The sequence below is a fragment of the Vigna unguiculata genome, chromosome 1 (assembly GCF_004118075.2).
Source record: "Vigna unguiculata cultivar IT97K-499-35 chromosome 1, ASM411807v1, whole genome shotgun sequence".
NCBI lineage: Eukaryota > Viridiplantae > Streptophyta > Magnoliopsida > Fabales > Fabaceae > Vigna > Vigna unguiculata.
This window is the reverse complement of record NC_040279.1, coordinates 25,006,348-25,077,326: the sequence shown is the minus strand read 5'-3', so window position 1 is coordinate 25,077,326 and position 70,979 is coordinate 25,006,348. Positions and strand designations below refer to the sequence as shown.

Below are 70,979 nucleotides of genomic sequence, written 5' to 3'. Positions count from 1 at the left end.
TTTTTATTTACCAGTAAAAACACATGTAATGTGTTTTTTTTATAATAATAATTTTTATTAGTATTATAAATATAAAAGAAAACATAAATAAATTTAATGATTTTAATATAATAATTCTTTTGATATAAAAATATCAATTATAAAAAACGGTTACTTAAAAGATAAAATTGAAAAAGAATTATTTTAATTTAAAAAATTATCTAAAGAATAAAAATAATAAAACAATTGTGTACTCCAAAATAGAAAATCTTCTCATATAATAATATAGATATTGTAAACATTGTCGAATATAATAATTAGTTATTATATTATTTATTTAATTGCTTACGTCTTTATTATATTACTTTTATTAAATAGATTCTTTATATTAGTCTAAAATACATCTTCTACATTTATTTATATGTTGGATTAAATTAAAGGACATATAATGTAATTACTTTTTTTCAGTTTAAATAATTAAGGGAAAATGTAATCATTTTACAAAAAATCACATTAATAGGATAATTGAGATAAATATTGGTTAAATGAATATTGTTGTTCATACATTCAATAAATCTTACATCCTTTCGAAGTCAACATAAGTGCAGTTTAGATACTCTTACTTTACTTCCTTCCACCCTCCGAAACATCTTTTGAAAACAAAATTGTAATAGGCTCCACACTGCTCCAAAACAAGACAACTCCCAAAATTCAATCATAATTAATGTTTTTATATTTTAATTATCACATCTTTATAATTTTTCCTCTTATGGTTTAACAACATTTTCAATTCAGATTTTGATTATATTATTCCTTATCTTTATCTTCTTTTTTATTTTCATTTTTATTTTTTATCTCTTATTTTATTTTGTGTGTATATATATATGTTTTATCTTTTATTTTATTTTTAATTTTATCACTTATATTTATTATTATTTTTTAATTGATTGATTACTAATAATTTACAAAAAATTAAAATATAATCAATGAATTAATTTGGGTTATTTATTTAAGAAATTAATATTGCAATAAATTAAAGAGTTGATGATGGGAATTTATCAAATTAAACTCAATTACATATATTTTATTTATTATTTTATATCTTTATCTTCTTTATCTTACTTTTATATTTTTTATCTATTATCTCTTATTTTATTTTCTATCTTTAACTTTTATATTATAACTTATTTTAGTTTTATTTATTATCTCTTGATTTTATATTTTTTTTCTCTGTCTTTTATTTTATCTATATTCTCATTTCTTTATTTTCTACCTTTCATTTCCTCTTGTTTAAATGAAATGTATTTAATCGGAGTAAATCATCATTTCCATTAAAGAGTTTCTTGTAAATATAATCATTTCCTTCCAAGAGTTTTATTGATTTTATATTTTTTTTCTCTGTCTTTTATTTTATCTATATTCTCATTTCTTTATTTTCTACCTTTCATTTTCTCATGTTTAAATGAAATGTATTTAATCGGAGTAAATCATCATTTCCATTAAAGAGTTTCTTGTAAATATAATCATTTCCTTCCAAGAGTTTTATTGAATACACAATCATTTCTCTACAGAAATTTATTCCTTTTTATAAACAATGGATATAGAAACTAAGATCTTCCAAAGATCATCTTCAACTACTTGTAATTATTGAATGAGTGGTAATTGTTCAAAAGGTTAAAAATGTCCTAATTTTTATGGGTGGGTCGACACCAAAACTTTAATAATAACAAGGTGAGTTCTTTTAATTTTTTTAGCCTTTTTCCATTAACATGTCAATACATATTAATTATATAAATTTTTCCTATGTTTTTCTTTATTCTAAAAGAAACATACCACTTCTTAAATTAAAAAGAAAACGATTAGATTTAAGATAACTTGTATCGTTCACAAATTTTGACAATAATGTTTATCTAATAATATTAACAATATGAGATTTTTTGTTTTTGCATTTTCTTCAAATTATAAATCAAATGGTGTATTCATTAATAATAATTAAGCCTTTGAAGTTTAAATTGTGGTAATTTTTAATTATGTTCTCGATATGGTGCCTCATTTTTTTAGTGAAGAAGACATTGGTTTGAAGCATGCTTCTCTTATCATTTTCGTTAATATAAAAATTATTTTCTATTATTATAATTATTATGTTACCATTATGTTATTAGTACTATTATTTTATTTTAATTTTTAGTCATATGTTAAAAATTTATATGTTTATTTCGTGTTTTACATTATTATATTTTATAATTTACTCATCAACTTTTATAAATAAACTTTTTTTAGAGGGATAATTCAAGTGTTGCAAGATTATTCCGTTGGATTCCACCTCCAAAAAGATTTATAAAGATTAATTGTGATGGAGCTTACACGTATTATGTAAAAAAGACGGTTGCTAGAGGTGTTATTAGAGATTCAGATGATGAATTTCTTTTTGTCTTCTCTAGTATTTGAAGGAAGGGTCGACTAACTTAGTAATAGAGACTGAAGTATTTGCCATTAAGTTAGGGATGGATATAACTATATCAATGGGATACAATAATATGATTGTTGAGAGTGATTCTCTAACCGCGGTACAACTTATTAACTGGAGATTCCTCCAACAAAGACATCCATTTATGCTCTAGTCTCTCCAATAATTCAGATGGATGCAAAGGTCGATTACATTAGTTGAAATCATGTGTTTAGAAAAACCAACTTGGTAGTCGATAATCTTGCCAAATATGGACTACCATTATCTTTGAACTCACCTATAATTCTTTTTAAATTTGCTCCCACTTTTCTTCTCTTTCCCTTGTGTATGGATAGGAAAAATGTTATTTCGCTTAATGTATTTTTTTCATGAATAAAATAAATTATTTTAATTTTTCTTACATAAAAAAATGTGTAGACCAAGAAAGAGAATATTCTTTATATAATAGTATCAATAATATAGAAGTACAAATCATAAACAATTATTTTACTCTTTAAAAAAATAAATTTAAATAAATAGTGATTTAAAGGTAAAATAATAAAATAATAATTTTAATTTAAAAAACAATTAATTTAAGTTAGTTATCATTCAAAGAATAAAAATATAAATGTAATTATTTTAATTTAAAATAACGTTTATTTACAACCTAAAATGTATACCAAAAAACTTCTTTTATATATTGGTGCAGATATTAATTATAAATAAAATAAAATAAATAAATTATATCAACATCAATAAAAAAACATTAGTCAACATAGACATCTCAATAATGCATTGACTTTATTAAAATTAATGATATTCCAAATAAAATTGAGTTAAAGGTATAATAGAAAGATAAGCCATGTAAATTTAAAATTATGAAGAAATTTAAATCCTTTCTTTTATAAATCTAGTATATTAGGGTGCAAACCATCTACTACTCTAATGGATTGCTCTCTTCGTCTCCATAAAGATTCGGGTGTATGTTATCTTATCTACTCTCTTACATACATTTGATTGGTTGATTGTTATTGTAGAAATCAAATAAATATATGAAGAAAGAGATTGTGCATTATTGATTGTCTAGAAAATGTTACAAGATGTGTGTTATATAATACACACAAAGCAAACTTTAGAAGCCACAAGTAAATGGGCCTAAAGCATGGGCCTATTCTAACATGCCCCCTTAAACTCACAATGTTATGACTAAATGCATTGAGAGTTTGTCAAATAAAAAATGAAAGTGTAAAATGAAGTGCAGCTTTGTAAACATATATGCAATCTAAAGAGCCGAAGGAAAAAATGGTAAATATATAGTGCCAAGTTGAAGATGATGACCAGTAGAGTGACAATTTGTTTCAATATTGTTGGTTCGATCATGAAAAATAGAGTTGCAAGCAATATGAATAACACTTTTATTGTCACAATGTAGAGGCGTATAATCTTTCAAATAGATACCTTTATCTGCAAGTAACCAACATAACCAAATAATCACATTGGTAGTCAAAGCTATGGCGCGATACTCAACTTCTCTGGACGATTGAGATGTAACATCTTGTTTTTTACTCTTCCATGTTATAAGTGTTGACATGAGAAGCCAAGGTGGTTTGTTTCTTGAAGATTTGATGAAGATTGAATGAAGCTCTTTTGAACTATCTTGAAACCATTAACATTGGAATGAAGCCTACATTGATGAAGGAAAGGAGATTTGATGATATTCATGTTGATCAAGGCTAGAACGTGTGCTCTCCACATTGTTACATCATTAAGAAAGTGTATTTGATGTTTGTAATTCATATTGTAGACCTTGTAGCATTAATTAGATGTATTTGGTCTTAGGTGTGTCTTTTAATCTGTTGAATGATTTTTCAACAGGTTAAAATGTCTCTTTTAGTCAGTTGAATGGTTTTTCAACAGGTTAAAAGGTTGGCTACAATAGTCTTAAACTGCAACAAATTCAATCAGTTGATTTAGTTTTTAATCGACTGATTTCACTTAAGTCAAGTGAAATCAACCGATTGATTTGGAAATTAACCTGTTGAATTTCGTAACAGTTTGACTATAAAAGTTGTGTTTTTCAAAAGAGAGGTAAGTTGATCATTTTTTAGCGTGAATTTGTTCGGAAACTTGTGGAAACTCTCTCCTTTGTGATCATACAGTTTGCAACAGTTGAAGATTGATCTTGGATCAATTCTTGAAGCTTTTGGCTTGGTTTGAAGCTTGGAGAAAGTGGTTTGTGGTAGGCTGGGTTGTGCTACCACTGAGGTTTGATCTTTCTCAAGCTTTGTGTGTGTGCCTGATGGTTTTCCAGGTCTGCAAGAGGGTTCTTGCTATGCTGGTGTGATTCTTTTGTGATTCAAAAGCCTTTTGTAGTGTTTTTGCATATTTTGAAATTGTAAGGGTGGATACTTTGTAAATCTTTTGAAATAGTGCAAAGTCAAGCTTAGGTTGCCTTGATAAACTGGATGTAGCTCAAATTTGAGTGAACCAGTATAAAAATCTCGTGGTTTCCTCTCTTCTCTAACCTTTCTCTCTTGCATTTTCATTTTAAAGTTTCAAGAACTTGTGCTTTAATCATCTTTTTCATGTTTTTGCATGCTTTCATGACATCTACAATACTGAGCATGTTTGTATAATCATTTAGAACTGGTCTTGATCATTCTTGTGCATTGTTCCTGGTTTAAAACTCAAATTTGCATTTCTGCATTTTTCCCAGTATTTCAGTCAATTGTTTTCCTGTTTCAATTGATTGATTATACTAAAACAAAATTTGTTTAGTAAAATCAATTTGTTAACTCTGTTTTTGATCGACTGAAAGTATACTGTCCAACACCTTTTGCATCCTAACTTGGTGATCTAATTGATTCAATTAAAGGTGGTTTTTAGCTTGCAAAGATAGCTTAAATTTTTAAATAGTCAATTCAACCCCCCTTCTTAGCTTTTCAACCATTTCAAAACTAACAATAAGTGAATCACTAAGAAAAATACACCACCCAGTAGTGGATTTTTTATCATTACGATCACCATTCCAATCCGCATCACAATAGGCATGCAAGTCTAAAGATGATGTAGAAGAAAGCAAAAGAGACTAAAATTAAGTGCCTCGAAGATACCTGAGAATACGAAGAACAACACCCCAATGAACTGTCGTTGGAGCTAAAACAATTTGGCTACCAATATGAACAACATGTGCAATGTTTGGACAAGTCATAGTAAGATAAACCAGACTCCCAATAATAGTTCGATATAAAGTATAATCAGTAAAAGGAACACCATTTGATGAAGAATAACGTACACTTGTCTCAAGAGGAGTATTAACAATCTTGTTGTCAATAAGTCGATCACGTTCAAATAGGTTAGCAATATACTTGAACTGAAAGAGAAGATAACCTTTGGAAGTAGAAGCAACATCAATACCCAATAAGTAATGCAATGTTAACATAAATGACTTTGATACATGAAGATTTGGTGAAGATATTACATAATAACTTGGTGAAGATATTGCACAATGTCTTGATGATTGATGAAGACTTGACAAAGTAATACACACTTGAAGAAGTTGTGTGTTAATCAATCTTTAAGCGTCCATAATCTGGCTAATTCGTTAGGATCTTAAAGCTTGAAGATCGAAGATCGAAGCTCGTGAAAATAATGTCTCATCTTCAAATTAGAATTTTGATTATTTCAATAATACAACATTTAATATATTATCATTACATACCATCAAATTTATTATAATTCAAAATATTATCTCTTATCAAACAATTATTTATTTCTCAAATAATAAGACAAAAAAAAGTTCAAAACACATCAAATCAATATAAATTTAAGAAAATACCATCATATTAATAAAAATAAAAATATTCGACATATGATGAACCAAGTTAAAAAATTACATTTCTCGACTAATAGAAACTAGTGAAATTTTCTTTCTCAGGTTCAATGTATTTGTACTAATCTATCGATTGCCTTTCTTTTTATTGGTAAGGAGGAAATTGAATTAGAGGAAAATATAAATAAATATTACGTATAATAAGTTATTTTATTTTATTTAGGCTAAAATATCTTTTTTGTCCTCATTTTCGTAGTGTTTGTTGCAGATAGTCCTCATTTTGACAGAATATTTAAAATGGTCCTCATTTTTACTGAATGTTTAAAATGGTTCTCATTTTCGCAATTCGTGTTTTATTTAGTCTTTTTCTGTGACGCCGTTTAAATCAGTAACGGAGCACTGTACAGGTGGCACTATTTGTATTACGTTGCATTGGGATGTGTTACGTGTACTTGTACAAATGGCTAATTAATGTTAACTTTTTAATTTGGGGGAAATTTTGCAATTAGGGCTTAAGTTGGATTGCAGTCGCGCTGTTCATCGTTGGAGGCGATTTCTTCATATTCGTCTTTCTTGAGCTCGGATTTGCAGAGGAAGCAGCTAATACTTGCCATTTCATCGTTGGATTGCAATCGCGCTCTTTATTTCAATTTTCCAGTTAATCATCATCAACAAGGTAAGTGGGTTTAGAGTTTTCTAGATTGTGTTTGCTCGTGGGTTAGGGTTTCGTAATTCTATTTTGGGGTTTGTTTGTGTTTGGATTGTTGTGATGTTCTGCATGGTTTATAAATTACCACACCTGTACAGTACACGTAACACACTCCGATGCAACATAATACAAACAGTGCCACATGTACAATGCTCTGTTACTGATTTAAATGACGTCACAGAAAAGGACCAAATAAAATATGAATTGCGAAAATGAGGACCATTTTAAACATTCGGTAAAAATGAGGACCATTTTAAACATTCTGTCAAAATGAGGATCATTCACAACAAACACTACAAAAATGAGGACGAAAAAGTTATTTAAGCCTTTATTATTTTGAAAAAGACTAAGAAAACTCAACATTATTTAAATATGAATTCTATTCATAAAATAAAATAATATTTAAAAAAAATCTTTAAAATATAATATTTATCACATGTCAAAACAGAATTTTGTAAGATAATCCGATCAAGTACAAATTCAAGCTGAACTAGATTGAAAAATTGAAAATATTTTAGATTATAAATAAAAATAGATTGGACTCATTAAACCCATAAAGAAGAAATGATGGTTTGTAACTCACTTATTTTTTAAAAAATTAATTTTTTATCTTTAAACAAAAGACATATAATTTTATTGTATTTATTTATATTTTTGAGATCTTTTAAATTTCAATATCTGAAAAAGGAGAAAATTATTTTCTTTCTATAAATTTGAATATTTGAAAGTAATTAAAAATTATTTTTTTACTTTTATACGAGTTAATGAATTAAACTACTTAATCCTTCCATTCGTGATAAGTTAAAATTAATTGTAAAATTTGTGACTTAGTGACCAATAAATTTGATACCCAATTAACTTACTTTGAGATTATAGTATTTATGAATATTTTTATTATATAATTCAATATTTTCATTTGTAGTCGTACTTTCAACTTTACCGGGAATATAAGAAAAGCTGTGAAGTATTAATTATGAGATTTTATTGGTGTAATGACACTTATATTGCTTTTGTAATTACACCAACCCTCGCACGTACATGACAAAAAAAAAGGCACATTAATAAAATAATGAAAAAAAAAAAAACCTTACTCACCTACCTAGTGTTGAAGCCGCGATTTTTACACCAAACGCAGGGCAATCTGGGTATTCCATCTAAAGTTGGCCAACTAAATAATAATTACCATGATTTTTAAAATTCAGTCTTAAAATAAATCGTGCAAAGAGGTTCTAATTGTGGGGCTCACCACCAATTCCCCACCAACCCCCTTCCTCTCCCACTCACTTCCCAAATACTCATTCCTATATTAATTAATTTACACAACTCAATTAATCAATAATCAAACATTTCTTTTCATTTTCACATGTCTTGTATTAATTACTATAATAGTCATAATAAAGTTGCTAAAACATGAATACTCATAAAATATAGTGATAAAAAACATGTAGAGATGAAATAAAAATGTTTGATTATTGTGCATGATTTTGTTGTGGAGAGAGTGAGGAAAGTGGTGGTTAATGAAGGTGTGGAAGAGGAGTGATAGGTAAAGGAAAATGAAGTGTTGTGGAATGAGTATGACCACACTTGTCACTCACATGTGGGTAGCGGATGAAGTAAGAAAGAAAAAGTGCATGCGTTATGGTTGTCTTGTGTAACAAATGAATGACAAAAATACACACCAAACCAAATCCTTTTCTTTTAAATAAATGTCAGCCACCAGTATTATTCTGTTGCTAATCAACAATATAGTGTTCAATTGTAATGAATCAAAATGTCCACAAGAATTCAACTCAATTCAACCTTTGGCTCGAGACAACTTGATTTGACATAAATCTTAAGTCGACTGGATTTGATCTAGACAAGGACTAGCTTAGTTCAACTCGATTCAAGTTGGGCGAGTCCGACTTGTCTTTCAACCACTTGAATTAATACTATTAATTATTTTATCTCTTCACATTAATTGACTTAGGATTTCCTCCCTCACATTTATTAAATAAATATTTATTTATTCATTTAATTTTCCCTTGACCTTACATCAATTTATGGTGACTTGGCACGACCTTTGTCGTAGACCGACTTGACTGAACCTTTGGTCCGGCCCAAGTCTACTCGACATTAGGTTCTACCAACTTGGCTTGACCTTAGATCCGCTCAACTCAACTCAACCTTTGACCCAACCTGACTCGAGTGAACTTTTAACCCATTTGGGTCGACCTCAGCGCAACTTAATTTTGAATTTTTATAAATAAAAAATTTATCCAATCTACATCCAATGCAAATCAAATTAAATAGATCATATTTAAAATCCAAAGATATAAATTTAAATTTAAACATAATACATTTTTGTAAACTTAAAATAATATGAATTTAAACAATTCTAAATTTAATTTAAAAAATGTATACTTTAGAGTAAAGATGTAATAATAGATGTTTCAGACAAAAAGAGGGTTGAAGTTGTTTGTTAGATGGTAAAGGAGTAGAGTTGGTGAAGAGGCTTGAGAAAACTAAGCTTATGATAAAGTTATAAGGAGTTTCATTAAAGTTATGAGTTGTGCTCTAAGTAAGTGTGATGAATTTAAAAGAGTGAAATCAATGAAATGGAATGAGAACAATTTTGAATTGTATGATTTTTTGGGCATGTATTGGTCAGAAGTCATCTTATACTCTGCTAGGTTTACAAACTCACATAGAGTGTCGTAGTCTAGGTGGTGAAAGTTGAAGGATATTCTTATGGCGAGATCAAGGGTAAGACCCTTTGTCTAGCAATGCCATAAGTTAACTTACCTTGTCCAGATGAATTTTATCGGTTTGTTAGGTCAGGTGGAGCCAGAGGCTTTATTACAATCCATTAAGAGGTTTTATGATAGGTGTAAGGCTTCTTATGTCCAAGTCAATGCATAAATCTGGATAATCGAGTCTAACTTATGTTTGTATGTGTTGATGAGATTGCCTTGTGATTTTGGAAATGATGAATCGCTAACTTGAGTGTGATATCTTATTGTGTGGACATTTTATGTATGAAGTTAGATTATGTATGTTTAAAGTTATCTTTAGCTTACCCTCACTTTGTTTGGGCATATCTTCTTTTGCGATGATCACCATTAATTGGTATGAGTAGGAGATGATGCTGGAGTGGATGTACTGCAAGATGTAGTAGAACCTCACATTTTGAATAATAGGATATCAAATCTTTCTTTTGTTCATGTATGATTATTTCTTATAAGATAATTGCGTATACTGTATGTTCAAAATTATGTTAACTTTTTTATATTATAAAACATTTAATGTCTCACTTTAGTGGTTTTATTCAATTCAAATGGAATGTTACATTTTATTGAAATATATATATATATATATATATATATATATATATATATATTTATTAGGTTTGAAAACTTAAAGATTTGTATATGAATTATACAAGTATCGTAGTGAATGTATATTTTATAGTATATATCTACATTTTCTTTACTAGTATAACCATATTAAAGGAATGTTACATTACACTTCACTTAAATATAGAACTAGCTCACATTTCATGTGTAATGGGTATAACTCTAAAATTTGACACACAGGATTACATTTATTTATTTTAAAAAATCAAATTAATAACATTCAAAATACTAAGACAAAGTCTTAAAAAATCATAAATAGAATAAAAAACTATTAAACTCAAATTTAATTAAGTTATCAAATTACTTGACATGCTTATATTACTACATAAAAAGACATTCTTACTAATAATTTTCATTTAAGTTATTAAGAAAATCATATAATTTATATTATATATTGTGAAAGCTATTATTCACCCAAAATCTATATAAATTTTGTGATATAATTTTTAGTATAATTTTAAATGGGTTCACCTATTAAACCATGTGTAGTATATATAGTTATTAATGAATTTAATAGAAAGAGATAGATTTATATCTAACTGAAAATTATTTAAAGTAACTACAAAAATAACTTTATTTTAAAAATAATCATTTTATATAATTTTATAAAATAATAATTTTAATAAACATGTATATAAGGAGAGAGGGATAGAAATAAAAATGCATATACAAGTAATAAAGAAGGAATGTTTATATAGATAACACTTAAACTTTATGTGTGTGGATTGGGGAGAAAACTTTTCATGGTTTCCAAATTTATATACTATAGATAAATAAATTAGAAGTGCTTTTGGACAATTGTGATAAATATCCCTTAGAGAACACACCACCAATCCCACAAATATAAATAAGATTGCATAAGATGCAATAAAATAATATTTTAGAAAATGTTTAGTTTAATTATATCTCAAGGATTTTTTGATGCACATTCAACTTCATAGTTTTTGTAGAAAATGATTATTACATGAAAAAGTAAACCTTACAAAATCACAAAACTAATCGTGCCGACGTTGATGGGTGAAGAAAGAAAGATAAAAGAAAAAGGAACAATGATAGAAATAGTTTCATATTTTAGCTTGCATGCCAGAGTAATGTGACTTTTTCTTTTAATAAAGTACCCAGCATATTCCCTGTGTATTTAATTTGAACTATTTTGTAAATCTTGTAAAAAAAAGCTATTTTTAGATCAACTTACCAAGAAAATTAATTGTACCCAAAAATTAAAAACTTTCTAAATCAACTTATACTGATTAAGAAATGATTATTTGCTTATTTTTTTCTTATAAAGTTTGAATTTGACTTTTATTTCGAGATAATTTGTTGATACAAAATATATAATTTTATAATATAACCCAGTTGAAATTAATGTTTTTTTTTTCTAACACGAATTGTTTAAATAGTAAGGAGTCTAATTCCTTTAAACCAGATTTTGAATAGTGAATAAAAAAAAAGTTGATTATTCAGAACAATTGACCTTAGTGTAACCATGGATACAATAGTCTAATTTTACAAGATTTTTGAAATAAAATTTGATTTGACATTAATAGTTGATTTAACTACAATTTTACAATTTTATTAATTAGATATTTATATATGATAAGAGGTAGAGTTTTCTTAGGCACTCATTATTAAGATTAATTGGAATTTATTGAAAACTATTATTTGAGTTTCACTCCAAAAAGCCAGATTACCTAACCAGAAATGTTTAATTTAATTGTCATCAATAAATCCATCTTAAGTTTATATATACTTCAAAAAATCATTATCTTATTTATGTTTTATAATGTCTGTCAATAATACGATCCTTGATTAATATTAATTAATAGTATCATTTTTTATTTTTAAATAATAACATTTGAGATGTAAAATTACCAGGTAGGTTTACAGTGAGACGTAATCATGGTTTAAAATTTTCAACCAATTCTGCTTAATAAAAAATGTTGGGAAAGTGCGTTTGTGGCTTTTATGGCAAGTTCACAAGACTGCACAGTTTTGTAAATTGTGCATCTCTCACGTTTTCACTGGTTGCTAATAGCCACAAACGCGCTTAGATATAAAATGATTTCTCACCCACAAATTCTTCACCATTCAGCATGTAACAAACACAGCACAGAAAGAAAATAAAAAATAATATATTATCTTTCAAAATTAATTTTGTTAATTGATAATTAATAATAAAATTAATTAATAAGAAGAGCGAAGAAAATGTGAATAGAAAAGATAGAGACTCAGATCTGGCTTGAAATCCCTATAAATAAACCCGTAAACCATTGCTTATACCTCGCACTCTGTTCTCGGCTTCAACTTGCTCCATAGAAGCTAAGAAGAAGCCACAGAGAGAACTGGTCTCCTACACTCACTCTCAAGGTACGAGACTCTCTCCCTCTTAAGCCATGCTATGCCATGCCTTCTTATCACACTCTCTGACTCGATTCCCGTGTGCTGTTACTCTGTTCTCTTCTATCAACCACTTCAATTTTGCTTCCTAATTCTCCTCAGATCTGGACATAAACGTAATGCTCTGTTTCATCCAATGTTTGTGCCAGTCCTAGATCTGCCGATATTTCTTCCCCTAATGCCTAGATCTACTGGATCTGAATCCGTTTTGCTATGATTTCTCTCTTTTGTTGTCATTCTGTCCAAATCTGCTACTTCATTGTATGGAACCGTTGTTGTTATACTAAATCGTGAGGTGTTTTCATGCTAGTGTGAACTTCTCTTAAGTTGTCAAACTCATATGTGTGGATGATGTCTATAGGGGATGAGAATATTGCTTTATAGTCGTCCATGATACTGTCTTATTGTCAGCTTGTTATGATCTACGAGTGTTGTTGTATGTGTCATTATGGAAATGCTTGTTATGATCTACGAGTGTTGTTGCATGTTGCATGTGTCATTACGGAAAATGCTATAACGCCACACACATATATACACACATACACTATCCATTGTCTTCTGTTATTGACCGAAATTTAGTGTAAATCATAAAATTCTGTTTGTTTTGTTTCTCATATATGAGTTTTGCTTATAATTTTGTGTTTTTCGGCAAATTTTAAGTAAGAACTTTTAATGAAGAGTTTTATAGGCAGTGTGGCTCTGGCACTAGATATGAGAAATTATAGCTATGATCTATGAATATTGCAAAATGTGTTATTATGAATATTAGTGCAATGATCTTTGAGTATTGTTGCACGCTTATGGTATTGTCGGTTTTGGAGTGGGTAGAAGTAAGAGCTGATTTGGGTTTTGATCTGTTCTGACAGAACAATGGCATCTCATATCGTCGGATACCCCCGCATGGGTCCCAAGAGGGAGCTCAAGTTCGCTCTCGAATCTTTCTGGGATGGCAAGAGCAGCGCCGAGGATTTGCAGAAGGTAGCTGTTGATCTCAGGGCATCCATCTGGAAGCAGATGGCTTCTGCTGGGATCAAGTATATCCCCAGCAACACTTTCTCTTACTATGATCAGGTGCTTGATGCCACCGCCACCCTCGGTGCCGTCCCACAAAGGTATGGCTGGACCGGTGGTGAGATTGGTTTTGACACCTACTTCTCCATGGCCAGAGGTAATGCTACCGTGCCTGCTATGGAGATGACCAAGTGGTTTGACACCAACTAGTAAGTGATGATGCCTCCTGATGCCCACTGAAATTGCGACTGTTGTGTTATTATGTTGTGTTGTAATGATCTGATTACTGAACTGTTGTGGTTTTGATCCAGCCACTTTATTGTCCCTGAATTGGGACCTGATGTGAACTTCACCTATTCTTCTCACAAGGCTGTTGAGGAATACAAGGAGGCCAAGGCGGTATGTGTTAAAATATAAGGCCATTTGCGTTATCTATCATAGAGAAGCATTGTCTTTTATGAGATGTTATTTAGATCAGGGTGAAATGTGTGAAATGACTATTATCATCGAATATTTGTTTGTCTTTCAGCTTGGAGTTGATACCATTCCTGTCCTCGTTGGCCCAGTCACATACTTGTTGCTCTCTAAGCCTGCCAAGGGTGTGGAGAAATCCTTTAATCTCCTTTCTCTCCTTCCCAAAGTTCTTGCTGTCTACAAGTAAGTCTTAATTTGTCGGGTGTTATTATTTTCTGTGTATATTCATGCTATTTGTCTAACTTGCTTACATGACTAATAAAACAGGGATGTTATTGCTGACCTTAAGGCAGCTGGTGCTTCATGGATTCAATTTGATGAGCCTACCCTTGTCTTGGACCTTGAGTCTCACAAATTGCAAGCATTTACTGATGCATATGCAGAACTTGCACCTGCTTTGTCTGGTTTGAATGTTCTTATTGCGACCTACTTTGCTGACGTCCCAGCTGAGGCATACAAGGTTCTCACATCCCTGAACGGCGTCACTGCATATGGATTTGATTTAGTCCGTGGAACCAAGACTCTTGATTTGATCAAGGGTGGATTTCCAAGTGGAAAATACCTCTTTGCTGGAGTGGTTGATGGAAGGAACATCTGGGCCAATGACCTTGCTTCTTCTCTCGCTACATTACAGGGTCTTGAAGGCGTTGTGGGCAAAGGTATATATTGGGCATGCATTTCACTGTGAATTTTGAGACGCTTTTACGGTCAATATAGTTGTTTGATATATCTATTGTTTAAACTGTATGCAGATAAGCTTGTTGTGTCTACTTCCTCTTCCCTTCTTCACACTGCTGTTGATCTTGTTAATGAGACCAAGTTGGATGATGAGATCAAGTCATGGCTAGCTTTTGCTGCCCAAAAAATTGTTGAAGTTAACGCATTGGCTAAGGCCTTGTCTGGCAACAAGGATGAGGTAATATTACATGCATTAGAATTACTTAAGAAAATTCTGTGTAATGTGGCGTGCCAGTGGTAGGCCAAATATCTAGCATTCGTCATGATTAATTTTGGAACCACGACAATAAATATTGTTTCATCACACAATTCACTAATATCAAATATCTCATGGTTTCATTTTCAGGCTTTCTTCTCTGCTAATGCTGCAGCTCAGGCTTCAAGAAAGTCCTCTCCAAGAGTGACTAATGAGGCTGTTCAGAAGGCTGTGAGTGATTGTACTCTTTATTAATATGGATATGTTGTAAGATGTATTCTGCTGTTACTCATGGCTTCTAATTTTCTTTCCTCTCAGGCTGCTGCATTGAAGGGTTCAGATCATCGCCGTGCAACAAATGTCAGTGCCAGACTGGATGCTCAACAAAAGAAGCTTAACCTTCCAATCCTTCCAACCACCACCATTGGATCCTTCCCTCAGACTGTAGAGCTGAGGAGGGTACGCCGTGAGTTCAAGGCTAACAAGTGAGATGCTGAGACTGCTGATCTTTGCCTTGTTTTCATTTATAATGTGCCTTTCTTTTATTGACCATCATGCTGTTTTCTTCAGGATCTCCGAGGAAGAATATGTTAAGTCAATCAAGGAGGAAATTCACAAAGTTGTTCAACTTCAAGAAGAGCTTGATATTGATGTTTTGGTTCATGGAGAACCAGAGGTCAGCTCTCGTCTCATAATGTCTATATATTAGACTTGAATGTTTCGATATATCCAGCACCACTTTTTGGTGTTGAGCAACCACTCTTGCTAGATTTTCTTTAATTATTGTCACCTCCAACTAATTGTGAAAGCCATTCATTGCAGAGGAATGATATGGTTGAGTACTTCGGCGAGCAGTTGTCAGGGTTTGCCTTCACTGTTAATGGGTGGGTGCAATCCTATGGATCTCGTTGCGTGAAGCCACCAATCATCTATGGTGATGTGAGCCGCCCAAAGCCAATGACTGTCTTCTGGTCATCTGTAGCTCAGAGCTTTACCAAACGCCCAATGAAGGGAATGCTTACCGGCCCTGTTACCATTCTCAACTGGTCCTTTGTTAGAAACGATCAACCTAGGTATGTATAAAGTCCATACCCTTGTAATATGAGTAGCGAGGCGACAATATTCACCAAATTGTTGTTTCTAATTATAGTTTGTGAATCCATCTGCAGATCTGAAACCACCTATCAGATTGCTTTGGCCATCAAGGACGAAGTAGAAGACCTCGAAAAGGCTGGCATTACTGTCATCCAAATCGATGAAGCTGCTTTGAGAGAGGGTCTGCCACTGAGGAAATCGGAGCAAGCTGATTACTTGGACTGGGCCGTTCATTCCTTCAGAATCACCAATGTTGGCGTCCAGGATACCACTCAGGTACTTTTGGATCACCACAAGTCGTCACCCTGGGTTATTATCATTATTTTTCATCCTATTTTGCATCATGTAATAATCAACTTTTCTTATTGACAGATCCACACTCACATGTGCTACTCCAACTTCAACGACATCATCCACTCCATCATTAACATGGATGCCGACGTTATCACCATTGAGAACTCTCGTTCAGATGAGAAGCTCCTCTCAGTGTTCCGTGAAGGTGTGAAGTATGGTGCTGGAATTGGCCCTGGTGTGTACGACATCCACTCCCCAAGAATACCACCAACTGAGGAAATTGCTGACAGAATCAACAAGATGCTTGCAGTGCTGGAGAAGAACATCTTGTGGGTGAACCCCGACTGTGGGCTCAAGACCCGTAAGTACACAGAGGTGAAACCAGCCCTCACAAACATGGTTGCTGCAGCAAAACTCATCCGCAACGAGCTTGCCAAGTGAATGGTATAAGAAAGTAGAATCTCACAAGTCATTGGTTCTGCTTCATATACACCACCAAAGAGAAATTTTCTATATTGGTTGCTTCAATAACTGTGTGTGGAATATTTTAGATGTTTTAGCATATGCTCTATGAGCAATTGATTCTCCCCCTTCCCGTTTCCCTAATATCTGTTGTATTTCTGCGGCTCTGCCGCAATCCTATCGATATGGAATTTTACCAGTTTTGTGCAAATAACATCCAGTATTTCAAAATGCGGCTTTCTAACTGGTTGGATAAAACCTTTTGAACCTTATCGGAGTTTTTTTCTATCTTAAAAGGAAAACTCAAAAATATGTTTTTCAAAATAAGATATAGTTCAAAATTGAAACCTAGATGTGCTATGTATTTCACTGTTGGAACAGTGTTCTCGGCAAGTAAAAACCAATCAATGTCAGGTCATGATTCTGCAACTGAGGGCATTTTACCAAGGCATAGTCGTTACATGGAAGGGGAAAAAAGCAGCAATTTTGGTGCTAAGAAAAAATAAAGTGATAAAATAAAGATAAATTGGAAAGGAAGTATGAAATGTGTTATTTTGTTTTGTTCCGATTACAATTGACTAACAATGTTTCGATATGGTGTAGATATAAAGAGTATCAGGTATTCCCCTTGGACCAAGACAACAATATTGAGCACAAGTTGGAGTTCTTACAACTTCTGTTGATTTGCTCCTTAAATTACCTTAACACATTCGATCTCGGAAATCTTGTTAGCCTTGCCTTTACAGCATTAGGCAATGATCTGAAGGCTAACAAGCTTTTCGAGTACGAGTGTCTTAAAGTAGCGTGATTCACTATCATGTATCATGTATGTTATGTTACATCGTGCTCGATGTTACAAGAGTTGCTAATACAGTTCTTTTTCCGATTTCAATTACTTGGGTTAAATCTCGTTTCCATATTTAATTGATTATTTTCTTCTGATATTCCTGGTACTTTAAATTGTAGTTTTCAATTTGTATAAGTTAGACTTGATTCTTTAATGTGTGTTTCAATAATAGAAAATAACATGATATGAATCTCCATTTTGTAAGTTTGAACACTAAAAAATTTAAAGTAAATTCTGAAGGGCTATAAATTAAAAAAAAGAAGGTAAACATGTTAAACTAAAAGTTATAATGTATACAACATTCATCACACACTCACGGACATTAGTCACGTATAATAAACTGTTTGTCAAATTACTTTACAACAAGTACTAATTAATATTTAATATTCTGATTTAGAATAAGAAATATAATTGTTTAATAAATGATAATGAGTTCATCCTAAAATATATGTTTCTTTTAATGAAATAATATATAATAGATGCTCGTTAAACAAAAAGTTCTTCATAATATTCATTAAAGTAACAAAATATAATTAAGAAATAACCAGCTTATACAACATAAACATACATCTTACTTTCTTATAACTAAATTTATTCCATTTTCCTCTTATTTTTATTTACCTTTTCGTCCGATTACATATCACATCTATCACTTTCAAATAAACATTATATGTAAGGGCATGAAAAGGGTTATTTTGAAGGACCAACAATGATGCGAAAGTCTTCATTTAATGTTAGTTTTACAATCATGATAATCATTGTGACGACTATATCAACAGATAAATTTTACAATTGTGAGAGCAAGAAATGACAATATAAACAAAACCAATTGCTATAAAAGATGAAACTAGCTACGATGCTAACTGTGATGATGTTAAGCCGTAAGACAAATTTAAATAAAAGATTGATATAAGACAATAGATTTATACATTTTCTTCTTTATATATTGTTTAATTTTTTTATCTTTATTTGATATAAGAACTAATTTTATTGATTTTTTTATATATATTATTTATCTTTTAACTTTTTTCTTTCTAGTTAATAATTAATGTGAAATTTACATTTACACTTTCGTAAGTGTAATAACATAGATGAATTGAATGGCTTGGTTCTTATAATTTAAAATTAACAATCCAAAGGTTTTTATTTTTAAAATGGAACCAAATCTGATTTGAAGTTGAATTAAAAAATTAATTGAACTCTTTTAATTCAATATTATTTCAAATTTAAAACATAAAAACAAACTAGGTGAAATATTTCTTTAATAGAAATATATTTCACACAATTATATAAATTATTTGTATAATATTTTGTTTTTTATTTCTCTTACATTATTTATTACATGTAAAAATAGAAATTCATGTATGTTGTACTTCATCGTTATTTTTTATCACATTCTTTTACACTGCCATGAGATGTCCTTGCCAAATAGTTATCATTAGTATTCCTTAATTATCTTGCAGAATTAAGAACATCTGAACATTTCAAGTCTTAAAAGTTTACAAATCCTAAGCCTCAGTTTCAAGCTTTGGTACTTTGCACTAAAGTATACTGGGCAAGCTTTAGCATGCTCTGCACTTCTCATTCAAAAATACTTTACAACAACTAATGAAGGCAATGACAGTAAAAATTTTCAAAATCATCCTCTAAAATAACAGTTCCTCTTTACCAAAAAAGCATAAAGTTAAGCTACAAAATTGGGTAGAATCCAAATTTTACTTTCACCTCAAAACTCCTTCCACATTATTAAGGGCTTTTTTTGCTAACTTGAACTTTTGAGTTAGATCTCTATTGGTTTTCACAACGTACTCCTTTATGAAAAATTCAAGGCCTTGCCTAAGACTTTCAAGGTCAGGAATCACTGCTGCACGTGTGAATATGTTCCATACCAAGTTTTCCGGATACTCCAAAATGGCCTCAAACAGAATGCGGAAATGCATGACCCTTCTTGGTGTCAACAAGGTGATATCATTCAGATCCACAGTCTTCAAAACATTAAGGGAGAGAGTGAAAGAGGCAACCATTTCAGCCACAAATTTTGCCAAGTGCATTGACCTCATAAGAGGCATTGACTCCAGCTCCTTAAGCTGATCCCACAGGCAAAACTGAAAAAACATGCATGGTAAAAGAATATGTCAACTCCTATTATGCACGGATACGATACATGTATCGGATATAACATATCTGATACACCGATATGTTTATTATGAAATAGATGCCAAATGGAGAAATTCAATACCTGTAGAGTGAACTTGTGATTTTTGTCATGCTCGCATAACTTGGAAGCCAGCACTGTATAATACTTGTTAAAAACTTTCTCTTGCAAACAACACTCCACAAGAACACGCATGACATCTCTGTCCTGTATATCATCACAAGAAGGAAAAGCCACACAAATTGAAATGACACATTACTAAGCTGAAAAATAAGGACAAAGGAAATAAAAGCTTACCTGTTTGCCTGGTAATTCCAATCTTAGAAGTTTCTCAAATGCATCAATATAGTCTTCCCCACTCATTATTATACAAAAGATTGCCCTTCTGGCATCTGTGTTCATCTTTTGAGCAGCAGCGAGCTGGAGCATTCTCTGGGTTTCAAGAACATCTTTGTCTATTCTGTTGGCAACTTCTTCAACATTAACTGTTGAAGATGCTGCATCTCCGGACAACCACCACTGGCCCTTCTTGTCAGGATCAAGAAGCTTGCTCCATTTAAGCCCTCTAATCAAAATGTCATCAACTCTTAACTGAAACAAAATTTTAATTTTCTCAGATGACCAAGTAAGCTATCCAGAAAAACAACAAAGGATTGTCTAAGCAGAGCACATCCTACATGTAGCTCAGCTTTCCTTTTATTCTTTATAGATTCAATTAAACAATGTGAAACAAAGGGTTTATTTTGTTTTGAAAAAAACAATGGAACATAACAGGTAATATTTGGGAAAAGAAACTTCAACGATAGACAATGCCACAAAACACAAATTAGAGATTGGGACCTTCTGTAACCACTTCTTAATCCGAGTGTGATGTGCAGAGTCCTCATTTGGTTTTCTTTTGTTATTCTTGATGTCACATATGATTTCAAGCATGAAGTCCATCTACAAGAATTACAAAGTAATCAGAGTTGAACTATTTGTAGAAAAAAAAAAGTAGTTTTCTTTTCTATTTATGATAAAAGAAAGCATGCTCACTCTTTTACTATTTTTCTTTTGACTGTCATCTCCAGAGGAAGCCTTCAACTTTTTTGATGTATCTTGAACGCTAAGAATGAAATCTTTCATGGCAGCTGGATCATCAACCCTTATTTTCATCCCACAACCTATTCAAACAAATACAATAAAAATAAGTCACAGATGGTTCACTCATTGATCTCTTAAAAGGGAAAAGTGCCCATATCACCAGAAATCATTTCAATATTGGTACGTGCTTTAAATGCTCAAGAATACAATGATCTAGCAGTCTGTTAGAGATGAGGATCACCAAGTAACTTCTATATAAACCTCTACCATTTACATACGTGGAAGCTCTAAGCACACACCAAAAACATGGAAGTAAAAATGATAGAACACTTACATTGTAACAACGCCAAAATGATAGAGACATCTGTCTCAGTTAAACGCTTGCTCAGCATGACCAGAAAGTCATATATCAAATCACTGAAAAGCATCACAAGATATATTTTAAGAAAAATGTGGTTAAAATAAGTTCATATCAAATGATTGACGCAATCCAGTTTACCCACCTAGAACAGACTCCAAATATGCATAAATAGGATAAAAGAAGAGTAAGATTCCGCAAGGAGAGATTGTCTTCTTTATTGTACTCATCCTGGCCAGAAAATATATGAAGATTATAACTTTTGTAATTTCTAAAACACTGAGCAAAAGAAGATCTGGAGAAGAAACAAAAACCGGAAAGGGAAACTAATAAAAAAAAATTACAAAATTGGTTTTTAAATTTTAATTTATTTGTTTGCAATTTATACCTCAAAACATTTAGCAAAGGAAGCCAAAAACTTTGCACTGAAGTCAACACCAACCAAACATGCCATCCCAGCAACAAATGCAGCAAAAGTAGCAGCATACCTTGATAAGAAAAAATGTCAGTTACAATGAACACGACAACATAGAATTGTTCGAAAGCTAGACACCACGAAAAATTACAGGAGTTGGGATTGCCATAGGGGAGAACACAGTATTTAGCGGAGGTTCAAGGAAGAAGAATCTAACATATCCAAATACCACACAATACTTTCTGAATCTCTATGCATTCTTTATAAAAATAACAATGCCTCAACCTCGACACCCAAGATTAATTATTCTAAACTAAAGAGACTCCTGCTCAAGTATTTTCAAACATGTTTTCCCTTCTCATCTGGACAAACAATATCCTTAGCCTCTTCCTTTTCCTGTGTCATTATTTTTGTATTTCTTCACATTTCCTGATTGGAGCATCTGAATATAAGGTTTTATCCTATCATTAAAGATTTAAACTAAATTTGATTGAATATCTTCATTTATTTTCTGACCTTCTCCTATAACCAAAATAGAGACGAAAAAATTGCTCTGAACGTAGAAAGCAAAAATAAAAAATAAAAAAATCACGGATTTAGCAACTGCATTGAGGGAGGTAAGAGTAAAATAGAAAGACAAAAATCCTTACTGTTGATTGCCACGAGGACCACCAGAACATGATGCCAAAACTTCCTCAGTCAAGATCTGTGAACCAATACTACGAGCAACAGTCTGCAAAATATTACATCATAGAAGTTAAGTAACTATCATAGCAGTTCCCATTAGTTAATATGATGCTATATGATTCAATTTAAAGCAACACTAGCGAAAAAGTAGTAGAACATATGATTTTACAATGATCACAAATTTTTGTGTGGGAGAAGATAACCAAGGTTTTTCAGAAATAAAAAAATGTGAAACAAAAGGTCTTGGCACTTTACTTCCAAACTAATTCAAACTTGAAATGGCAAACTAGGTCAAATTTCTTTTATAAGATTAATCATTTCATTGTTAGAAATGGGCACGTATGATACTAAAAGGCATCCTCTTTTAATTTAAAACATGTTAAATGCAAAAATTAATAGGAATAAAAAGGAAAAATAAACTTTTTTTAAGACTTCCCAGAATCATTTACATTCTCTTTCTTAACTCTTCTTTTACCTATTTTAAAACAAAATCATATGATGTTTGTTAAAAGAAATCAAACAAGCATTCATTTCAAGACTACTCTATGCCTATGAGTGACATACCTGAAAGATCAAGGACAATTCCCCAGTAACTGACTCAACATTAGATTCAGAAAGCCTGTTAAGAAGCCCTGAAGAAACAAGTTCAAGTAGAAATTAAAATACTCAATGATAAATAGACAGAAATGCAAAAGTCAAAACAAGCCCCACCTCCCTACCTCGCACACGTCTTCGTATTTGAGTATGCTCTTCAGGCTCATTGCCAGCACGAGCTCTCAAGTGAGGCGCAATATATTTCCCTTTGGCTTTCTTTTCCGGAAGTTCAGCAGGAGTGTTACCCAATTTCCCCTCCATTCCACAAGATTCCAAAGGCTTGGACATCCCAACAGCATCATCCTCTTCATTGTCTTCCTGCTGCTCAATTGATGATTTCCTTTTCTTGTGCTTCTTCCTTGAAGGCACACTGTCTGGAACATCATCCAATTCTACATCTTCACTAGAAGTTTGTACATGCTCTGATACATCATCCATTGCTTCCTGTTTCATTCTTTTCCTTGACAACTTGTCCTTCTTACTTGACAAGCTTTTCTTCAATCTATTCACAGGAAATTCATCAATACCAGGAACCTCCCCCTCTCCCATGAAATCAAAAGAAGAAGACATTCCTTCAAGTAATATGTTAAGCCCATCATCCATTCCCCTCAATTTTCCTTCCTTCACCTTTAGCTTCTTGGAAAGCTTCCTTTCCAGTTCTAGATCCTTTTCAGCAGCTATAGAAACATCCTGCATACCAAGCTCCAACATGCTCTTCCTGGAACCTTTGCTAGAACCCTTCTTCACTTTCCTCATTTTCTTTGCAACAGAACCACCCTTTTCTTCCTCTGCCACTACGTGTTCTTCATCTATCTCATGTTTCTTAGAGTAAGACTCTAACTTCCCAGCTTGTGTTTCCTTGACACTAGGACTAACTGATGTATCAGGTGTGTTTTTAGTTTCCATAGCTGAATTACTGCCATGTTTTTTCGTAGCTCTAGATTTCTATAAAACAACAGATTAAAAATAAAATTCGCATTGTTCTGGTAACAGAACAAGACATAAAACTAAAAATAAAACATGATACTATAGAATTACCCGATGAAGGAGCCAGGACTCGTGTTTTGATGCATTCTTTGCCAAGCGGGATTCTTTCCTTCGTTCTCGACGTGATTTCTCTGCGCTTTGTTTATCTGAGACGTAGTTTGTTCAAAAACACACACAAAAAAATTGAAGTTGCTAAGAATTGAATGGAAAAATGAAAAATTAAAATTTTTGAGAGGTTTTAAGGAATGATGGTTACCCATAGTTTGGTTCGGACGTGAAGTAGAGAAAGGGGTGTTTAGAAGAATGGTGGCGCAGTGGGCGTGTGGCGCCGGTGCGGACGGAGAACGGAGAACAATGACTCTGAGAGAAAGAGATGATTATGGGTGGGTTTGAAATTTGGGCAATAGGTCACTTCATTGGGCCTAGAATTGAAGGTCCAATATGAAATAAGGTTAGGGTGAGTTTCGTCTTTTTAATTTTCTAGATGCACCTTCAAAAGTCATCTTGCATTTTTTTTCTTTTTATATTTTCAAAATTTCTAACTAATATTATCTTTTTCTATTTTGATATTCTTGACCAAGATAACTAGCGTATTCATAAGCTATTCCGTATCTATATACGTATTTTTTAAATATACGTGATATTATAATAGGTGATGATAATGTATTGTTATTAAGTTAATATATAGCATAAAATAATATTTATTAAAAATAAAGTGAAGTATATAAAAAAAGATAAGAGAATAACTATTGATAAATAAAGAAAAATATGAGAGTAGAGATAAACGATTTTATACAAAAATTTGTAAAAATAACAGTCAATTTTCAAAAATTTTATAAATAACTATATTTTAAAAGATAAAATCAGTATTTTGAAATGTGGACACAAAAGAGAATTATCTTTATATATTGTTATAGATATTTTTTTTTTCAAAAAACTTATTCTATACCCACAATATCATATTTTTTAATCTTGTGTTCCATAATCCATTAAAAAGTAATTATAAAACATATAATATGAAACAAACAATGTCTTATAAAAGCTTTTGACGAATATAAATGTATTCCATAGTTACTTATTTATTTTTATTAATTAATATTATATTCCATAGTAATTATAAATGTATTCCATATTTTAATATTATGATTTATTTTTATTAATTAATTTTACGAATATAAATGTATTCCATAGTTACTTATTTATTTAACTAGTTTCTATTTTTTTACTTGTTTAAGAAATTGTTTAACTTTATGAAAAAAAATTTTAACAATTTTTAGTATTTTTTGAGATATCATTTTAAGTAATATTTTATATTTTATCTTTGTATATTTACTTACTTATTTTCTCCAAATATCTATTGAATTTTCTTTTTACTCTTTTCTCTTATAGCAGGATTTTATTATGTACTTTTTGGTTCTCGTCTTCCTTTCTTAAAATAATATTTTATTATTTTTTACTTTTTCTAACGTAAGATGAAGTTTTATTATTATTTTTTTCATTATGTTATTGATAATTATATATAGTAAGTTTATTTTATCATGTTAGATATTTTTAATTATACTGTTCCTGTATAGAACAAACAAACAAGATATGTCAGACACAAGTATTACCTTATCCTGGTTCGCCGTCTCCTCAGTAGGCTTCTTCGTAGCTGATATATATCGCTTATGAGTATCTCGAAGTGGTCGGTTTGGACCAGGGAGGGGTTACCTGCATAAGGGACTCCGAAACTCAAGTCAGCTAAATCTCTCAGAAAGTCAAATATGGTGATTAGGGAAGTAATGAATGCATACCTTTAATTCGTGGGGTCCATGCATATTTATAGATTATTAATTATGTCTGGCTAAGTCATGGGCTGGGCCCTTGCTTGGGCTGTAGGTGGGCCTGGGCTCTAGTCCAGGCCCTTAGTTCGATTATTGTGGACCTTGTGAATCTTATTGAAACGTTCTGTTTTTGCCAAGTCCTTGGTTGTTTTCGTGGAGTTATTGGCCTAGGCCGGTTACCCTTTAGCGGTTTAGGCTGCTATTGTTGTTTTGGTTTGTTTGATCAGTGTCGCTTCTTAGCGGTTTAGTCCGAGTACCCTAGCATTTATATGGTAATGGTTATTATTCGGCTAGGCCGACTAGGTGTGGTACACCAGTCCCCCAGTCTTTGTCGATATAGTTATGTCGGTAAAGGATGACAAGTGTTTATTGTTATTCGGCTAGGCCGACTAGGTGTGATACATTATTCTTTATTACATATAAAAATATTGATATTAACAAATGATACATTTAGTTTATTTATTGTTTTAAAAAAAATTTAATATATGCAAACATGACTTTATCACATTTTAGTCACTTTAAAAAATGTCAGTTTTAGATGCTTGACATTTTTTAATTATTTTTTTAGTTATCAGTAACTATTGTCAAAATATTATCAGAAAAGTTAAAAATAGTTGAAAAGTTTTGTGATAGAAAAATTATGTCTCAATTTGTGATAGGGGTGGCAATGCGGGCCGGCCCGCCCCGTTTAGGCCCGCCCCGCATAAGGCCCGCCCCGCCCCGCACATTTTATGCGGGCCGCATACTCTGGCCCGTCCCGCATAAAGGTTGGCCCGCGGGCCCGCGGGCCGGCCCGCTTTTTTTTTTTAATTTTTTATTTTTTTTATGATAAAACTTTCAATGTTTAAAAATTGGGAAACTTTAAGAAGTTCACAAAATTAAGTAAAGACTTTGGGAAATTAGATGATAAATTGATAATTCAACATTTTCATCATATTCATACTATGACATACACAATGTATTCTTTAAATTTTAGCACATTAAGAATTACATAATACTTGTCTTTTCCAATTATACAAGAATTTGAAATGTTAATGTAAGAGTCCATAAAAGAAGTAATTAATATACACAAGTGCAAGTTTTTTTTCTTTTTTTTAATTTTATGCGGGCTTGCGGGCCGACCCGTGCGGGCCGCAGGCCTATACGGGCCGAGCCCGTGCGGGTCTGCGGGCTCACTATCCTGGCCCGCCCCGCGTTTTTTATGCGGGCCCGCGGGCCAGGCCCTAATTGCCATCCCTAATTTGTGATAATGTTTACAACAAAATATAAGGACAATGTCACATTTTACATTCTTTTATTCTTTTGACACGTTTTTTTCCAATATGTCAAATAAATGTACAAGTGTGTCAAAATATTTTTCTAAATTATAATCTTTATGACGAATATTAATTTAAGATGAGGTTCAATTGATATAATTTATGACAGATTTTCTAAATCACCGCTAAATTTTCAGTAAAGACAATATTATTGTCGAATTGATAAACATTTATGATTATTTATTATTATTAATATTATTATTTATTAATAATAATAATAATAAAAAGTTTGTCAGAAAATACTTATCACTAATATTTCAATGCAAAATAAAATTAAAATATTTTGTGACCCTTTTAAAAATTTTCCTCACAAATTATAAATAGTATAAATAATATTTTGTGTGAAGGATTTTGTTCATTGAAATAATTTTAATTTCTCACTAATATTATCATAGACAAATCCCTTTTAAAATCTTTTAATTACATATTTTATGCATGTCTTTAGCTTTATGAATTTTATATATATATATATATATATATATATATATATATATATATACTTAAAATTATATACAAATTGTTTATTATTATAATTAAGATGATAACGTGAGTCAGACTAATTCATTTTAACTCTACGTTTTAGTCTGCAAAATAGGGGTTTGACTAGTTCGCCCTGTATTTGGAATCAATGTTATTGATACCGGATAAAGAAAAATATCAATGACCCCAAAAACTCTTATAAAATTATGGCGGAAACCATAACAGGTTATGACGGAAATTTTGCGGTAAAAAAAATATAATAACCACCACATACAATTTTAATGAAAAAGTAATGATATTATGTAAAAAAATTCAATTCATAATAACATCATATCAAAACACCATAAATTTAAATATCAAAACATAAAGGAAAATGATAAAGTGACTCCATATTTTGACTCCGTACTTGACTCCATGACGTGGCATGCACAGGTGAATTTTATTTTTTAAATTAAAATTAATTTTATTAAAGCATCTTACTTGAGACGTGGCACGTTTTGGAGAGTGGGTGTGGGCGTGAAAATTGAGCGGATCAGAAATACGTTTTGGAGAGTGGGTTTGGGCGTGAAAATTGAAAGGGTGGGAAATTAGGTTTTCTTTGGAGAGTGGGTTGCGCAGAGAAAGAAAAAACGAAAAAAGGGAAAAGAAAGAAAGAAAGGGAAAACCCACTCGAAAGGAGAAAGGAAGAAAGGAGAAAGGAAGAAAGGAGAATACGTGTGTTTTAGTGAGTCGAAGAAGACGAAGGGAGAAGACGAAGAGAGAAGATGAAGGGAGAAGACGATCCTCCCAGAGTTAGGGTTTTTGTTCGTCTCCATTGTTGGATTCAGCATCGTGGTTCGTATTTTGTGCGTTTCTCCACTACGCCAACATGTTTGTGGTATTTTTTTTCGAAGTCGTCGTTGTGGGTTTTTTCGTTAAGGAACTGAGATTTTTTTTTTTGGTTTTCGCCTGCATAGTCGAGTGAGTTATTGTTTAAAGGCGAATTTATCATATATCTTGTACATGTGAATGACCACAACACTGTAATCGAAGATGAAGCTTGCGAAGTTAGGGTTTTTGGTGCTTTCAGTTGTTCGATTCAGGCGGTGGTTGGTAAGTTTGTGTTATTTTTCTGTTTTTGTGATTTTGGTGCTTTGATAGGTGCATCAATACTAGTTTTCTAACTAGGTTGATGAAATCTGTCTTATTTTATTGTGATGACCTGCTTGTTCATAAGTGATGACCTGTGGTGCATTTTGTGCAATAATGTGGTTTGACTCAATTTTTTGAATTCATACCAGTCAATAGTTGATTATGGGGTGATTCTGTTTGGATAATGTGAGTTAATTTGTAATTATCTCTTTGATGTGGTTTCATACCCAAGTGGGTTAAACTTGTATGATTTATTGATGATGACTTGTGTGCATCCAAGTGATGACTTGTGCTGCATTTTTTGCAATCATGTGGTTTGACTCAATCTTTTTAACTTCCATATTATTTTATTCCATAATTGATTATTGGGTGATTCTATTTGGATAATGTGAGTTAATTTGTAATTATCTTTTTGATGTGGTTTCATAGCCAACTTGATTACACTTGTATGATGTATGAGTGATGACCTGTTTGGTCACAAGTGATGATCTGTGTTGAATTTTTTGGAAGCGTGTGGTATGATTGAATTTTTGTGATCTTTCATGTGATAGCACTCAATAGTTGATTATGGGGTGATTAAGTATGGGTAATATGCGTTCATTTGTAGTTATCTCTTTGATGTGGTTTCAAACCCAAGTGGGTTAAACTTGTATGATTTATTGATGATGACTTGTGTGCATCGAAGTGATGACTTGTGCTGCAATTTTTGGAATCATGTGGTTTGACTAAATTTTTTTAACTTCCATATTATTTTATTCCATAATTGATTATTGGGTGATTCTGTTTGGATAATGTGAGTTAATTTGTAATTATCTCTTTGATGTGGTTTCATTGCCAACTTGATTACACTTGTGTGATGTATGAGTGATGACCTTTTTGGTCACAAGTGATGATCTGTGTTGAATTTTTTGGAAGCTTATGGTATGACTGAATTTTTTTGATCTTTCATGTGATAACACTCAATAGTTGATTATGAGGTGATTAAGTATGGATAGTGTGATTTCATTTGAAATTATCTCTTTGATGTGGTTTCAAACCCAAGTGGATTAAAGTTGTATGATTTATTGATGATGACCTGTTTGCTCATAGGTGATGACCTGTGTTAAATTTTTTGGAAGTATGTGGTTTGACTCAATCTTTTTAACTTCCATATTATTTTATTCCATAATTGATTATTGGGTGATTACCTGGGGTTATGTATTCAGGTCATAAATATGGCTTCAGTCAGTGAGGGAAGTGAATTGAATGTTGACCGCAAGGTATTGATAAATTTTGGAATTCAATTTATTTTGAAATTTGTTATGATAAAAATGACATAACTATTTTTTTTATTGTTCCAGATCTGTTTTAGGCATTCATGTCGGACAAAATTGATTGGTAGTTTGAATAAGAAGTTAACAGATGAGCAAAAGTCATTTATTCGAGGAACACAGTTTGGATGGATGGTTGAGTTGAAAAAGTCTATTAAAATATCTAGGATCTTTTGAGTCCGTTAATTAGTAGGTGGGTGGAAAGGTTGGGGGGGTTTCACATGAGTACAGAAGTTGTTGGATTTACCTATTTAGATGTATGTCTTGGTCTAGGTTTGAGGGTGGTTGATGAGAACATTGATTTAAACCAGGAAGGGTTAAATAGTGATTCAAGGAATTTATTTGGAGCTTCCAAAGTTGTTGATATCTAAATGGTATATGATTACATCTTAAAACATATTAAAGTGCTTTGTTTAGAGGATTTTGGTAAGCTTTACGTTTTGTTAGCAATTTCTGAGTTTTTGTTGTCCAATCGTAGTGGAACATTTTTTTCTATTTTGTTCAACATTGTTGATGACCTTGGTAGTATTGGAAAATTTAATTGGGGTCGAGTGGTGTATGAGTTTTTGGTTGGCAGTATATGTCAAGCTAAATTGTTCTTGAAGGAGAAACAAAGCAGCAAACACTTCCATGTAGCTGGACGTGTTTATTTGTTACATGTACTGTATGTTAAATTAATTTCAAACTTGTTTGATCAGTTTAAAATATTTGGTTATGAGTTTTGACTGATTTTGATTACAATTGTGGCAGTTATGGTCTTTTGACCATTTTTTGATTCCGAATTTAAAGGATTGTCAGCACACGATAAAGTTTCCCAGAATCTTTCATTGGATGGAAATGAAAGCAGAGGACAATGTAATTAAAAGGAGTTTGACAAATAACACTATAAGTTGGGTATTTTGTTTTTTGATTTTTTTCCTAAATGTGTCATCTATACTGATTGAAGTTTGTTGTGAATTGTTTCAGGTTGTTGCAGATGTTGCTGCCTTTGCAGAAGAGCTGACCAATTCCTTCGTTAAAGAAGGTTTTGAGGTATATGGACGTCAAACTAAGGGTACTAAAATAGTTGACTTAATTAATTTTTTTGAACATCAAAAAAGTGTGCTAGGGGAATTGCAAAAAGAACTTGTAGACTTGAATGCAATGATGATTGAGAGGAAGAACCAGCGCCAACATTAGCAGGGCAAAATGAAGTTTTCTGAGTTTGGTGAACCAAGTGTTGGTCATTCGCAAACACCTAATTCCAACCACCCCAGGGGCTGCATTGAATTTGGCAATTCTGGTGAGAGGGGTCATGCGGAAGAAGTTCATTTTCCAAATCAGGAAGCACAAGAATTCGAACAAAGCAACATGTATGTGCGACGAAGGGATGGTCCTCAGTTGCGTGTCAGGAGTATGGCAATAAGAACTCCTTTTGCAACATTTAGTGGGAGGAAGCGCCATAAGTAGTTGATTTAGAGATTTTATGTTTGTTGTAATTTGGATTTCTATTGCTAAATTTGGTATTTTTTATGTTTAAACATTGTGGACGTGATTGATGACAATTTTCTTGTTTGGCTTAGTCATTGATTTATGAAATTTTGAGTGGTTTATGTGAAGTGATAGTTGGATGTTGTTCATCTTAATTTTGATTGAGTTGCAACTAAATTTTATAGCAAGTGAACAACGAATACGTATGTGGTCCAAAATTTAGTAATATTGGTTACCACGAAGATGACAAATAAGTAATTATGTGCAAGATGTTGTTCACAGGTCAACACTTAATATATGATTGATCTACATTTAAAAATCTGAGAGTTATTATGTCCAATTTTTTGGACCAGGTCACTACTTAATTGTTCTTGAGTTATTATATAATTTGAATACAAATAACAAAAATATCATTTTGGAGTTGTGGATGAATTATGCCACACGTAGTCTGTTATTGTTCAATATGTTTCATATACGCATAAAGGTGTTATATTTCATTAAGTATGGAGTAGTTATTATCAATTATCACACACCAACTTTGGTAAGGTTAACTTTCGTTGAATTTATGTTAGCAGAACCCACGAATTTAGAAGGTGTGCAAAATGTTTATTGTAGGTTAGCACTTAATACTTGATTGATAACCATTTATTATTGTCAGTGTTAGGCATGTATGTTATGTTCCACTTGTACCACAATTTTCCCACAGATTCATCATGGGCAGTAGCCTACATTAAATTTTACTCTATTTATGTGATTGATTGTAAGTGAGTTTCATACTATAACCTTTTTCAAAGATCATAAATTATGAAGGTGTGCAAAAAATTTGTCGGTGGTCAACAGTTAATTGTACATAGATGATCATATAATAAGTTAAATTGACAGTTACATGGATATCATAGTGATAAAATAAGTTTAATATCATAGATGTAGTAGATCCTTCCAACAGTGCCATGAAAATTAAAATTAACAATAGAACCACTAAAGTTAAAAATAAATAGCCTAAAATTTGAAGACATTAAACAGTCATGAGTTACGTAAGTGATATATTATCCAGAACAGAAGATTGAACTTTGGAACTCTCCCCAACCTCAAGACATGGAATATTGGTGGATGGAGGAACCATCCTTTGCAGTATATCCTCCACATTAGCAGTGTTAGTAGGCTCCACATTGGGCTGCAAATTGGGTCCCATATTTATGTTGTCATTTGCGTTTGGATTGGAATTTATACTGGGCTGGGCATTGGCTTCCACATTTTGTTTGACAACATAGTTAAGTTGCACCACAGGCATAGAAGTTTTAACTTCTTCTTCAGTTGGATGAGTTATGTCATACTTGAAAACCTACAAATGTCATGAATGATTATATTGTGTGACTTGAAGACATGGTATGAATTAAGAAAAACATATATTTGTTTCAAGATTAGTTATGTACCTTGACAATGTTCCTAAGTGTGATGTTGAGGTACCCAAAAGGTCTGAATATAGCAACCTATTGAATCAAAATTCATAAAGTTTAATGAGTAATTGTACAAGAAGAGGAAAAACAATCAAGAGACATAATTTCATAGTTTACTTACTTCTTTCAACAATAATACAAAGTCAACACCAATGTCACTACCAAACTCACGATCTGATAGAACTTTATTGTGTAGGCTTGCCTTGGCTGTATCAGTAGGGTGTTGACATAGTCATTTTACACATAAGCAATAACTAAATAATGGACTGCACCAAAATCACTAAATCAAAAATAACCTTAATAGTGATGAGTATGTCCCCTAGACCGTTTGGTTTGCACTCTTTGACAACACAAGCAACAAAAGGCATTCTATTCATTGATTTCCTCTTTGATAGTGGAGTTATATTTTTAATGTCTCCGTCGTCAACTAAACCTGAAAATTATGCGATATTAATTAATTAAAATTTTATCCTATAAACTTCAATAGCATTGGTTTTGCAGTAAGGAAAACATGCTAACCGTGGTGTTTGATGAATTTTTTTGCCCATGTCCATGCATTGGTATAGAAATCTCGTGCACGACTAGCAACAACCATGTTGTTCAAAAACTCTTGTGTATTATGTGTTTCATTTAACTCTCTATTAAGCAAAACAGCTTGGGTATGTCTAGTAGGGCCAGGGATGAAAGTAGTGTTACCATTGCACCGTTCCAAAAATTCTTTCAAAACAGAATCATCAACAGCAAGAGCCTCCCAAGGATCCATTTTTGCACTTTTGCACTTAATACCTAAGACGAAAGACAAAAAAAAATGGTTAGCCACTGATATTTTAACGTAATTAATGAGCAAGGTGGTGTGCGATAATTGAATGCACCTACATAAGTGTGGTTGAAGTATAAGGACCGGCAACATGAGAATGCTTTTATAGACTTTAAAACATAACGCTAAATTACCAATGTGCCCTTCTTTTTGAACACGGCAAATTTAAAGCTTTCTCATTTTAATTTGTTTGAAAGAGTGTGCCCTGTTACATTGCTTCTCACCTACCGCACACAGAATCATTAAATGGCATTTACTTCCTCCAACCTCCATCTTCAGAAGACGTTTGCTTTCAATGCGGGAGAAACCAACCATGGCAAAAAGCAATAAATGTTGAAACTAACATTCCGCACCTCCACAAAGAAGTTTCGCATATACCCGTCCAAAGAATCGAGGTACGTACTGTTGTGGTAAACATTATTTGAAGGTTAATACAAAGCTAGAAAACCTAAAAATCATTTTTTTCGTTGAGGGAATGAATGCATTTAATACTTTCTATAGTAAGGTGATGTTGTATGGTTTTCGAAGTACCTTTACTAAAGTGGACATAAAACGATACTTTATCCTACCATGTGTGTTGCTGCATTAGAAATCAGATTACTATGTCATAAATTTTTTCGAACCTAAGCGTGTTTTATGAATTACCTGTAGATGGATTACTTACAAGAAAACAACGCAATAGATTTGAAGGACATCAATTTATTAGAAGAAGATGGTGATAGTGGAACTATCTTGGACGAGGAAGGTATTGATAAGGAAGACAACGAAAAGCACTCTGAGGATGTCGTTTCTCCGTGTGTTGGGATGTATTTTGACAGTGTTGACGACGTCAAGAAATTTTACAAAGAATACGCTATTAAAAGTGGTTTCAGAACAAGAATCAGAACTTCGAGAAAAGACGATGACAATCAATTATGTTACTTCAAATTAGTGTGTTCGCGGGAGGGAAAGTGTGTGTCGTCCATACCACCTGAAATGAAGACACTGCCCACACAAAGAAAACAATGTCCTGCGTGCATTACTGTCGTTAGAAGAGAAGATAAATGGATGATTAGCAATGTGGTCCATGAACACAATCATGACGTAAGTCCCTCCAAGTCAAGACTAATTCGTGGGAATAGGAAGTTGAATATGCAAGCCAAAAGAACCCTTGACATAAATGACGAAGCGGGTGTGCGTATTCACAAGAGCTTTCTTTCTTTGGTGTGTGATGCAGGGGGGTTTGAGAACTTGCATTTTGTCGAAAGAGACGCAAGAAACTATATTGGTCAGCAACGACGCGCTTTAGGGAAGGAAGGTGACGGACAAGCTTTATTAAATCATTTTTCCAGTATGAGGGAGTTGAACAAAGACTTCTTTTTTGAAATTGATGTTGATGTAGATAATCGCATAACCAATATATTTTGGGCAGACGGAAGGAGTCGGGCTGCATGTGCAGATTTTGGTGACATTGTGTCCTTCGACACCACATACTTAACTAATAAGTACGATATGCCTTTTGCACCATTTGTGGGTGTTAATCACCATGGTCAGTCAATCTTATTAGGGTGTGAGCTTATATGTGCTGAAGATACTTGTACGTTTGTGTGACTATTTCGAAGTTGGTTGCGATGCATGGGAAATAAAGTCCTTGTAGGAATTGTCACTGATCAATGCAAGGCCATGCAAAATGCCATTGAAATTGTCTTCCCTAACACACGACATCATTGGTGCCTTTGGCACATCATGAAAAAACTACCTGAAAAATTAGTGGATATACCAAATACAAGGAAATCAAGCATGATGTAAAAGAATTGGTATATGAGTCAGATAGTGCTAAAAATTTTGAGAATGGGTGGGTAAAATTCATTGAAAAGTATGATCTTCAACTTAACGAATGGCTTTACACTCTTTACGAAGAAAGACGTCGATGGGTTCCTTGTTATTTGAAATGTCATTTTTGGGTAGGCATGTCCACAACTCAAAGAAGTGAGAGAATGAATGCTTTCTTTGATGGGTTCATCAACTCTACTACAACACTCCAGCAATTTGTTGTCCAATATGACAACGCCCTTCGTTCTAAGGCGGAGAAAGAGTGCAAATCAGATTTTGCTTCTGCTAATACTACCCTTCCATGTGGGTCTCAGTCATTTATTGAGAGACAATTTCAAGATGAATACACTGATGCGAAGTTTGGTGAAGTGTAAAATGAGCTTAGGTGTAAGATGAATTGTAATATCAAAAGTGTTGAAGTTCATGGTTGTAAGGCAAAATATATTATTAAAGAGGCGTTGATATGGAAAGACCAAAGTGCAGACAAATATAATGAAGTTATATTTGATGTTGTGACAAAAGACATTGAATGCACTTGTCGGCTTTTTGAGTTTAGAGGAGTACTTTACCGCCACAGCTTGATGGTCCGTGCCCAAGAGGAGGTAAAATTTGTATCACAAAAGTATATTTTGAGTCGATGGAGCAAACGCATATTGCGAAGACATACTTTGATAAGAGCATCATATAACACTAAGAAAGACGAACCCACTGTTCATAGGTATGACTTATTGTGTAAGAAGTTCTATGACATTGCTAAGTTTGCATGCCAAAGCGAGAGGGGTATAGAATTCTTGTGTTCCCAATTAGACTTATTATCAAGGAATCCTTCGTTATCTTGTTCCACAACATTAGAAAACTATGAACAAACAAATGTGCAAATTTCTTCTCCAATTAATAGTGGTGCTCACCAAACAACGATTCGAAGTCCAATTCACGTTAAAAGAAAGGGTCGACCACGAGGTACAAGGATGCAATCAACGGTAGAGAAGATATGCAAAAAAAAATGTGCAACAACTAGGAATAAAGCTTCTCGAAATGCCACTATATGTATTTATTATTTGTATTCAGAGTACCATTTTTTAATATGCAGGTTGTCCAGTTGTTAATTTGATTTGTGGACATGCACTTTAGGATGGGGAACTTCATACTTCAATTGCACCAGCTAATGAAATTTTGAATGCTCAAAGTGGTACCACAACCAACATGGTTAGTATTCGTTTCATAACTACATCTTCTTATGCTATTTAATGGAAATAATTAATTATCCCTATACCATGCCCAGGTTTATGATGTCCAGTGCACAAGCTTTTTATCACTTTTAACATCAATAGAAAGTAATCAACAACTTATTGGTACAGAACAGATCATTAGGTATGCCACAGTATAAACATGTTTAATTTTACCTTATATTTATGATAGCTTAATATTTTAATTGTTATTTTTTTTCAGGAACTAGTATCAACAAGAGCAACATTTTTTTGATCATTTGGGATGATCAACATGGCATAACCAAACACCTTTTGTTATTAGAGTTTGTGTTTGTCAATGATATGTTTATTTATTCACACGGTCAAAGTATTTGTACTGATTACTGTTTACTACGTTCAACTTCAGCAGTAGTGATTAATATTATTCACAGTTTTCATTGTCACCGATTTTGATTGAAAATTCACAATATAGTTGCTCATAAAAAAGTTGTACAACCTTGGCATTTTTATACAATCATGTTATCAGAATTTATAATCATATTGAAGTCATGGTGTTCTTCAGTTAATTTAATTAATAGGCTCCAAAATAAGGGATACCAACGTACTTATCATCAGTTACCTGGTAAGAAAAATATAAAGTGGGTACACACTTAGATTGAAGTCGGTCATCACAAAATAAACTGCATGTAACTTTATTATATAACCACAAATTGAATCCATAACAGAACTGTTTGTTAAAACCATAATTTACAAAATTGATTATAGTCATTGTCACCCTCAACACTGTATAAAGGAGTGCAACTAATAATTCATTTGCACGTCATCCATATCCACAAAGACCTAAAAGTTACGTTATAAATCAACACTAAAATATTGACATCTCTACTTCTTTAAATATGGTTTAAATATTTCAAGGACAACGTCCCTATGCTTATTTTCTGGGTGAAGAATCCAATCACAAATGTACTGCTGCCTGAATTGTTGTAGATCCTCCTGCCACCAAAGAATAACTACTTAATTACATATTCATATCAAAATAACTTTATGCAACTTAAATGTAAACAGTTCCGAGGGTATTATACATACATCAGTGTAAGCTGACATGCTTTTCCCATCAAATCTTTTGACGCCGTCCCATATCTCAAGATACTTCAACACCATAATACCACAATCATGCCTCCAAGTGGTTACCAAAACATTTATTGAAAACTTCCTAATTACGTAACCAAGTTGTATGAATAGCCTACTCAATTAAAGTTGTGCTTACAAATTTGGCTGTTCAGGAACGTCTTCAATGTGGACTTCATATGTTGGCTTCAATTGTTTTTTGTCATTTAATAAGAGCCAAAAAAGGTGTTCCATATTCTGTACCTATAACAGATATAAATCGAACATAAATAATGTGAACACAATAAACATCAGTAATGGAAATTTATAATGTCACACATGGACTTACCACGTGACTATCAATTTGTTTTCGCCTTCGACATTTGTGTGCAAGTGAATCTAAGACAAAGAACTCTTTCGTTTGACAATTAAAAGCATAACACCACCAATGTTCAGCATAAATCACTAGGGCAAACAACTGAATAGAAGTAACATTAACAAACAGATTTCATTTTGTAACAAAATATAACAACATTTAACAAGTAAGGATACTCACAAAATCTATTGTTAATATATCCTGCACTGAAACCAAATCACGTGTCAAGTAATGCCTGTAGTCATCTAGACACCACACACGTCTATTCACCTTTCTTTTGTTACAATCAAGGATAACTGCATTCTGAACCACAACAAATGTCAATACTTATACATTAATTTAAGCATAAATATTAAAAGGAAAAAAAATAAAAAACTTACTGTATAGAAAGGATTGAATATAACCCTACTAATCTTCCCGGTCAGCCTTTTCTGTTTATACATGAACTCGTAGGCTGCAAACATTATAGACTGAACACAAAAATAATAATTATATTAGTACATGGTTGTAGTAACGATATAAATAGTCATAAACTTAAGTTTCATAATTTATCATGTTATCAATCCAACCACGAGGACGAAAACATTGACATTCATCGCTCCTCAATATTTCACCATTCACATGAACATAAATAGTTCTGAAAAGTCAAAAGCAGCAACTTCAAGTATTAACTATTAGTGTGTGTTGACGTTGAATACATTATTAAAAAAAATAGCATACCTGGCACAACCAACAACAGTCACATCCTTATACAATTTAGCCTTATCTATAAATAGTGTATTACTTTGACCTTCAGTGTTAGGCTTAATAGCTTTGTCGTCTCCATTATGGTTGGATTTTGGTTTGTCATTCAGGTCATCTTCCTCACACTGATCAGGTTGCGGACTCTCTTTCCGGTGTGAAGGACAACCCTGGCCTTCATCACACTTCCTTTGCTCAGAAGGACAACCCTCTTCTTCATTAACATCATTTCCTTTACCTACACAAGAGTCAGGTTCAGGAGCATCAAAAAATTCATCACGCATCTTCTTTATCTGTTCTTTCATGTCTAGAATTATCCGTTCATGTTTTTCAAAATTTTCTTCCAAATCCACTTGCTGTTTGGAATGAGAAACACCCTGAATGCCATCATTTTTAACATTGTATTGGTCCTCAATATGAACGACATTTTGCACTATTGGGTTGTTCTTCTCCTCTGCATCTTCCTCACACTGATCAGGTTGCGGACTCTCTTTCCAGTGTGAAGGACAACCCTGGCCTTCATCACACTTCCTTTGCTCAGAAGGACAACCCTCTTCTTCATTAACATCATTTCCTTTACCTACACAGGAGTCAGGTTCAGGAGCATCAAAAAATTCATCACGCATCTTCTTTATCTGTTCTTTCATGTCTAGAATTATCCGTTCATGTTTTTCAAATTTTTCTTCCAAATCCACTTGTTGTTTGGAATGAGAAACACCCTGAATGCCATCATTTTTAACATTGTATTGGTCCTCAATATGAATGACATTTTGCACTATTGGGTTGTTCTTCTCCTCTGCATTTAGGGCCCAACCAAACACAATCTACAAATAAAAAAATTCTGTTTTTGAACACATTTCGTAATAAAACCAAATTTAACCAAACATATACAAAGACAACTCAAATAAAACCTTATTCTTTTCAAAAGCAGACTCAATATTAGGTTTCCTAATCTTCACCGAGGGCCACCACATAAATCTTGGGAATTGAACCTCACCCTCTACATCTTCTAAGCCAAGACGACGAGCATCCCAAACCTATAACAATGTTAGACAAATCAATAAATTATAATAATGCATAAGGAAAATAAAGGTTCTTAAAACAATAATTACCTGAACAACTACAACAGATCCGGCTAAGTTAAGGCTACGAGTATTTATCTTTTCTCGTACAACCTTCCATCCACGATTGAGTGCAGAGATAAAAAAACTATGCACTGACTCTACCCAGTTATAGTCGCTTAAGTTGTCAAGGTTGTTTAAGACTTTGAAAGGCATATTGGTCACTGTCCTAGAGGTCCTAGGAAAATAAAATACAGTAAAACAAAGTAACAAATACAACCTACAAGCATTGTCTACATCATCATCACTAACCACTAATTTCTTAATCTTTTTAATTATGTCTCACAAGGTGATTGGTTTCTTCTCAAAAAGTGAACCTACTACCCCACTTACATCAACATCAAATTCAACACATTTACCAACCATACTAAGACCTAGGCATATACAAACATCATAAACCGATAACCCCACCAAATGCTGACCTACACGAATGTATTCCTCTTGTGGAACCCATCTACGCAACACTTCCCTCAACAAAGGACAATTTATTTCCAATGCATTGTCCACCTCCAAACACCATCTAAATGGTGTTTCCTGAATCCGCTTACGGTGGGTGTCTTTTAGTACATTGTTTACTTCAACAATGTACTTGCTTTCGCACCTATGCACAATTTGCACCTATAACACCATGAACAAAATATTATTTATTATAAATAATAAAAAAAGTTAAATCACTTAAAGATTCTAATTATACCTGATCAGCATTTTTCACCACCTTCTTCTTCTTCCCTTTTTTGCCTGCTTCCGAAATACATTTGCATTCACGTTTACTAGACATCTTACTTAAAATTCCTAAATAACATACCAAGTTCATTGAAATTCATCAAACATATATCCACAAAGGACCAAATATAACTGAAAATTTATCACATGCACCAAAATAATTATTCACTACTATAACAAAATAGATAAAAAAATTGATTCATAAACTCATTGCAAAAAATTCAGTACAGGTCATCACTTGGGTGCACAAAAGTCATCACCAAAAAATTAGACATCTTTAACCCCACTTATTACAAATCACATCTTATTAACCAACGTCATTCACCCCAAAAACACGAATTGACTGCTATAGTATGAGTTCAAAAAATTGAGTCAAACCATATTGTTGCAAAAAATGCTGCACATGTCAACACTAAATTGCACACAGGTCATCACACACAAAAATGTTGCTTATAAGAAAGTGAAATCAATGTTCAAGAGGGTCCAACACAGCAAATGATCCAATGGGGCCTTTAAGGATCAGACGGTCTATAGATCCACACATCAGGTGGTCTAGTCCACTGGACTTGTCATAAATCAAGTTATCCTATCAATCTTCAAAACACTATATTTCTTCATTCAGCTCAAAATCCTAGTTTCCCAAAGTATGGAATTATAGCCATTATTGGAAAATCAATTGTTGATATTGTGACAGAATATATTTACATGAATAACAATTATAAAGTTAAAATCTTAAATGTTTTTTTTTCTATCAATGGTTATAAGTTCACCTTCTCTCTATATCATGCAGTTTTTCTATTAGAGAAGTCAAATCCTAACAATTTACTATCTTAGTATCTATTAATAAAAGGTAATTAAAAAGGTAATATTGTAAATTAAAAAGAAAATTTGAATTTGAATCTGAATTTTGTAGAAAAGGTAATTAAAAAGATGATGAGTAATTACTTTTTTAATAAACATGAATCATTACTGATATAATATAATGAATATAAAACAAGGAAATGCTGTAAATTTTAATTCAATGAGATTTATAATCTGAAGGAAGAATATTTTACACGTTATATATGACAATTTTCACACTTTGTTCAATAACCCATTACCGATGCAAAACTTCAGAGCAAATCAATATATACACAGAGGACTATATATCTTATCTTATTTTATCAATGCTTCTTCCTAAATATCATTCTGTATTAGGAAGGCCTTGAAGTAGACCATGATAAAACAAAACCTACATTCTTATTCATTTCATTTTGGGTGAGGTTAGATGTGTTTGATATTTGAATTTGAAAATATAATACAATATTTTTTCTACTGAAGAATGGGGTGGAGCTAAGATGCAGGTGCAAGCATGCTTAGTAGTCAATGTGCCTGTATGGAAAATAGAATGGCCAAGCATACATTTAGAGGTGATATGCAACGAAGCCAGAAAGAGAAAAACAACGGTAATTCCTTAATGTTTCAAACATTACCAAATTCATTTGAAAAAATTGTAAAACCAGCGAGACATAGGGACATAGAGAAACTTATGTGCTACACACAGCACATATATTGATATTCAATAACAACCAAACATTCAAAACTCACACACAGAGTTTGATCCCAGAGAGAACGAAAAAGTTCACATCAAACAAACACACGATATCAGACAAATATTCCAGATTCTAATACTCCTCATTTCCGTCACCATCTTCTCCTTCGCCAGATCCATCAAGTTATCATCTAAGAATTATATTGATGCACTTAAACAACCCCTAAGACAACAAATAAAAAAAAAATCGTCATACCTACAATCTGCTACAAAGCCGGTCCTTCGTAGAACTGCGACCTTTGAAAATAATGGTTGAACAATGGAGGAGATGCTTCGTCAGAACTCCCTTTCACTCCAAAAACCGCTGCCGTTGATAGTGACAATAGAACTTACAACTACGACCACAAAAGGGGGTCAAATGAGAACTCATAGCAGTGAGCGCGGGGGAGAAAGGAAAGAATGTTCAAATTTTCGACCAAAAAACCATTCGCTATCTAGAATGAACACCTTGCCAGTGGGAAGAAAAACGACGATTGTGCGGAGAGAAGAGGGTTTTCGACTGAGTGCGCGGGAGAAGGACAAAAGAGAAACGGTTCAACTCCTCCACAACAAACGCCCTCCCTGTCCGCAAACCCTAACCCTTTCAAGGTTTAGCTGCAACAGAGATTCTGCAAACCCACACTGTGTTATCTTCTGCTATCTTCCTTTGCCAGACGAACCACTCCAAAAACCGTTCGCGTTGCCGGTGACAAGAGAACCTACAACTGCGACCACAAAAGGGGGTAAAGTGAGCGCGGGGGAGAAAGGAAAGAATGTTAAAATTTTTGACCAAAAAACTATTCGCCATTTACAATGAACACCCTGCCGGTGAGAAGAGGGTTTTCGTGCGACGACTGTGCGGAGAGAAGAGAGTTTTCGACTGAGTGCGCGGGAAAAGGAGAAAAGAGAAACGGTTCAACTCCTTCACTAAGCCACGTCTGACGTAAAATGCTTCAATAAAATTAATTTTAATTTAAAAAATAAAATCCACCTGTGCATGCCACGTCATGGAGTCAAGTATGGAGTGAAAATATGGAGTCAGGATATCATTTTCCAAACATAAAATAGCAACAAATTATAAAATGTATGTATTAAGTTTCTTTCTAATCATCAAATTCTTCTTTAACTCCAACATAATTGTCTTTAATGTCATAATCCAATGTGGCATATCCCTCCTCCTCTTACCCTTATGAGAGACTCTTATCAAAGTTAAGTAATCTTTCAAACTCGAAATCATAGTTGTCATGCAATTCATTTTGAACTTGAATTTGAGTCTTCACTTTACCCTTCTTAGGTTGTGTTGGAGTTAGAGTTGGAGTTGCACATGGGCCTTTCTTAGAAGCATGGGAAGTTCCAATAACAATACCACAACTTGATGGTTGCTTTCTTTTATTAGTTGCTTATCTTCTTGTATAAACTATTGGTTCTCCAATACGCGAAGCTTCATAAATAGTTGGCCAATTAAGAGTGAGATCATCATCAAAAACCAAATCATTAAACCCCTTTTCATTATCATTATCTTCATCAACTTCTCCCACTAACCACTCATTACATTCATCAATGTCATTCAATAGAATAGGTTCTATTTCATCCCTAGTATTATATCTTTGAGTAAATTGTTGATTATACTTCATGTAAACCAAATCATGCAACCTTTTATGTTCCAGTCTATTCCTTTTTCTTTGAATGAATCTACATTATGAATAAGTAATATGTGAATTAATTTCTTTCTACAACTTACAAATAAGATAATAATAAAATGAGTCATGTCTTATTACTTGCTAAAAAACACTCCAATTGCGCCCACATCCCGATGAACTACATGTCAAGCTTAAAATCTTGATTGCTAGCTTTTGTAAGTTGAGAGCTGCATGCCCATAATTCTTCCATCATTGAGCTACACAAGTAAAGAAAGTAACTTAGAATGTAACCATTATATCTTAGCGTGATTTAAAAAGTATTTAAGTGTCTCACCTAGGGCTACAAAAAGAGGACCTGACCTGTAAATCGTAGGAGATAGAGGCGTCAACGCTTTCATTGGGGTCGTAGCAGAAGGAAGCATCGCCGCGCTCTCTGGGACTTCTACTCCCAAGGTTGTGCCTAGGGATGGCAAAAATACCCGTACCGCGGATATCCGCAGATAAAATCCGCGACGGATAGTTAGTACCCGCGGGTATTTATTATCCGCGAGTAGCGGGTAGTGAGAATTTTAATACCCGCTTATAAACAGGTCAAGTGCGGGTATCATACTATCCGTACCCGCGGGTACCCGTTACCCGCAAAAAATTAAAATTAAAATTTAATTTATATTTTATTAAGTTAAATTTAATTAAAATTAAAATTAACAGTATATTTTTTTATGTCAAATTTAATTTTAATTAAAATTTAATTTAATTTATATTTATTTTTATAATTTTATATTAAAAAATTTATAAAATATTTTTTTCAAATATTTGCGGGTATTGGGTATCCACGGGTACCCGCAGGTTTTAAAAATATCTGCGGGTATTTTTGAAGCGGATACCCGGCGGGTAAACGGGCGGGTAACGAGCAGATTTTTTTTGGCGGGTCGAGTTGCGGGTAAGCACTATCTGTGCCCGACCCGACCCGTTGCCATCCCTAGTTGTGCCTTACACAGTGGGTTGTCGTCGTCGCTGTGTACATGTTTCCTGCAAATTATAGGAGATAGAGACATCGACGCATTCGTTGGGGCCGTAGCAGAAGGAACATATGATAAAGTTACTACTGAATTACTAGTGATGAGTTTGAATTAAGAAAAACGTCCTTAAATGTGATAATATCTTAAAAAAAAGATGAAATTAAGAGAGTTTATTTAAAAAGATGTTCATATCAAATATAACTTTATAAATTTTGAATGTATTATTTTGACTCCTCCAAAATTATTGGTCAAGATTAGGGATGGTAAAAATACCTGCACCCGCAGGTATCTACTAATAAAATCTGTGACAAGTATTTATTACCCGCGGGTAACGAGTATTTTAATACTCGCTTATAAACGGGTCATTTGCGGGTATCATACTACCTGTACCTGCGAGTACCCAATACCTACAAAAAATTAAAATTAATTTATATTTTATTAAGTTAAATTTAATTAAAATTATGTTTTATTAGCTTAAATTTAATTAAAATTAAAATTTAATTTAATTTAACTTATATTATATTTTATAATTTATAATTTTTTTAAAAAAACTTATAAAATATATTTTTTTAAATATTCACTAGTATGCGGGTATTCACGAGTACCCGTGGATACCTGATAAGTTAACGGACAAATAGTGGGTGAATTTTTTTTTGCGAGTCGGGTTACGGGTAGGCACTATCCATGCCCGACCTGACCCGTTGTCATTCCTAGCCAAGATTCGTCATTTGTGCATCTCCAAGATATTTTCTTCTTATATCACAACTGTTATGCAATTATTTTCAAATGATGTATGCCAATTAAATATATTTTAAATATCACATTTGAATCTTTCTACTCTTTTTTAATATTTTTATTTATTGTTTATTTTTTTTTTCACACAAGAATGTTTAACACTCTCAATTTAAGGGTTCAATAGCATAAACCTTTCATTTACTAGGTTATATAGAAAATTGAAAATTTATCTCATTTATTATATTATTATTAGTTTTTGTTTCCTTTAAAGAACTATTTTGTTTCGCTAAAACAATTTCTTTATCTCTCAACCATCGACTAGGTTGATATTTAAAATTTTTTCTTACATCTCCAAGGTATTTTTAATGTTATCATACCCATTAATTATACATTTATTTTCCTGTGTGATTTCATTGAATGGTCTATCAAATTGTCTCTAAGACACACATTTTATCATTTTTTAATATTTTTATTTGTTGTTTATTTTTATCATATATAATACTTTTTTAATATTTTTTATATAATTATTTTTTATTTTCTAACTCATTATCATACATGTAATTGTATCACTATAATTGTATAAATAAATTTTATTCACTATAATATAATAATTTAGTGTAATTATCATTAATTTTTTTTATCACCATCCAATATATTGAAGTTCAAAAGATAAAAGATTTATGTTAAATTTATATCATTATTAGTTTAATCTTTGAATATTTTTTGATTTTGATCAAGTGATGTATTATAACTGTTATTAGTGTATAAAAAAAGATATTCCAATAGAATTTAAAAAATTTAAGTAAATAGATTTTTAAATTTTTTAAATTTTGAATATTTGTTTGCTTTTTATATTTAAAAAATATTTAAATTTTATCAACAGGTTTTATTGACATTTGCAAATTTAATGAATGTTTTTGTTCTCATGAAATTTTATTTGGTATTCTAATTTGAAATGTGTACAATTATAATTTCTTTCATAATATTTAAAATTGAAAAAAAAATCGTCTTTTCAATATTTAATAATGGGTTAAATATGTTTTTGGTCCCTGAACTTTCAGTGAATTTTGAAATTAGTTCATTTCGAAACTTTGGACCAATTTAGTCCTTTGTCTTTCAAAATAAGTGGATTTAGTCCTTTTAATCAAATTTTGTTAAGTTTATTTGACATTTCAACATGTTTCATAATAGTATTTAACTTAACATTAAAGCAAAAATATGTCAAACAATATAAACAACTCAGATACAATTCTCAAATGCGTACAAAACATCAAATAAACCTAACAAAATTTAATTAAAAGGACTAAATCCAAGTATTTCGAAAGATGAATAACTAAATTGGTCCAAAGTTTCGAAATGGATAATTTCAAAATTTACTAAAAATTAAGGAACCAAAATCATATTTAATCCTTTAATAATATTATATTTCCTTTACTGTAATTTTGTTTTGTTTTATATAAATTAATTAATTGATATTAGAACAGTAAGAAAACATGTACGAGTACGAGTATATATCCATTATTTATTGAGATTGGGTATAAGGATAATGATAAATTTTTTTTAAGATGAATATGAAATAATGAAACTCATTCCGATCTTATCACGTTGTCATTCTTAAACTGGACCGAACGACCAGCCGGAATAAAGATCCAAAGATCGAAAAAAATTATTTAAACAGACAATTAGACGTTATATCCGGAACATAATTATGTTTTATTTTTCCTTACTTTTTCTTGAACCAAATCCATATATTTCCACTTCATTTCCGCTTCATCTCCCATCTTCCCATAGAAAAGCCAAAACCGATCATGATCGTGATCAGCGGTGGCTATTGTTCAGGGTGTATATGGTGTAAGTCTGCAGGCAAATAGTAGGACACCACAGAAAGCAGGCCGCCGGAACAAATATTCTCTCTTCCAATGCTCTATCCATTCCCCTCCTTCCACATGGCATACATCCATCACCTCATTCTTTCTAAACAAAAAATAAAAATAAATATACAACATATTTTTTTAACACTATTTCTTTTATTTATTAAAAAAACAATATAATCTTCTTCTTCTTCTTTTACATTTTATTATAATTTTAAACGTTTATTTATTGTAAAACAATTGATGTTTTAATATGTCAAAATTAACTAATATTTTTTTTTCTCAAATATAATTATCTAATAATATTCATCATTCGAGATGCAAAGCATCAAAATCAATGCATATGCTTGAGTGAGAATGCGCCAACCTTTTACATAGTAAACATTTCTTAATTTATGCATATTAATTAATTAAGTCTAATTAAAAGGAGAGAGATATAATTTACAATGTCCAGTTTAAGATTAAGTCCAAGAAAAGTTGTACTTGGAAGAGTAAATACAACTCATAGAGGGTAAAAGCCGGCCATGTACGTCGATAAAATCAATACATTACAACTCCTATATATCTAATCCTCATTCAGTTTGAAATCGGTGTGACCTAACAATTCATCTAAGCAACACCATTTGCATAGAAAACATTTGTTAGTTCTTCCCTAATTTACTCTAACTCCTTAGTTCAAATCAAATGGCTTCTTCTTCATCTTCTTCTTCAGCTCCTCTTGCCTTCTTTGCCATCTCCATGGTTCTGCTTTCCTCAGTTGCTATGGCTACTGATTATGTTGTGGGTGACGACAAGGGTTGGACTCTTGATTTCAACTACACAGTTTGGGCACAAGACAAGGTTTTCCGTGTCGGTGACAACCTCTGTATGTTCCGAAAAACCCTACCTACTTCTCGAAATTATCACTATTATTTGCATGGATCTTTTATACTGTTTTATTAAACATAAAACAAAAAACAAGGGTTAGTAATTTACAATGCAAATTTCTAACTGGGTTTTAAGAGTTTCATGATGAGTAGTGTTATTATAAGTGTTTGGAGTTCCTTTCCTAAGACGAAGATGCTCTTTATGGCAGTGTTCAACTATGACAGCTCGAAGCACGACGTGGTGAAAGTGAACGGAACAGAGTTCCAGGATTGCAGTTCCACGTCGGCGAACGAGGTATTCACAAGCGGAAAGGACGGGATCCTGCTGAAATCAGAAGGGAAGAAGTGGTACATTTGCAGCAAAGGCAACCACTGCAGTAATCATGAAATGAAGCTCGTCATCAACGTGGAATCTGCAGCTCCGGCACCGGCTCCCGTTTCCTCCGCTCCCTCTCTCCTTGCTTCTCTCTCTGCTGGGGCCCTCATCGTTGCCGGAGCAGCAATCCTTGCCTGAGATCAAAGCAACTACCATAGAAAACTCTTATTTCCTTGTTGAATGCATTATCATCATTCGTTTTATGTTGTTTTTGTTATAAGCTCGTCTCAATAATATGTCTGATTTCATTTGGACTGCAAGATAAGTGTTTCCGGAGAACACCATGCTTGCTTTGTTACCCACTCTTATTACCTTTTATATTTATAAATAAATCCTAATTCTTTATGCTATGCTGCAAGAAAATCTTTAATAAATAAAAGATAATTACAGTGCCACGTTGTCGGGAGATTGTAGATTGTGAATTGTGAATGTCGATATGGATGTAAAAAAAATTAAATATGTATTTGTCCCATAGTGAATTTTATAATTAATTTATTTCGAATTTTTTCATTAATTTAATTTTTCTTTTTTTGAAATACGTAGATTTAGTTCTTTTAATCAAATTTAGTTAAATTTATTTACTTAATATTAAAACAAAAATATGTCAAACAGTATAAACAACTCAAGTACAATCCTGAAATACGTATAAAAGATCAAATAAACCTAACAAAATTTGATTAAAATGACTAAATTCACATATTGGTCTAAGGTTTTAAAATGGACTAATTCCAAAATTTACTGAAAGTTAAGGGACCAAAAACATATTTAACCCTACAAAAATGCGTAATCATGGATATTTATGATAAAACTCTTAATGGGTAGAAAATTGATTATGAATGGATATCAATGAATAATAGAAACAGATATTTTTTATACCCGCATGATAATGAGGTGGGTACGCATATCACAATATCCATATCCATGGATACATATACTTTTATACTCTAATTTAAATTAAAAAAATATGATAAAAATATTAACACATTGATTTTGAATGTGTTATATTTTATCAATTGGTTGTAAAAATTATTTATTTCTTTGTAAACGGTCATTCAACACTATTTTGATGAGTTATTTGAACTTTGTTTGAAATTTATGAATGTTTTGTATTGTATTTTATTTGAATTTATGATTAAAATATGTTATTAAAATTTTAATTTTTTTTATATACCTAATACCTGTGAATATTCGTGGAAATTAAAAAACTATGTGAGTACCTGTATACTGGATACCTACATGAATATGGGGACCAATATGAGGCATATACTTATCCCGCGGGTAGGGTAGGAGGAGTTACTATCCGTACCCTACCCGCCCTGTTGACATCCTTAACTCTGGCGTGTTGTGTGAACTAATTTATTTATGAACTATAAAGTACTAGTATTTGTTGTCGTCGACGACAAGCTGAACAGTGGCCGACGAGTGAGACGATCACTTTTCGTGCGATGAACACAAGATTTAGGAAGTTGTTTGAGTAAATGCTTTGTGTAACCTCTTTAGCGTCAGAACCATCCATCCTTTTTCTAATGTCTTCCTTTCTCTCTTATACTCGGATTGTCCTTGCTCTACCCTTAATTTTCCTGGATTCACAAGCATAATCTGGGGTGGGGTGGTTTACGTGGTGTCGACCCCTATGTGCGAGGCGACCGTTGGCATGTTTCTTGCATCTAGAGATGACAATGGGGCAGAACGGGGACGGGTTTCACAATCCCACACTCATCCCCATAAAAAAATGCATCCCCATCCTCATACCCAAATCCAACGGGTATCAAACTTTTGTCTCATCCCTATCCCCACCGAGTAACGGGTATATACTTGTACTCATACACATACCCGATTTCTTACTGTTTCAATATTAATTAATTAATTTTTATAAAATAATATAAAATTATGGGAAATGAAACATAATATTATCAAATATTCAATATTAAGTGGAGAGTTGTTTCTTCAATATCAAATATTTAAAAAGAAATTATAATTATACATTTCAAATTAGAATATCAAATAAAATTTCATGAGAACCAAAACATTTATTAAATTTGCAAACTTTAATGATACCTAGTTAATAAAATTAAAAATATTTTTAAAAAATATAAAAGGAAATCAAATAATGAAATTAAAATATATTTTAATTGTCTGTTTACTTCAATTTTTTAGATTCTAATGAATATCTTTTTATACATTAATAAAGCTTATAATAGATCACTTAATCAAAATCATGCAAAGAATAAAGATTAAACTAATAATAATAAAATTTCAACATAGATCTTGTATCTTTTGAACTTCAATATATGTTGAATGGTAATAAAAAAACCATAGCAATTATATTAAATTTTTATGTTATAGTAAATAATTTTTTTTATACAATTATAGTGACAAAATTACAGTTTGATAATGAGTTAGAAAATAAAAAAATAGTTATATAAAATATATAAAAATAGTATACTACATGATAAAATCAAACAACAAATAAAAATATTAAAAATATTTCAAATATGTGTCTTGAAAATAATTTGAAAGATTATTGAATGAAATCGCACAAAAGAAACCAAATATATAATTATAGTTATGATAAAATGAAAAATACCTTAGAGATCTAAGAAAACTTTTTAAATATCAACATAGTCAATGATTGAGAAATAACAAAAATTGTTTTAGCAAACCAAAAAAGTTCTTCAAATGAAACAAAAATTAATAATAATAGAGTAAAAAAAGATAAAGTTTTTATATTATCTAGTAAATGAAATATTTATGCTATTAAACACTTGAATTAAGATTGTTAAACATTTTAATGTGAAAGGAAAATATACAATGAATAAAAATATTAAGAAATAATAGAAATATAAAAATGTGAGACAAAAAAAATATTTAATTAACATACATCAATTGAACATAAATGGATAAATGTTACGATAATAAAATGAAATATATTAAAGATGAGAATGAATTTCACGAAAAACAAACAATTAGAAGAATTAAAAAATAAAAAGTACGTTGTAAAATATATATATATATACATATATGTATATATATATACATATATATATATATATTTATATATATATTTATGTATATATATACATATATATATATATATATATGTATATATATATATATATAGATATATATATGTATATATATGTATGTATATATATATATATACATATGTATATATATATATATATGTATATGTATATATATATATATATACATATGTATATGTATATATATATATATATATATATATATATGTATATGTATATATATACATATACATATATATATATATATATATATATATATATATATATATACATATATGTATATATATATATATACATATATATATATATATATGTATATGTATATATATATATATATCAGTTATTAAATTGATTATGAATATTTTAATAATTTAAACGGGGACGTGGATATGGCGGGTGTGGGGATGGGGCAGATATGTACATCCCCATATTCATACCCAGTCAATGCAAGGATTTTCCATCAAAACAGGGACAGATTTGGACAATACTTATGGGGACAAGTTATTTATCAAAGACGGATTCAGGATGGATTGGGCTGCACATTGTCATAACGTAGCTGGGTCCGAACGCTACTTATTATTTATTAGTTAAGGTAGGACATGGTCGAGACTAGATCAAGTCGAGAGCCCATATCAACTTATCATCGGGCGCGTTGGGACAATCCAATATTTAAAATACTATCTATTATAAATAAACAATTATAATCAATTTATAAATTAAATTTTAAATTAGTTTCTAATTTAATTTAGTTACAAAGAAAACATAGGACTCCATATATTTAGTAATGTGCTACTTTGCTAAAATTTTAATTTGTGAACTAAATGTTTTAAGTGTGTTTTAGATTTTTAAAATTTATTTTTCTTTCTACCTAAAAGTCCCTTAAAATAAAATCAAATCCACTATATCTCTAGATTGCAATTAATTTATTTTTTCATTCTCGATTGAAGTAATTGGAGAGAAAAGTCTTCGTTTTTTTTTACTCTATTTCACCTATTAATTGTGTAAATTTCACTCTTTCATTTTTAAAGTTAAATTCGTTACTCAAGCTCGGTTGAGTAGAGATAAACAAATGGAGAGAAAAATAAAATAAAAAGACTGAAAAAAAATGAACGTAGAGTAAAAATTATGGTTATTGAGGTAAAAAGAAACATGTGATGAATGGTGAAAATGGAGATTGTTTGGTTGAAAATTAAAGTTATTTAAGTAAAAGGAAATATATTTTTAATTATTTTTATTATTAATAAAAAATATTTTATTTTAATATCATCTCTATATTTATTTTTTTTATTATAGAAAAAAAACGAGAATATAGAATTGAAAGTGAGAATTGGGGATGCGTTGACTGAGGAGACATACTTCCGTGAGACCCATGCCTTTTCCGTTGGGTTTCTTTGTATTTCCTTCCTTCCAAATAGCAATAAAAGAATTTGAACAGGATGAATATGACGGATATAGTTCAAATTCAAATTTAAGGCTATTTAAATATTCATATAAATGATAGTGTTTGAATCGTTTGATGACTTTTTAATATTCAAACAAGGTTTATAGTACAAAAGTATAATTGTAAAATATAATGTTATAGTCTATCGGTAATGAATTGGTAGAGGTATTAATTTGGCACTTAGTCGTTGGCCAGTTTCGGCCCATTTTTCATTAAGTTTTCTTTAAAGGAGTCCCTAACGAGGAGGCCAAACAAAATCTCTGATCCTAAAAGCCTTCTCTTTAGTGGATTAGGGGCATAAGGTAGGTTTGTCCCCCTCCTAAAAATATTATTTTGAGTCAGAGTAAAAGATCAAATCGAGCGACTTGGAAGAGATTGAGGATCGTCGGGCAATCCCGTCCCGTTCGGCATTGGCACGTTCAGCCTGTTCGAATCATCGAGCAAGCTCGTCCTGTTCGGGGTCCGAATCGTTTGACATGTTCGGGTTTTTGAGCCCGTCCGGGTGGTCGGGCCCATTTTTTCTGTTCAGGTCATCTGGCCCACCCGATCTGTCTGGGTTGTTGTGCCCGCCCGACTTGTTCGGGTTTTCAGGCACGCCCGAGTCATTGGACCCGCTGGGCTAGCCCTGGTCATCGGGTCTGACAGGGTCGTTTGGGTCGATGGGCCCATTAGAGTCGTCGAACCCACCCGACCCTCCGAGTTGTTGGGCTAGTCTTACTAGTGCAGGTTGTTAGGCACGTCTAAGTCACCGGGCCCACCAAGCCCGTCTTGCTCGCCCAGACCATTCAGGTCGTCAGGCACATCTAGGTCCTCGGACCTACAAGGCCTGTGTTGCTCGCCTGGATTATTTGGGTCGTCAAGAACATTTAGGTCGTTTGGCCCCCCCAACTTGTCTTGCTCGCTCGGACCGTGCGGTCGTCGAGCTCATCTAGGTCTTCAGACTCGTCCAAGTTGTCAAGCCTTCTTGTCCCTTCCGGATCGTCGAGCCTGTCCCTCTCTTCTGGGTCTTCGAGCTTGTTTGGTCTGTCCAGATTCTCGTGCTCGCCCAACCCATCTTGGCTATCAACATTAAACAATGTCTATTAACAATAGACATTACCAACTACTACTATATATACATGCAAAAGATATTATTTGAATGTGCGATGACGATTATTATTTTTTAGTGAAGATAACAATCCATTCATGCAAATAAAAATTTAGATTACGTTCAACATGACACTTAAAGGTTATTAGGAGCAAGCAATTTATCAACGTGGATATGGGAGTACTAGTTTAGGATTTTATGTAAATTTTATATAGATAAAGCAAATGGCAAAGTCTTGATATATATGGAAAAACTTCTTTACATAGTTTTTGCCAAGAATTTATCAAATGAATATTAGGTTTCATAGAGAATTGTACGTATGGATACAACCTTTAAAACTGATGCAGATAAAAAGTATACATATAAATGAAGATAAAAACTACTCAAGAAAAGAAGGTCTTGGTAGGTTCGGTAGAAAGGCCAAACCCAAATGGGAAGAGTGGATCATAGTGAGGATCTCCAACATTCATTGGCAATTGATCAACTGATTTGAACCATGTTCTTGGAAGCTTTCCAGTGAAACCATAGTCACCATATATAACATCAGCCACACCTTGGCCTTCGCTACCAGGAAGCCATGCAGCAACAACTGCATCTACCATACCAACATATGGTTCAATCACCAAAGGACGACCAGAAATTACAATAACCACACATTTTGTTGTTCCACACACGTTTCTTATGATCTCAGGAGCAGGGTCTGGGATTTCCAACTTCATGTTGTCACCATGCGTTTCAGCATAAGGAGGCTCTCCTACTACAACTATGCCATAGGAAAATTCATTGGATTTAACAAATTCTGCATCAGGCTTCTCCTTGTAGATCACTGTGGTTTCAGGATCAACAGTGTTTTTCACAGCATTCAGAATCGTAGTCCCTGCTCATACAAAGGTTCGCAAGAATAATAAGAAACAAAAGTTGCATTATATAATTGATAGTAAGGATATAACTAAAAAAGAACAAACAAAATACATATATCTTAACCTTCGAGAAGATTGTTCCCACTGACCCCTTGCCATTGTATAGTCCAGCCACCACACTGATATCCTAGATTATCTGCATGGATTCCAGCAACAAGTATTTTTGGTGCCTTTTTAGGAAGAGGCAATAAAGGCTTATCAACAGATTCACCATTTTTCAGAAGGACCATTGATTTTCTCACCGCTTCTCTGGCCAAATTTCTGTGCTCCTGTCCAGAATTTTGGTAAACATTGAACATTTACAACGTGATCCCTATATGTATTTGTGAACTTGGTGATGTAAAAGGAAGTGCTTGAGGAAAACAAAAATAGTTCACATGGATTCCCAAATATTTGGTCATACTGTAATCTGCAAAAGGGTTCTCAAATATATACCCATCATGAACTTAACCCACAGAATTCTTCTCACCGCATCATCAATTCGACTCATGGGAATGCGCTCACTTTTCACCAACATGGATAGACCATCTATGAATTCTGTGTAAAGCTTTGGATACATGAACTGCAGAACCAAGCATAGTGTGCGACAATATTAAACGTGTCCTTACTGGAACCATATAAACCAGTTAAGGTTATATCATGTACTTCAATCCTAAATAAACTACCATGTCAATGCCAGCAGAAACTCCTGCTTCGATTGAATAAGTCATGTTTGCACGATGTGGAGTTGTGATCCTATCAATACCCTTAAAATCTGAAATGACAAAGCCCTGATGTAATCCAAGAAAAGGCAAGGGGTTATATAAAAAATGTGCACGTTCGATGATAAACAGGTTTCAAGTAATGTTAATTCAACAAACAAATCGTTTTACCTTGAAATGGAGAGTATTCTTGAGGAAGGAAGTAATAAGATCATGGTGAGCGTGCATTTTGACACCATTCCAACTGGAGTAAGAGACCATTATGCTTGCCACACCTTTATTGATTGAGGTCAAGTAAGGTGGCATGTGAATTTTCATCAATCCATCTCTATCTATAACAGTGTTGTGCTCATTAATCCCATCCACTGTTCCACCGTCACCCACATAGTGCTTAGCACTGCCTATAACTTTTTCTCTGTTCACAGCAACATATATATGAGTATTTCAGAAACTAAAATAATAACTCCAAAATCAGCACATTGCTTTCACCATGTGGAGCAAGAACATCAACTACTATAAGGTTCACAACTAACTGATACTGAAGCAATCATATAAAAATTAAGTTATTTTGTTCTTAAAATTCTTACTTTCCAGAGATAAAAGGAACACCCTTTGGTAAATTATCAGGGATATCTCCTTGCAATCCTGGTATGATTTCGGTCATAGCTTGAACCAGTTCAGGATCTTCACTGTAGCTTTCATAACACCGACCCCATCTTGGATCTCTACACACCTACAGAGAGTAGAAACCTGTGCTAAAAGATCTGTATAAGTTGAGAGCATAAAAAGTTTGTTGTAATTACTCACTGCTATACAAGGTGCATAAGCATATTGAATTCCTGTTGCTCTAACTTCAAGGGCAGTTGCAGCTCCAATTCTCTTAACTAGTTCAGGGTCCCTAACCAGCAAAATCAAAATATCTGCAATGATCACTTGTAACAATAAAATAAGAATAAAATAATTACGCTTGGTATATATTACCTGGTAGCTCCAAGACCAATATTGTGAGGAAAAATAGTTGCATTGTAAAGGGTGTTGTGGCCGTGAACAGCATCAACACCATAAAACACTGGAATTCGAAGGCGGGTTGACAAAGCACCCTTCTGAAACTCATTCACCATGTCAACCCAGCTTTCAGCAGATGCCTGTGGAGCCGGCATACTCCCTCCCTCGCTCATCACACTCCCTACTCAAAACACCAAAGAAATAGAGTGAATATAGCACAGAGAAAAATGGGAAACAAAGAAGAAAGAAAAGGTAAAGTGGTTAGTAACCAATAAAATACTTGTTGACCAAATCAGCAGATGTATGCTTGCGCTCAACCTGCAACATTTGACCAATTTTCTCCTCCAGAGTCATCCTGCTAAGATCCTCAACCCGAGCATCTATTGACTGGTTTGGGTCCTTGTACTTCATTTGATCTACACTTAACAAACCCTGCCCAGTTAAGTAATAGCCAAAGCCCCACCAACAACATGGAGATTTTGGCCGTTCCATCCAGATTCATAGTAAGTACTAACACAAATTCAATAATAGGATACGTAAAATTCAGTCTCCATAAAAAATAAGTCCTCTTTGCACATAACTCAGATGCGCCATATTAATCCTTCAATGTTCAAGAACGCAATCTCCAGCACAGAAAATATGTGGTGCTCACTGTTCATTAAGGCTAAATAAAGAACGCAGCAATCATTACACTGAGCCTTGGAGTTAAAGGCTTATAGAACGAGTAACATGTAAAAGATAAAGTATTGCATGGCTAAGTTAACAGAGAAACATTATTTAGTTGTATTAATTGTACCTCTTTGTGTTTATGGAGGATTATTATACCAGCTGATGTTTGTCACTGCAGAAAATGAAGCGTAATCCGGAACTGTGAATGGTGACATATGTTGTGAAAACTGGGAAGAGGAGTCACATGAAATTAATAATCCAAAAATGTTTGGTTTGGCTGCATGATTGGATAATATTATAATTCGTGATGGTGAGATGTAGCATGCGAGGGAGTTTCATCAATATTTTAAGCGTAGAGTCATTATTCAAAAAGTATTTTAGAAATTATATATGTTATAACTAAAACAAACCAAAAAATGTGTATATAAGAACTATAAGATTAATTTAATCTTTCAACCATGAAATACAAGGTAAAGTGATTTTAGACAAATATTTATATAATTGAATTTGTATTAAAAAAAAGGACTTTTATGTTCATAAACTGCTGGTTCTCGCCCAGGCTCACGCCCAGCGCCTGCGGGTGGCAATGCAGAATTCGTCCTCACCAAATTTCTTCACTGGCATAATGGTTTGCAGCGGTTCTTGTGTTATTTGTTGAAGTAATTTTTGATAATTTTTACATCGAGTAAAAATATACTTAGATGTCTTATACCGCTCTTTTTTAGAGTAAAAATATTTAGACATAAATTATGTAAATTTTAAAATTATTCTTAACTTAAAACTAATTATAAATAACTCAAACAGTATTTATCGAAATACGTATTTAAGGTAATGTGGTAATTACGACATGTTTATGATATGGGGTAGTGTTAATTTATATGTGAATTAAAATTTACTTTTTAAGAAATTAATAGAAGAAGGATTTTAGAAAGTTTTCTTATGAAAAAAATATTTTTTCCTTAAAGTATGTATAAAGAATGCTTATGGAAATATATCTGCGATATGAATAACGACTTTTAAACACGCCCGTTTGCAATATTATTATAAAATTAATATAATAATTTGAATAGTTAAAATTACATATAGTGATAATTTGTAGACGAGAACTTAGGATGTGTTGATGAATCGATGTAATGCATAATAGATTGGGGTTTTTAAAAAGAAATAAAGTTGCTGTGAAATCGTTTTTAAACTATTATTTCTATTGAAAACACAAATCGGTGATGATTCACAAAACACACTGGACTCAATAATTGTTCTTTCTCATTATCACTAAAATACAGTAGAGAGGGAGAACAACGTACGTACCACTGTATAACAAATTAGCACAGATTGAATCTATTGCATTCACTATTTTTATTATACGATCAAGTTTTGTTACTCTGCTGGTGGTATTGTTGAGAATAGTCCAAGTATGAGTCAAAATTTCACATTAAATAAAGACAAAATTGAATGTGTAACGTTTTGCTAAAGCATGATGGAATGTTTACAAGCATAAAATAAATCACAACTTAATATGTTGATGTACTATTCAAACCAAAACTCAACGAGGTTAATAAAACGAAAATTTTAAGACCAAATCAAAGAATTTGAAAGATAATTTAAAAAAATTGGTTAAAGAGAGTAAAATTACAACAAAATAAAAAATATGAGAAAAACAAAAACACTTTAAAAAAGACAAAAGTAATATAAATAATTATTTAAAGTTATTAAAAACTGTAAAATAGAATTTTAATTTCACATTGAATTCTTTTACCATAGGCGCACGACTTGTGTTTTTAAAATTCAGTGAATTGAATTCACGATTGCGTCAAAGCCATTCACCGAGCTGCTTGGAATTTGAAGTTCAGTTCATAGCGGTTATTATATTAGCTAATAATGTAAATTCAATCTGCCTAATAAGCTGTTTTACAAATCTTCGCTCCATTGAAGTGCATCGTCGTTTTTCCAGAAAATTCAATAAAAAGTAATCTCATTCTAACTGGAATAAAAATATCTCCTCCACACACATGAACTGTAATTCACAATCAGTTGACGCTTAGAAATCAAATGACAATTCAAATTATAGCACGTTACTAAAATCATTGATTCAATTCTGATTTGCCGCTTAATCAATGGTAGAAGAGCACTTAACAATTCAATTTAACTACACAAAGTTAAATGATGAATACAGAACCTGGCTGCAGCGAATCACTGGTAAATGTATATATAAGAACCACAAAATGTATTCATACTTCATGCAAAATTTCTTGTCAATCAAAAGCACAACGTAATTTCCTCCTGTGATGAGCAAAACAATTCACGACAAGAGCGATTGCTAATTACACCACCGCAACTAAAAACTCCATCTCAAAAATATTTCGGGTAGATGTTACATAGATTTTAAAACTTTCATGGAAATGTTGGATTCAAGCTTTATTAGCACAATTAAGAAAAAAATGACGACGAAAATAAGATTCGTCACTTTCAATTAGAGATTTAAAGACAAATTTCTAATGAAGAACTAAGGGAAAGTTTTTACTCAAGAAAAATGATTAAAATTCCAAAACAATTACAAAGAGTTTACAAAAATATCTTATATATTAATTATGAACTTCGTAATGATAAGTGGCTGAGTAAATAAGTGTATTATAAACTAGATGTACTCTAAAATAAATATAGAAAATAAATGCGGGTCCAGTACAAATAAATACAAAATAATTACAAAGCTCAATAAAGACATGAAATATATATATATATATATATATATATATATATATTATAAAATAAAGCTAATGACATAGAGAAGAATAGAAGAAAGTATAGAGGATGAGAGAATATGAAGCAACTTGTGTGTATCTTATTAGTGAGAGAAAGAATCTTATTTATAGATACAACATGCTAACCCAAAAGGATATAAACCAAATAGTTAATACAAAATATTACATAAAGAGTCATAAATCATATGAGTATCAATCATATCAATCATATGAGTAACTGTATCAAATTAATGGACGACGACCATTAATTCATAACACTCCCCTTGAGGGTGTCCATTAATAAAAGAATGTGCATCGTTAAAATCTTACTAGGAAAAATCCTTTAGGATAAAAATCCAGTGAAGGAAAAAAAGTACATCATTCTATATAATATTGTTCTTCACATCTTCTATTTCTCCCCCTCATGTAAACTTACATAATTAAGATGACAAAGTCCAATTTTGTGAACCAATTGCTCAAAAGTTCTCATTGTCAAAGACTTTGTAAATAAATATGCTAGATTTTCACATGAGCAAACCTTTTGGATCTCTACATCACCATTTCTTTGAAGATCATAAGTGAAAAAGAATTTTGGAAGAATATGTTTTGTTCTGTCTTCTTTAATATATCCTTCTTTCAATTGAGTAATGCATGCACTATTGTCTTCATATATGATTGTTAATTTCATTTTTCTCGAGGATAAACATAAGTTTGTCGTAGATGTTGAATTATAGACCTTAACCAAACACATTCACGACTTCTCGTGTAATGCTAAAATTTTCGCATGATTTGACGATGTTGTTGTTATTGTTTGTTTCATAGATCGCTATGAAATCGTTGTGCCACCACATTGAACAAATATCTTGTTTGTGATAAACCATTATGAGGATTTGATAAATAATCTACATCTGCATAACCCATTAGATATGATTCTAAATCATTTGGGTAAAATAAGCCCATATTCATAGTGTCCTTAAGGTAACGTAGTATTTTTTTTACTCCATTCTAATGTCTTCTTGTAGGTGAAGAACTATATCTTGCTAACAAATTTACAGCAAATGCTATATCAGGTCGAGTATAATTAACAAGATACATTAGTGCTCCTATAGCACTAAGATATATGGTACTTCAGGACCAAGAAGTTCTTCATTTTTTTCTTGAGGTCTAAAAGGGTCTTTATCAACATCTAATGACCTCACCACCATTGAAGTGCATAATGAATGTGATTTGTCCATATAGAACTTTTTAAGCACTTTCATTATATAAGCTTATTGATGTACAAAAACACATTTGTTTAAATACTCAATTTGTAATCCCAAACAAAACTTTGTCCTTCCAACATCATTCATCTCAAATTTTTTCTTTAAACAATCAATTGCTTTTGTGAGCTCATTAAGAGTTCCAACGATATTTATGTCATCTACATAAACATCAATTATGGAAAATTCAATCTTGGATCTTTTCATATAAATACAAGGACAAATAGGGTCATTTTTATACCCTTCTTTTAACAAGTACTCACTACGATGTTTATACCACATACGTCCTGATTGTTTCAATCCATAAAGGAACTTATTAAATTTTATTGAATAATCCTCTTTAGAATTTGCTTTATTGGGCAAATTAAATCCTTTAGGGACACTAACACAAAAAGTCCTTATAATGTCTGTTATTTTTGCCTTTTGACGTCTGCATAAATACCGACGCCATATATGGTGACGTTAAAATTAACGTCTGAAAGAAAAACTGACGTTACTTAATGTCAGAAAATAAGAGACTGACATCCCTTAATATCAATTCGAACCCCACCCAACGTTCAACTCACGCCATTTGGAGGGGGAAAACTGCTGAAATTGACGTTTGTCCTTGCACTGACAGACGTTAAAGGATGTAGGGTAGTATTATGGTCGACGTCCTTTGACATCTATCAGTGCAAGGACAGACGTCAATTTCAGCAGTTTTTTTTTTAAAGTTTCGTTGTATTTACATATTCCCACACTTGAAAAATAGAAAAGTCCTAGAACAATTCATATTTTATTTCAGTAACGTGGTAATTTTAACTCATAATTGTAAAGTTGTCTAAACTTTTACAATTACCAATAAACTAAAAGTTTCATCAAGAAATTGTTCTACAAAGTTTTTAAAATAAAATTCTAACGTTGTTCTAGGGCCTAACTCCATTGTTCTAGTAAATATGTTGCCCACTCTCGTCTTAGTGTCTGGATAGTGTCATAAGATAGAGGTGATGGATTCTTGAAGTGCTGAAAAGATAATACAAATTCATTATGCATGAATATCATTGTTTAAAGTTTGATATGATTTATAATATCTTAAAGATATATACATATATTATTACCTCTATCCATTCATCTTTAACCGCAGCTCGAATGATTGTTCTTATCCAAGACATTACATAATACTCACATTCCCATGAATCTTATTGCTTGTTACACTAAAGAAGACAAAGAAAATAATCACATATCAAGTTCATAAGTTGACATGCGGAAATTAATAACTTGGTAAATGAATGAGTTACAACCTTTGGGTATAATACTTTAATCTGTTGTGCTCTGGGCTTACCCACAACTCTAATGAAATTTTGGAAACATAAAATATAGGATAGTTTTAATAACTAAATACATGATATGAAAAAAAAAGTAACACTTACTCTTGTAACATGTTTTTCAAAGCAACTTTAATCTTCCAATGCAATGAACAAAACCATATAATCATGCATTGATTTGGAATGATGATCAATAGTTGCCAATGAGACCTATCATCAATCACAAGTACTTAGTTGAATAATCAACAATAATTCATAAAATATTACAAGCAATAACACATGCCCATCAATGTACGACGCAATGTAAATCTCTCTGCTTGACTCAACCATCCATGTTTGCAAATAACTTTTCACGTGATCAAGTGTGTTTTCAGAAGCTTGAATGGTCCGAGGTTCAATAAATCCACACATGGAAGCTCGACCTTGTTCCACAGTTACTTTGTCCATGTACCTACAATAAAACAGTTATGTATAAATTAAAAAGTACCAATTCCAAGTTCTAAATGTGGAATACAATAAAAAATCTTGCATGCACCACAGTTGTAAAATTGAAATATTTAACATTTGTCTCCCGCAATGGTCTCTAGTGCATCATTCAGATTGATGTACAATGGAACATGACAGTGGAGGCCAAATACTCTTAACTCCAACTCTAACACTATCATTCCTCTCTTCAATTTGTGTAATTTTGTGAGCAGCTTCCCCAAAGGTTCATCTTCTGCTTCTACCATGTCATCATCTTCACGTATAACACTTTGACACATGACCTGCTGCTTTTTAGGACGGGTGGACTGAAAGAAATATTTTTGAAAGGTATAAGATCAAAAAGTTTATAAATTGTAAAATTGAACTACTAAGAATATGATGCTATGATACCTTTTGTGGGCCAAAGTATGTAACATCCAAGTAGGATATTACTTAAAATAAATAATAAAATAACAATTTATATAAATAATACCTCATTTATTGTCCAACCATTTCCTTAAAACACGGGAAATTTTAAAACCTTTAAAATTTATTATTCAACATAAAAAGATAAAGTACTAATTAAGTACTTATCTTCTCCTATTACAAATTTGAAGTCCAAAACCATAATTAAATTACAGGAAATTATTTAAAAGGCTTTATAAATAAATCCCTGTACTCTGCTCCCACACTCCGCCTCTAAGCATCTCTTGGCTCACCTGCAATATCATCTGCTCCCGGATAATAAATTACCAGATCATCGCCACACACAAACAGATAGGGTGAGCTATGCACATAAACATAAATAAATATGAAACAAACCCTAACCCATTCTTAAATATTTATTTGTTTACCAAAAACACCCAATTTCCACACTCATAACCAATATGAGTTCATGCATGCACTCTAAATCTGGGATTTCATGTGCTTCCACGACCCTCCTTGCTCGTGGTCCAACCTACAAGCCTATCCTGCTTGTAGTCCTATTTCACGGACTCTCATGCCCGTTCATCCGAACTCCTCGATCGAACCCGGACACGCATACCTGCCTTTCCTACTATGAACTCCCTCGCTCATAGCATTCCCAAGCTGAGCATGAAATGAACTCCCTCGCTCATTCATCCCAACAAGAGTACCTCTGGTAAACTAAACTGTTCACGTTCCACATGTAGTCCACCATCACGAACTCCTCGTTCGCGACTCATTCCAAGCACATCCCAAAGTCCTATGGGCTTAGTCCTTCAAGTCCTAACACCACAAATAAAAGCATATAATTCCTATACTTTGGGAAATAACAGCAAACTAGCTCAAACAACACATACAATTATAGAAGTAGCAGCATTCTGGCTTAAGCCAGTGATCTTCGCCCAGGCTAGTCCTTCAGCCTCGCTTAAGCTAACCTACCTCGCCTGAGCGAGTGTAAAATAGTGGCTGCACCACATCATCTCGCTTAAGCGAGCCCATCTCGCCTGAGCGAGACCCATGTTCGCCCAAAACACACAGCCCCTCGCCTGGACGAGGATTCAATATAAACAACATCAAGTCTCATCGCGCCCTCGCTTAGGCAAGCCATTCTCGCCTAAGCGAGAGTACCTGTCGTTCAACACCCTAAAACTCCTCGCCTGGACGAGAAGCCGCGCCTAACTCGTACAGGGTTCATCGCGACCTCGCTTAGGCGAGCCATTCTCGCCTAAGCGAGCGTATCTGTTGCTCAACACTGATGCAAGGTGGCCTAAGTGAGCAGCGCGAACCAACAACCAGAAATGAGGTTCTGCAACTCTCGCTTAGACGAGATGGACTCGTTTGGGCGAGACTTGCAGAGTTCCATCTCTGTTCGCGCATACAATTTACCCAAACCATGTCAAAATATAGTTTAATCAACCCCATACCATCTATTCCAATAATCAAACCATGTGAACATGCTATTCATCCATTTAAACTACCAAAACACAAGGTTTAGGCATTCACAACCATTCAATACCCCAAAACCCTCATTCCCAAAACATATAATGCATAAAAGGGTTTTGTGCAACTTAAAACCACCCAGCCAATTCATTACTTTGATCACACATACACGAATTCACAACACTCATATTCCAATTGAGAAGACAATGACACAAAACCATAATACATATCATGTAATTTACACACATAAAGGACAGCTCCCCTAACCTGGACTTCTTGCAAAAATTGTAATGCTATAACTCTTCTTCTTGCCCCAAACGAATTTCCCCACCGTGCTCCTACAATTTGCTTCGCACAAACTCTTAATTCTCTTAATCTCTCTCAATTTTACTCTCCTCTCTATAGGTAAGATAACCAAATCGTTAGCAAAAAAAGAGTTAGATTTGGGTTCACCAAGGTTCGAACCCATACCATGCTTAACATCAAATTAGTGCACAACCACTTAAGCAATTTATGTTTCATGATAATTCACCTCAATATAGGGTTACATTACCACTCTCATGCTCATACATATTATTAAAATTAATAATAAAACAACAACACATACATAGGACTCGAACCCAAGTCCTCTCACACAATCAAAATACTCTCAACCACTTAAGTTAGTACTTTTCCACGTCAAATCAAACAATATTTAATATCATAAAGGCTCCTACCACCAGCATTTATTAATTAATTAATTTTCACGGGTCTTACAAAGTACGACATCATCAATGCTTTAGGCCAAGCTATAAATGTGCCTAAAGCCTCCCCAACGAATTGGATTTCTGAAGTTGGCAAAGGCACTTGAGCATTGGGATCTCGAATTTCATCAATCGTCACACGCGTGTACTAGGGCAGTAGAGGAACATCGTGGATAGTCTACCCCCTTGAAGTTCTCGTCCTATGGCCATTACGCGCGAAAGATCTCCATAAACCAATAGCTCATACTAACTTATGTAGTTAGTATGATCTGCAGCAGAGCATGAGACTTTTGTGCTCACACGATGTCCTGTAGGAGCTTGAGTGGGGATCTCCATATTCTGCTACTGCATGGACATAAGTTTTTCTTCAAGTGATCTTTTTATTTGTTATTGTTGTTGAAGTTATTATGTGAAGCATTGCTCCATAATTCCCATGCGTTGGTTTATTTTTTCCTCCATTTATTGCTCATTCTTCCTCAAGGCCTCTTGACTCAAGGATTCGTTACTTCTTTATGGACGACCAAAGTAATCTCGAAGACTAATGAAACCTCCAACACCACGAACACGTCCTAGGTGCTCTGGCTTTCCAATCACTATTGTTAGTATATCGTCCCGACCATGACCAACAAACGAACCCCGAGTCTCTTGCTCAACTAACTAATCTTGCACCACATAAGCAAGTTTAATCATAAAGGGGAAGCATATGAACTATGGGTGTCGAATACGAGATGTAGTTATTATTCTTGCAGATATCATTTGAGCTTATTGTGATGTCATGATCCCATCCGACTTAGTCCGAGCAGCCTTCAACTGCTCGTACATAGGAATTGCAGGTACTTCGGTAGGGGACTCAAGTCCTAAGGCTTGTGCACGATAGTTTTTCATTTTTTTCTCTAATAATGCATAGCCACCTCTAAAGAGTATGTGCGGTGTATCATTAAGCATTTTTCTTTCTTGGGCTACTGTCCTTTTTCCCTATCACACACATAACATTATTTACTAACTTTAATTCAAAAATGTATGACTAATGTCACTATAAACAAATTTCATAAACAAACATGCTAATCCTTGGACTCTCTACATGCACAAAAATACATTCAATCCTCCTCATAGAATGAGTACTTCATACAAGAAGTATCATGTTGTTTGTCTCTGATATAAACGTGTGAGTCTTGTCTTGAAGTCCCTCCATCTAGTGCCTATGTGAGATAACACCTTCTTCCTAATTCGCTCGGTGTTCGGAGCAATCTCAAAATTTTGCTATTCAAAACAACAAATAAGTTATATGTAACTAAGATAATAAACAATATAGTTGCTTTAAGTAAACATACCAAAACATCTTGCCATAGGAGGTCCTTGTCGACCTCGGCGACGTCATCCCATGAAACAATCACAATAGGGATTTTTGTTTTGGCCAACATCCCTATATAGCTACGATAATCTTTTTCCCTTAGGCCATTACGATCCACCCGACCAAGGATCAATCTCGACCAACAACCTTTGTTTACCAAGTCGTCGGTTTGTGACACTCGGCAACCGAGTCCCTGATCTACTAGGTCTGTTGTTTTCTGATCCAGAGCTCGTCATACCTGAAAAACACATCATTAGAAAATGTTAATAAGGAAAATATAGTCAATTACCTCTACTATATTACACAAAAAATATAAAATTATAAATTTGAAGATATTAATAAATAAACACCTAATAAGGTATTATTTTCTCCCATATGCCTTCATTGTGATCACTTCGAATAACATGGATGTCATCAGTTACATCATCAACCTTGTCTTGAATGGTTGTTGATGAGATCAAGTCGATCAAGACAATCTTCATCATGATTTCCGTGCATGCTTCTTCCTTCTAATACAATTGACCATTTCTGATTGGTTAGATCAATGACATAAAAAAATTTTCTTGCTTGACTGGCCATAATAAATGGTTCATCCGTATAACTCATCTTGTTAAGATCCACCAAAGTGAATCCGAGGTCATCTGTCCGCACACCGGAATTGCTTTCAACCTATTTACACTTGAAAATTGGCACTCTAAAAGTTACAAAGTCAACTTCCCATATTTCTTATATTATTCCGAAGTAACTCATGGATGCCGTAATTGGATTTTTATCCTTAGAACTGGAAAAATGTGCAGCTTCAGCTTGAAGCATAACTCCACTATTTTGAACTCTACTTTTGGCATCTTTTATCTTCGAATAGAAATAGTAATTATTTATGTAGTACCCGCCATATGCGATCACATCAGTGTTCGGTCCACGAGCTAACCTCATTAGAGTTTCAAAAACATTTGGAATTGTGTAAATTTTTTTCTTAAACCATGATAAGAAAATTTTGTTATGTTCATTATGTGCCCATTTTTCACTCATACGTGGGTGTGCAGACTTCATTTCATCAATGTGTTGTGAAATGTAAGGAATCACTTCTACAATGTTGTTTAAGATTTACAAATGGGCTTGATCAACTTCTTTTCTACTAACACTTTGAATCTTCACTCCTCAAACACCCTTGCCTTCACATTTACCTTCATGTTTATTCTTAGGAACTCTAGCTGGTTCACAACTTGGCATATAACTTGAATAGAATTCAATGAATTATTTGCAATGTACCGCTTTATAATTGAAGCTTCCGGTCGATATTGATTCTTGACATATCCCTTTAAGATTTTCATGTATCTCTAAACTGGTACATCCATCTCAAGAAAATCGGCCCACATAATCAAATTTCTCTCACTAGATGAACTATCAAATGAACCATGATATCGAAAAATGAGGGTGGAAAATACATTTCCAATTGACACAATAGTCTAATGGCCTCATTTTCCAAATCATTTAACACTCGAGGGTCAATAACTTTCTTGCATATTGCATTAAAAAACATACACAAATGTGTTAGAATACCTCTAACAGAAGGAGGTAAGATGGCTTGAATAGCTACTGGTAACAATTGTTGCATCAGCACATGACAATCATGAGACTTTAAACCAACTAACTTTAAATCTTGCATATAAACAAGGATACTAATATTTGAAGATTAACCTTGGAGAAACTTCACACTTTTTAAACATTGACAAAAAATTTGCTTCTTTTTTCTAGAAAGAGTGTGACAAGCGGGGGGCATGTAAGTACGTCTTCCAATTGATCACATACATTTTTTTCAACGTGCATCATGTCTATAAAATGTCGTACCTCAAGTTTACACCAATATGGAAGATTAAAGAAAATTGATCGTTTCTTCCAAATGTTTTTCTCTGTGGTCTTCTTCTTTTGATGTTTACCGAATAGAATATTAATGTTTTTCACCTGGTTGTATACTTCTTCACCATTGCGGGGTCTCATCACAACTTCATCCTTAGGACTTCCATTAAATGTTTTTTTCATTCTACGGTAAGGATGATATCGAGGAAGGAATTTTTGATGTTTTGTATACATGGTTTTCTGACCATGTTTCAATTAAATATAACTCGTGTTTTCTTCACAAATGGGAAATGTGAAATGATCTTTAACATTGTAACCGCTCAAGTTTCCATATGCTAGAAAATCATTTATGGTGCAAAACAACATTGCACGCAAATAGAAAGCTTCTTGACAATAAGAATTGTACGCATCAATGCCTTCTTCCCATAACAGTCTTAAATCATCGAACAACGACTTTAGGTACACATCAATGTCATTTCCGGGTTGTCTAGGACCCGATATCATCATAGACAACATCATATATTTTCTCTTCATGCACAACAGAGGAGATAGATTGTAAATCATCAACAAAACTGACCATGAACTATGTTTGCTACTTAAGTTCCCATAAAGATTCATACCATCTGTAGCAAGTCCAAATCTTAAGTTTCTTGGCTCTGCACCAAAGTTTGGAAATGTTTCATCAATCTTCTTCCATTGTAGAGAATCAACTAGGTGTCGAAGAAAATTATCACACTTTCTTCCATCAAAGTGCCATTTCAAGTTCTTTGCATATTCTTTAATGGAAAACAATCGTTTGAATCTAGGTATTATAGGCAGATACCACATCACTTTAGTAGGTGGACCATCTTTGTCTTCATCACCATTTTCATCAATTTTCTTTTTAAACTGCGATAAACCACACACACTTTCAATGAAGCAAAGTCGTCTTTGAATAGAACACAATCATTGGGGCATGCATATATCTTTTGATATTCCAAATCCATTGGACATAAAATTTTCTTTTCCTTGTAATTACGGATAGGTAACGTGTTATTTTCTGGAAGCATCTCCTTTAGCATTTCCAACAATTCTGTGAAACTTTTATCGGTCCATTCCTTGCTTTTAAACTGAACAATTTCAAAGTTGCCGACAATCGTGTACAGTTAGCGTATCCTGGGTACAACTCTTCCTCAGAATCATACTTAAGAGAATCAATTAAATGAACTGTTTCAAAAAAAGTTTCCCCAACATCACGTACCATGTGTTCTAAATGATCATTCATCCATTGGTCTACATAATATGTTCCTCGTGACAAAAATATGTCTCATTAACAGAAATTGTGTGTTCTTGATCATATTGCAAAAAGTCAAAAACCCTATTTTCAT

General features: G+C 32.8%; 4 protein-coding genes and 1 pseudogene across 5 annotated transcripts; 3 read left to right on the top strand and 2 right to left on the bottom strand.

The window, feature by feature from the left end:
* Positions 1–12,557: 12,557 nt before the first annotated feature.
* On the top strand, positions 12,558–17,259 carry LOC114179267 (5-methyltetrahydropteroyltriglutamate--homocysteine methyltransferase). Of its 2 annotated transcripts, none has more exons than XM_028065572.1 (12): positions 12,558–12,728; positions 13,625–13,978; positions 14,081–14,168; positions 14,299–14,426; positions 14,511–14,902; positions 14,996–15,159; positions 15,328–15,408; positions 15,496–15,662; positions 15,748–15,853; positions 16,000–16,250; positions 16,347–16,548; positions 16,645–17,259. In XM_028065572.1, the coding sequence occupies exons 2-12, from the start codon at positions 13,629–13,631 to the stop codon at positions 17,005–17,007; spliced, it is 2,292 nt and encodes a 763-aa protein (XP_027921373.1). In that variant the 5' UTR covers positions 12,558–12,728; positions 13,625–13,628; the 3' UTR covers positions 17,008–17,259. The 2 variants fall into 2 exon arrangements, with proteins under 2 accessions (XP_027921373.1, XP_027921455.1); XM_028065654.1 differs by having other exon boundaries at positions 12,670–12,874.
* Positions 17,260–19,505: 2,246 nt separating this feature from the next.
* LOC114163143 (nucleolar MIF4G domain-containing protein 1) lies at positions 19,506–24,570 on the bottom strand. Its single transcript, XM_028047265.1, has 13 exons — positions 24,411–24,570; positions 24,206–24,300; positions 23,293–24,112; positions 23,138–23,205; positions 22,537–22,619; positions 21,860–21,959; positions 21,617–21,702; positions 21,448–21,530; positions 21,066–21,193; positions 20,871–20,972; positions 20,328–20,621; positions 20,115–20,237; positions 19,506–19,980 (listed from the first exon to the last, which is right to left on the bottom strand). The coding sequence occupies exons 1-13, from the start codon at positions 24,412–24,414 to the stop codon at positions 19,597–19,599; spliced, it is 2,370 nt and encodes a 789-aa protein (XP_027903066.1). The 5' UTR covers positions 24,415–24,570; the 3' UTR covers positions 19,506–19,596.
* Positions 24,571–34,609: 10,039 nt separating this feature from the next.
* LOC114190181 (protein FAR1-RELATED SEQUENCE 5-like) lies at positions 34,610–36,144 on the top strand. Its single transcript, XM_028078980.1, has 2 exons — positions 34,610–35,534; positions 35,906–36,144. Exons 1-2 carry the CDS (start codon positions 34,610–34,612, stop codon positions 36,142–36,144), a joined length of 1,164 nt encoding a protein of 387 aa, XP_027934781.1.
* A 12,421-nt stretch (positions 36,145–48,565) lies between these two features.
* Positions 48,566–49,261, top strand: LOC114190172 (basic blue protein-like). The gene is made up of 2 exons (XM_028078968.1): positions 48,566–48,746; positions 48,957–49,261. Exons 1-2 carry the CDS (start codon positions 48,566–48,568, stop codon positions 49,259–49,261), a joined length of 486 nt encoding a protein of 161 aa, XP_027934769.1.
* Positions 49,262–54,911: 5,650 nt separating this feature from the next.
* LOC114175316 lies at positions 54,912–58,230 on the bottom strand (annotated as a pseudogene).
* Between the last annotated feature and the right edge of the window lie 12,749 nt (positions 58,231–70,979).

Bases quoted from the DNA above. Each gene is read 5' to 3' on its own strand.
- LOC114190181 (XM_028078980.1), top strand. From the start codon at position 34,610: ATGGATTACTTACAAGAAAACAACGCAATAGATTTGAAGGACATCAAT. The intron at 35,535-35,905 runs GTACGTTTGTGT...ATTTTTGGGTAG, and splicing joins TATATGTGCTGAAGATACTT to GCATGTCCACAACTCAAAGA.
- LOC114179267 (XM_028065572.1), top strand. From the start codon at position 13,629: ATGGCATCTCATATCGTCGGATACCCCCGCATGGGTCCCAAGAGGGAG. The intron at 15,160-15,327 runs GTAATATTACAT...TTTCATTTTCAG, and splicing joins TGTCTGGCAACAAGGATGAG to GCTTTCTTCTCTGCTAATGC. The intron at 15,663-15,747 runs GTGAGATGCTGA...TGTTTTCTTCAG, and splicing joins CGTGAGTTCAAGGCTAACAA to GATCTCCGAGGAAGAATATG.
- LOC114190172 (XM_028078968.1), top strand. From the start codon at position 48,566: ATGGCTTCTTCTTCATCTTCTTCTTCAGCTCCTCTTGCCTTCTTTGCC. The intron at 48,747-48,956 runs GTATGTTCCGAA...TCTTTATGGCAG, and splicing joins CCGTGTCGGTGACAACCTCT to TGTTCAACTATGACAGCTCG.
- LOC114163143 (XM_028047265.1), bottom strand. The intron at 21,960-22,536 runs GTAAGGATTTTT...TTTCTTATCAAG, and splicing joins GGTCCTCGTGGCAATCAACA to GTATGCTGCTACTTTTGCTG. The intron at 20,622-20,870 runs GTCCCAATCTCT...ATTTTGTTTCAG, and splicing joins TTAAGAAGTGGTTACAGAAG to TTAAGAGTTGATGACATTTT.